General features: G+C 43.5%; 2 protein-coding genes across 3 annotated transcripts; one reads left to right on the plus strand and one right to left on the minus strand.

Annotated features, from left to right (window-relative positions):
- Positions 1-2,215: 2,215 nt before the first annotated feature.
- On the plus strand, positions 2,216-27,879 carry LOC311138865 (rho-related BTB domain-containing protein 3-like; the record flags this gene model as incomplete). The annotated part of the gene is made up of 12 exons (XM_084173660.1): positions 2,216-2,220; positions 3,361-3,589; positions 5,377-5,569; positions 7,081-7,238; positions 7,471-7,579; positions 9,523-9,939; positions 15,725-15,834; positions 16,610-16,719; positions 17,718-17,887; positions 25,382-25,548; positions 26,771-26,867; positions 27,741-27,879. The coding sequence occupies 12 exons, from the start codon at positions 2,216-2,218 to the stop codon at positions 27,857-27,859; spliced, it is 1,884 nt and encodes a 627-aa protein (XP_084029786.1). The 3' UTR covers positions 27,860-27,879.
- A 20,754-nt stretch (positions 27,880-48,633) lies between these two features.
- LOC311139034 (RNA polymerase II elongation factor ELL2-like) lies at positions 48,634-69,402 on the minus strand. Of its 2 annotated transcripts, none has more exons than XM_084173877.1 (12): positions 69,127-69,402; positions 64,819-64,866; positions 63,678-63,799; positions 63,297-63,460; positions 60,143-60,402; positions 58,124-58,248; positions 57,900-57,972; positions 56,864-57,659; positions 53,800-53,866; positions 53,425-53,596; positions 52,712-52,756; positions 48,634-49,967 (listed from the first exon to the last, which is right to left on the minus strand). In XM_084173877.1, exons 1-12 carry the CDS (start codon positions 69,298-69,300, stop codon positions 49,851-49,853), a joined length of 2,163 nt encoding a protein of 720 aa, XP_084030003.1. In that variant the 5' UTR covers positions 69,301-69,402; the 3' UTR covers positions 48,634-49,850. The 2 variants fall into 2 exon arrangements, with proteins under 2 accessions (XP_084030003.1, XP_084030002.1); XM_084173876.1 differs by having other exon boundaries at positions 56,864-57,662.
- Between the last annotated feature and the right edge of the window lie 2,687 nt (positions 69,403-72,089).

The following is a 72,089-nucleotide window of genomic DNA, read 5'->3' on the forward strand; positions in this document are numbered from 1 at the left end:
AAAATGTTTATCAATGATTCTGTATCTCTCCCTTTGAAAGGCTTCCTAAGGCAAATGCCTTGGGAAAGCAATTAAAGGTACCCGGATCCAGCTGTTAAGGGAGCTCCCAAATCAAGTAAGGCCTGGCCATTTGTTTGTTTTTACCCTACAATTTTTACTATATACAAATTTTTTACATTTTAGTCATTTAGCAGACACTCTTATCCAGAGCGACATACAGTTAGTGCATACATTATTTAATTGTTTTATACTGGCTCCCCGTGGGAATCGAACCCACAACCCTGGCGTTGCAAACCCCATGCTTTACCAACTGAGCTACATCCCTGCCGGCCATTCTCTCCCCTACCCTGGACGACGCTGGGCCAATTGTGAACCGCCCCATGGGTCTCCCGGTCACGGCCGGCTTCGACTAGCCTGGATTCGAACCAGGATCTCTAGTGGCACAACTAGCACTGCGATGCAGTGCCTTAGACCACTGCGCCACTCGGGAGACGCCAGCACCCACACACAACCCACCTGTTAATGAATATTTATTAGTGGTGTTAATACTGATTTATGGTGTGGGGTCTTTTTATTTGGTTTTAGTGGGTTTTTCACGGGTTAGAAAGGATGCAACTTAAACAATGTGGTCCTCTGTAGCTCAATTGGTAGAGCATGGCGCTTGTAACGCCAGGGTAGTGGGTTCGATCCCCGGTACCACCCATACGTAAAAATGTATGCACACATGACTGTAAGTTGCTTTGGATAAAAGCGTCTGCTAAATGGCATATTATTATTTTGAAAGGGTACACAAATGACATTTTCTGAAGTTTCTATTGTCAGAGTTTTGGTTGCACACATGTAAATTCTCTTGATAAGAAATGTACTGAAAAACCCAACGTAAACCTGATACACAATGTTTGAAATGTTTAAAATATCTTTCAATAATGTCTGAGGTACAGGAAAACAAACACTCACTTAATAGGGCTGACTGACCTCTGACCTCTGTTTTGACTTCCTGGTGGGGCCTGATCACCCTCACTAGAAAGACTGGAGACATTTGGTGAGATTTAAATGGGCTATGTAAACACTAATAAATTAGAAGAAGTTTATAATTTATCAATAGTCCCATGTGTGATTCGGACCACAAGCAGGACAGAGAGCACTCAGTGCTTGTCTCGCGCGTAGCGGAATACACCAGGATGTCCAGCTAGCCTGCCGAGAATAAGCCTTGTGAGATATTGGTCTGTCACATGCATGACCCAGTATTGATCGTCACATGAATGAAGCAAACATTAATTATGAATGATGAATAAGCTAAATCATGCAAATGTACCTTGTCAGAATATAAGGGAACTAACGGGACTGCCCCGTTAGAGCTTCTGACAGACACTCACTATGGTGCATTAAGTTTGTTGGAACCTCTCCAGAGCGCTGACAATAAACAATTATTAATTTAAGATTGACCTTTCTGGTGTATGTGACAATAAAATAATAATGTATGTGACAATAAAATAACTTTTTTTGTATAGGCATTAGCTCTGGGAGTCAACGCAAGTCTTCAGGTCTCACTCAGGCAAGGTTATTATCTGAGCGTGGTTCACCAAACAACCTCTATTACAGTTAGGCCTATTGTCTTCAGGTCAATCCCTCACAGTGAACAACCCCCTTAGGTCCTAGAGACTACTTATACTGCACATAACTCATTAGAATTGACTACAGTATCACACCGCATCAAGCCTAACACCAATTATTCCACCGACTCAAGCTTAATCAGCATAATAGCCCACTTCAACACTTCTTCATTATCATTGTATAGGGCAGCATGTCTTGGTGTGCACATGGTGTCTTGGTATATAGGCCCTATTGGCAATTATGTCACGACTTCAAGTATTACAAGTCAATTCCATACATTGGGAGAGTAAATTAGCCTTTTCGTTATACATGATCCCGAGAGACAATGTTGGAGTGGTCGATTAGCCTACAATAGAGGATTGTTTGTCACTTTGTCGATGTTCCATGTTTTAAAGATGATCCCTCCTAATCTAATTTTGTTAGGATTTATTTGTGTTCACAGCCACTGAATAATGCTAATCTAATCTCCATCCCTTGCATCAATTAATAATGGGAGTTGGAATAATGAGAATAAATAAGATTAGGTCAACCAACGGGCGAGATTTAAAAAAAATAATACAGTCTGGAGAAAACACAGTGCGTGTGTGGGGAGGTTCGCGTAATGAGGTAAGGACATAACAATGCAATTTGCGCTGCGCGTCATTTGTGGATGTAGATGTGTGCTGCTGTTGGCGTGCGTGCGCGCGTGTAGTGTTTACTGCTGAGTCAGGCGCGTCCACTCTCTCCATCAGCACGGTCTGTTGCTCTCTTCCAGTCTCTCTCGCTCTCTCCGTACATTACCTCCCCACTTTTCTTCCTCTGCCCAGCGACGTCAATTTTCATTGGATAAAGCGGTGGCATAAACGCCACGAATATCGAGGTTCTGGTTTCTCCACGTCGTTTAGTTGTAATTTTTTTAAACAAATTGACAAGTTGTTTCTTTTTTAGGGCATTGGTAGTCCACGTCGCCGGCTGGATCCAACCAGTGGTGTTTACGTTCCGTTACATTACCGTAAACTGTAAGAGGTTTTGCTTTATGAATGAACAACGAGAAGGAAATACACGGGATTGTGAAACTCTCCAACCGCGGTCGCGGGGAGCGAGTCACCGATATGAGGGATTAGCGTCCCCATACCCGGTACTCATTGCGGAAAAGCCTCTCACTGCGGACCCATGTGAAAACGCACGGTGGGAGAACGTGCTCAAGAGGCATTGACCAGCGGAAAACCGTGGTGACCATGTAAGTTGCTGTCTGCACCTCATGAATTGATGCAAAAGACGAGGTAGCCTACTTTACTGCCGCGTTTCTACTGTATGCTTGTACCACGCATGTTTTGCCAACAATGGGCTATGAATAGGATAATGACATAGTAGTAATAATAATAATGCAATTCTCAATTATTTTTGAATCTAAAAAAATCCGACAGAGCAACGCCAGTCAGTGTCATTCGCTCAATGGCTCAATGACACAACGTGATGCAGTGCCTCCGTGATAGACATGTATAATAAGGGGGAAAGGCACTTGTTAATTCCCTCCTTGCTGCATCTCTCACAGTCAAAGTATTAAGACACGTTCACCTGACTTCCCCCCTAATTCCCTTCTTTGCTGCATCCCTCACTGCATTTGAGAGACACATCACATTCACCTTATCTACACCCATAGTGTACCAGGCAGCAAACACAATCTGTCAGCCCATCTCTGCTTGTCTGGTTCCTAATGGGTCTGACTCTGACTGTGTCCCCCCATCTGGTGTGCTTTGCTTACAGGTCCATTCATATTGTTGCGCTGGGCAGTGAGTGCCCCGGGGGAGTGGGGCCAGGAGAAGAGGCCATGGGTCAGGGCCAGCTCCAGGGGGGCCTGCTGTGGAGTTATTTGGGCCACGGCGCCATGGCCGGAGGGCCTGAGGAGAGCAGCCTGTCCAACCCGGCCTTCATGGAGTACACGTCCCACGTTTTTGGAGACGTCACTGTGGTGGTGCAGGACTGCCCTAGCTGGGTAAGTGTGTGTGTGTGTGTGTGTGTGTGTGCGTTTAGGCTCTGGAGCTGATGGGGTGGGTGATTATTTTTCTATTATTTCTCAATTTTTCTCTGCATTGTTGGGAAGGGCACTTAAGTAAGAATTTCACTGTTAGTCTACTTTCCTGAGCTTTGTCTTCTCCTCAACGGTGGCAAATCTTTTCCCTTTCAGAATAGATTTCATTAGTGGAGACAGATGGAGGTTATCAGGGTCCAAGCCAGTCCAATAAGCAGGCAGGGAAGAAAGGCATTTGTTTGGTCAGAAGAACATTGTCATTGTAAAGAAGTGAGTGAGTCAGTCTGCCAGCCTCTGTTTGTGTTTTGTTTACCTGGTTGCCTTGAGTGTGAGGAGCGCTCTTGAGATGCACACACATTTTGAATTCCAAAACTGTTTTCAGCAAGGGCAGCGGAACAAATCTAACCACTTCTTCTCAGAGGGCGTAAAAATGAATGTACTGTTCAGGGGTTCCCAAACTCTTTCACTCAGGCCCCCCCCCCCCCCCCCTCTCCGCGCACGTGCCACATCTATTTCTATGGGCACAAGCACTATTCATGACACAAACTGTTCACACCCCTTCTTGTTGGTAGAGAGAAAATGTTGCAGTTTTAATGCTCATTTTCTAGCATTTCTATACATTTTGATATGTTTAATGTGTATTCATGTGATATTTAAGTGACTCAAACATTACAACAACATCTATGGGCTAAAACACCTATCTAAAAAAGGTTAGCTGACATGGGCTAGTTGATCTGAACATTTCTGACAAGTTATAAATAGCTGTCTAAGGTATGCAATGACTGACATGACAAGTGGAAAACTGATTATGCACTACCCAATTTCGAAATTGCACCTTGTGCATTCTACTATTACAACTTTTAAGAGTTAATTGAAAGCCGGAGGGGTTGGCCCCCCCGCTGACCCCTTGCGCACCCCACAGTTTGGGAACCACTGCTGTAGATGATGCGATAGCATAGCTGAGATAGCATGTAATTAAGCGTACTACTGTTACTATTTTCAATCTTTTGCCGGTATAGAACCTTTGGGGCCTGGCTAGTTTAGGCCAGACCTGGGTTCAAATACTATTTGAAATCTTTCAAATATGTGAGCGTTGGCTTTAGTCTGTCTGGAGTCCCATATGTGCGGGGTATGAAGTTTTGAGACCATTCTATTGGTGTCTTTAAGCCAGGCAAGCTGAATCAAGACCAGCTAAAGTAATTGAAATTATTTCAAATAGTATTTGAACCCAGGTCTGATGGAGACTGATCACAAGTCTCAATTAACAGTTATTTTAAGGGGGGATGAGGCTTAAACTGGATCCGGGAAACGGGCCCTATAATGTTGATGCATTCGAGATGTGTGTGTGACAGACATTGCAAATTCACAAACATTATCTTGTAAGAGGAGGCTGGTTTGATGTTGATCTGTTTTCTTGTATACTGAAAACACCAGCCCCTTGTGTCACGCTTAAACAGCCTTGGTTATCAGTGCAAACTTGTAGTGCAGATATTTGGGAGTCTCGTCCATGACAGTACATGGCCTTCAGATTGCAGGACTGTATAGGACAAAGGCAAAGCAGCTAGCAAGCTACTGCTCAGTGTCAGCTGTCATGGGCAGCCTAGCTGTTTGGAGAAGGAGGTGCTTTCTGTATCCATAACTGTCCAGATATCCGTGTCCTCTAAAATGTTTGAATCCTTCTCGACTGTAATATGATTTGTGGATTCAAAGAAAGTATTTAAAATGTGTGTATGTACTCTGTGTGTGGACAGGATCTGTTGGACAGTGACTGGGCCAGTGTGCGGAGCGTTCTAGAACAGGCTGACATCCTGGTCATCAAGTACTCGATCAACGACAAGCTGGCCTTCCAGCAGGTGCGCAACGGTTATGCCCCTAGACTCCGCCCCCTGCTACGTCACTGGGGCGTGCCCGTCATTTTGGTTGCTGTGGGCGCCCGCCTAAACGGTGAGATCCCATTGGTCTATCCTTGACCACACCACCATTTTGACCTGTTGTGTCTTCTTGTGCTGTATTGCCATGCACTTACCACATGCCAGGTCGTCATGGTAAATAAATAAAACATCTTAATTGACCTGCCTGGTTAAATTAAGATTATATTTTGTATCATGAGTCAAGTGGTGAAGTTTTGCCTCATAGCACTTCCTGTATAGAAATACTGACAATGATTGGTTATGTGGCCTCTCACACTATTCATAACAGTTTATGACATCCAACCATGTTTATGACATCTGACATAACTCTGTTGTTACGATTCAAACTAATATCATCCAAAAATCACATCATTTTGGGTCTTTTGAAATAGTCTTAATTAATTGATCTTTATATTTGCACATTTTACAAATATGGCTTACCAAACGATTGCTACATTAAATACTGTAGGAGCAGGGAAAATGGCTGAAGGAGTGGATTTGTCTTTTCCCTGTACTCTCAGTTAAGAGGATGATGCTCATCTTATGATCAAATCTCAAACAGGCCCCAGGCTTTTGACTCTAAGTAATGTGTCTTTGTGGCTAAAACAACAAACAAACCAAGCATAATATGGTGCAAGAAAGAAGTAGGTAAAGTCCAAAACCTGACACACACAAAACTACAGTAAATCTTTGAGTGGTACATTGTGACATGTAGCATTTCCCAGGTCGGTGTTATTAAACTAGCAAAGTATTAACCATCAAGCCCACTTTAATGTCTATATCCGTCACCAAAAGTCAATTTTATTTCAGTGGTGTAAACAAATACACCACATTCGTGATGGGTTACTTTTTAGCTCAGTGAGATGCTTTTAGATCTTGCCAGAGCTTCATTGCAAGATGATAATAGTATTTGATAACTCTTTGGTGGTGAGAGAGGGGGCTTGAGGGATAGTGGTGGACCTGACACTATGTTTTTGTGTTGTTTTGTCGCTGCTTTATTGTCTATGCTAAAACTATCCCCAAATGAATGCGGAGAATGACAGCTGTGTTTCCTGTTGCCTTTGTTAGGAGACCACCTAGGGCAGAATCATTGCAGGGCACGTCACATACTGTACACACACACCACAAACAGTGTCTAGCTTTCACTCTATGCCTGTAGTTTTATTAGCAGAGTGATTTATCCCTTGCATTTGGCAATGAGCAGACCGCCTCACTCTATCTGTCTCTCTCTCTGGCTCCTTCTCTACTTTTATGATGTTTCTATATGTCTTTACTCCTCCCTCCATTTCCCTGTAATTTTCTCTTCATATTCTCACTCTCTGCATGTAGGCTGCAGTATGCACATGCAGGGTGTGCCTATGTGCATGCATTGTAAATCGGTCTGAATTTCAGTATGTTGTTATATCTTTGATGGATAAAATCAAATCTTGAGATGTTCTGCTGGAAGTTCTGTGGGTAATACCTAATTATTTTGCATGTATGCGTGTAGAGGAGCTAACTGTTGTCCTGTCTCACTCACCTCTTCCCTGTCCCCTCACTGTCCAGATGAGGGGCCCCCCTGCACGTGCCCCCTGTGTGCATCAGACTGGAGCAGCTGTGTCCCCCATAGTGAGGGCCTGCAGCTCTCTAGGGACCTGGGGGCCACTTACCTGGAGCTGCCCTCCCTCAACCACGTCTTTGTGGGTCGCTACTTTGGCAGCGTGGTAAGTGTCGGCATCAGCCAGTTATTAACTGAATATATTGTTTGATGGTGTGATTTATGATTGGTGTGATCTATGTTATCATTCATCATTGATGATGCAGATGGCAAAGTATTATGTTATTGGCCCTAGTGCTAGTGAAGATAAGAATGGGGACTGGCTGCTATGTGATTAAAATGTTCTATTGGTGTGTGTGGGTTTATGCTAACTAGCGTGTGTTTGTGTATGTATTCAGCTGGAGTACTTCATGATTCAGTGTTTGAAGCAGAAGGCCAAAGAGAGGCCAGAGAAGAGGCGGGGCAACAAGATGAATGAGCCCCATCCCCCTCATCTGGAACAGCCAGGTGAGAGACTGGCAATGCAATATGAGGGCCCCCTTTAAATAATTTCTATGTGTCTATGTATTATATCAACTTTACTTGTGGTGTTTCTCAGGGATCAATTATCAACCCTTTCTTGTTCTCTCTGCACATGCTACTGTTATTGTTAACATGCTACTAGATATTATTGTTGACTTAAATTATATTTTCAATTTTTTCCAAATCACCCAACCGTATGTGACTCTTTAATAACCAACCAAATACACAGTTGAAGTTTTAACCAAACCTATAGCAGACACAGGTTAGTGGAATAGTGTTAAGATTTCTTCGACAATTGCTCCAATATAATAGATTCATTACTTTTAGGGATTTATTATTGCATGGATCCAAGGTTTGTGAGATCTGAGATGAGAACGCCAGGGCTATTTTTGGCTCATGGGCTTAATTTTGAATTATGAAAAGAGAGTAATTGCGCACATCCAAACATGGCACAGGAGCTGGACAAATAAAGCAATGAAAATGAATGCAGACTCACCGTTTGCTGCTCCTAAAGAAGAGTTAGTGAAGCTTAGTGATAGTACAACAATACTCAAGTGACGAAGATCATATCATGTTGGTTGAAACATTGTTGAAACGTTGTCGCTTCAATAGAAGATCACATTTTGGAGTAGCAAACAGTGAGTGGACAATTTTCTTCCTTTACTATATATAGAATATAGACTTTTATTGCTTTATCAAAGTTTCGAATGATCTGTTAGTCAGCCCTTCACCCTATAGTGTTCATTATTTTTGTCTTTATTCCTGTAAATGTGTTATTACAAATATTACATCTATCTGTGTTCATGGACACAGAAATGGAACACACGGCTAAGCCGGCCGTGACCGGGAGTCCCATAGGGCGGCGCACAGTTGGCCCAGCGTCGTCCGGGTTAGGGGAGAGTTTCGCCGGGGGGCTTTACTTGGCTCATCGTACTCTAGTGACTCCTTGTGGCGGGCCGGGCGCCTGCAGGCTGACCTCGGTCGTCAGTTGAACAGTGTTTCCTCCGACACATTAGTGCAGCTGGTTTACGGGTTAAGCAAGCGGGTGTTAAGAAGCACGTCTTGGCGGGTCATGTTTCGGAGGACGCATGACTCGACCTTCGCCTCTCCCGAGCCAATTGGGGAGTTGCAGCGATGAGACAAGATCGTAATCACGAAATTGGGGAGAAAAAAGGGGGCTAAAATTACTAAACAAATATAAAAAATAAGAACACACGGCTAAGCTACAGTTAACATACTGAATATAGCATCCTTGCCATTTAGCCACTATGTCTGATGAACTTTGACTTGGTGATTGACAGATAAGAGCAACACTGCCAAAGTGGATGCGTGGGTGGGCTGGGTTGGCTGGTGCCCGTCCAACTACTTAACTTTCTCTCTTTATAGTGTACAGTCCATGAAATATGAAGTGCATTGATTCCTGGACAGCCTTGCCTGTATACCAGGCTAAAACAGAGTGGCCATAAAAAAGTGATGAGGTGCACAGGGGGACAGCGTGGATTAAGCATTAATAGGTTTATAATAGGACAGTGATTTACATAGCTTCACACTAGGAACCCCCTCCTCTGTCTCTCGCGCTGTTTCTCTTCTACTTAATAATCTCTGCTTTTCCCTCATCCCTCGTTGCCACGCCCAACTCTCTAAGCTAACTGTCTGATCATCTTTCTGTTCTCCCTCTCTTTTTTTCCTCATCAATCCTTTATTCTTTCGCCCCCTCTTTCAACCTTCTCCCTTCCATTCTCTCTCTCTCTGTTTCTTTCTCTCTTTCTCTTGATCTCTCTCTCTCTAACCTTCCCCCTTTTTAATCCATCGGAGCTGCATACGTAACGATGTTGACACTTACTCCTCCCATTTTCCCTCTGTGCTTTTACTCTTCCCTTTTCCCTTTTCTCCCTTTACTGAACCCATCCCTCATTCCATCCCTTCAGCGCGTCTTCCCCCCATCCGAGTGGAGGAGTCCAGCTTCTCTAAGGACCTACAGTGGCTGCTGGAGCGTGGCATCCAGTTCGCCGACGTGGCCTTCTACTCCGGGGACTCTGGGAAGGAACTGGGCTGGGGGCACGCCGCTGTGCTCTGTGCCGTCAGCCCCTATTTCAGACAGCTGCTGCTGGGCCCCAAGGCCAGGGAGAGGCCCATATCACGCTGCGCCTGCCGGGGGGATGGCCGGGGGGACGGCCGGGGGGATGGAGGCCCCCCATCGCTGCTCTCCACCTGGGATGGGGGCCTGGGCATGGAGGACGGGTCGCGGCCTGACGGGCATCTGGCCGGACGGCTATCACGCCTGGTGGTGAAGGACCCACTGCTGTGCCTGTGCCTGTGGGAGACACTCATGTTCCTCTACCGAGGTAAACTACTGGTTTAAGTGCTGTTGCTTTGAAACAAGCTTCAATTTCAAAGTTAGTTTAAGTGGCAAGTGCTTTAAGCATGTGGAGCAGCACTAGAGAGCGAGGCTTTAGCCAAGTGAGCTAATGTTGTCTGCTTTGGTGGGTGCAATCATTTACAATGGATCATTTACCATCACTGTACGAAACATACTGCTACGACTCTATCCGTAGTCTCCATTGTGTGTGTGTGTTGGCTGTGCTCAGTCATGGTACCACATAAAGATCATCAGTGTTTAATTAAGATGATTTTACCCTCCATTTACCCTGCATTGTGAACCAAACTAACCAATTAATCTTTTCCTTGAGTCGACCTACCGTTGTCTTGGAGGAAATTTCAGCGAGAAAGCTTTGTCACAGCTTGGAATTAATCTCCTGAATGAGGTGTTTGTGGGATATTACCCTGCGCTGGGTGTTAAATTAATCCTTGTATCAGCTAAAGTACCTCCATAAAAAACTGAGTGATGAGCTAATACCCCTCTAACTCACCTCCTCCTGCCGCAATGGTCTGTTTCCCTTCTTATATGAAGGAATTCTCCACCCACCCCTTCAACCTTCAAGGCTGCCTGAAGGACTGTTGTTTGATGATTTCAAGGATTATGCAAATTGAAGAGATGTCTCCGTTTTCTGCCTTTTCCTTGGGATACTAACTCACAATCAATGTTTTGTCTTTCTCGCAGGTACTTTCTGAAAAGTAGGCTACTGTGATGTAGTTATGAGTGTGACTCATATGCGACTCCGTGGATCTTTTTGTATTTGCATTGGTGTTCCTACAATATTATGTGATATGAGAGAGAGTATACAAGGTTGTTTATATTTGAGTCAATAACCATGTTTCCATCCACAGTTTTTATGCGAGTAAAGTAAAAAATCATGACAGCTGTGATGGAAGTTTTGGGACAATTTTATTCTGGTGACATGATGATCGAAGCTTGACTGCCGTTTGACAAATAAATATTCTCGCTCTTATCCATAATAATCTCATCATGTAGACTACCCGCACTGTATCTGCCAGCTGTTGGCTAGAGTGCATGTGCCAAGACTAGAATAGGCCCATTTGCTATTTAATGCAACAGTTTTTGTGACAAAACTAATCGGTAGAGTTGAAAATGCAACTCCCCCCCCCCAATTCGTCAGGCCATGGACTCTACAAGGTGTCGAAAGCGTTCCACAGGGATGCTGGCCCATGTTGAATCCAATGCTTCCCACAGTTGTGTCAAGTTGACTGGATGTCCTTTGGGTAGTGGGCCATTCATGAGACACACAGAAAACTGTTGAGCATGAAAAATCAAGCAGCGTTGCAGTTCTTGACACAAACCGGTGCACCTGGCACCTACTACCATACCCTGTTCAAAGGCACTTAAATCTTTTGTTTTGCCCATTCACCCTCTGAATGGCACACATGCACAATCCATGTCTCAATTGTCTCAAGACTTAAAAATCCTTCACTAACCTGTCTCCTCCCCTTCATCTATACTGATTGAAGTGGATTTAACAAGTGACATCAATAAGGGATCATAGCTTTCACCTGGTCAGTCTGTCATGGAAAGAGCATGTTTTGTATACTCAGTGTTTGTTTCTGCGGTATACATGTGTTAAAGAGATCAATCGAACTCGAACAAAACAATGGAAACGCCCCTCACGCGTCCCGCCGAAAATATTCTGAATCTTTATTTATTTTTATTTTATTTCACCTTTATTTAACCAGGTAAGCCAGTTGAGAACAAGTTCTCATTTACAACTGCGACCTGGCCAAGATAAAGCAAAGCAGTGCGATAAAAACAACAACACAGAGTTACATATGGGGTAAAAAAAAACAAAGTCAAAAAATACAACAGAAAATATATATACAGTGTGTGCAAATGTAGCAAGTTATGGAGGTAAGGCAATAGGCTATAAATAAATAGGCTATAGTGCAAAATAATTACAATTAGTATTAACATTTTCTATATTAGCATTATACTCTTCAATGCCGCCCAGCAAAATTAGCATTAAGGTTAATGTGTATGTCACACTATTTTGGGGTAAAGATCAGAGTATAATGCTAATATGGATGTCAACCCCAGTACATGTCCACGTCATCGTTGCCAATCAACTGCATTACACTTTTAAAAAACGACCCATTTCCACATGGCTAGCCATGCTACCAGCTTACATGAACGGGAGTTAGCATTTAGCAGACATTTTTTCTAAACCCGAAAATGACAAATATTTCCAGATCGGATTTTAGTAACCACATTGTGGGCCTGTTAGAACACTTAACATCATGACGGATTTGAGGAATATCCAATTTGTTAGATCAGATTTTTTGAATGGGCACCAATTTCTTTCCCTCAAGGTCTGCATTCCATTGACCTCTTTACCACATCTATATATACAGTTGAAGTCAGAAGTTTACATACACTTTAGCCAAATACATCTAAACTCAGTTTTTCACAATTCCTGACATTTAATCCTAGTAAAGATTCCCTGTTTTAGGTCAGTTAGGATCACCACTTTATTTTAAGAATGTGAAAAGTCAGAATAATAGTAGAGAGTGATTTATTTCAGCTTTTATTTCTTTCATCACATTCCCAGTGGGTCAGAAGTTTACATACACTCAATTAGTATTTGGTAGCATTGCTTTTAAATTGTTTACCTTGGGTCTTACGTTTCGGGTAGCCTTCCACAAGCTTCCCACAATAAGTTGAGTGAATTTTGGCCCATTCCTCCTGACAGAGCTGGTGTAACTGAGTCAGGTTTGTTGGCCTCCTTGCTCGCACACGCTTTTTCAGTTCTGCCCAAACATTTTCTATAGGATTGAGGTCAGGGCTTTGTGATGGCCACTCCAATACCTTGACTTTGTTGTCCTTAAGCCATTTTGCCACAACTTTGGAAGTATGCTTGGGGTCATTGTCCATTTGGAAGACCCATTTGCGACCAAGCTTTAACTTCCTGACTGATGTCATGAGATGTTGCTTCAATATATCTACATCATTTTCCTTCCTCATGATGCCATCTATTTTGTGAAGTGCACCAGTCCCTCCTGCAGCAAAGCACCCCCACAGCATGATGCCGCCATCCCCGTGCTTCACGGTTGGGATGGTGTTCTTCGACTTGCAAGCAACCCCCTTTTTCCTCCAAACATAACGATGGTCATTATGGCCAAACAGTTCTATTTTTGTTTCATCAGACCAGAGGACATTTCTCCAAAAAGTACGATCTTTGTCCCCATGTGCTGTTGCAAACCGTAGTCTGGCTTTTTAATGGCGGTTTTGGAGCAGTGGCTTCTTCCTTGCTGAGCGGCCTTTCAGGTTATGTCGATATAGGACTCGTTTTACTGTGGATATAGATACTTTTGTACCTGTTTCCTCCAGCATCTTCACAAGGTCCTTTGCTGTTGTTCTGGGATTGATTTGCACTTTTCGCACCAAAGTACGTTAATCTCTAGGAGACAGAACGCGTCTCCTTCCTGAGCGGTATGACGGCTGCGTGGTCCCATGGTGTTTATACTTGCGTACTATTGTTTGTACAGATGACCGTGGTACCTTCAGGCGTTTGGAAATTGCTCCCAAGGATGAACCAGACTTTTTTTTTTCTGAGGTCTTGGCTGATTTCTTTTGATTTTCCCATGATGTCAAGCAAAGAGGCAGTGGGTTTGAAGGTATGCCTTGAAATACATCCACAAGTACACTTCCAATTGACTCAAATGATGTCAATTAGCCTATCAGAAGCTTCTAAAGCCATGACATCATTTTCTGGAATTTTCCAAGCTGTTTAAAGGCACAGTCAACTTAGTGTATGTAAACTTCTGACCCACTGGAATTGTGATACAGTGAATTATAAGTGAAATAATCTGTCTGTAAACAATTGTTGGAAAAATTACTTGTGTCATGCACAAAGTAGATGCCCTAACCGACTTGCCAAAACTATAGTTTGTGAACAAGAAATTTGTGGAGTAGTTGAAAAACTAGTTTTAATGACTCCAACCTAAGTGTATGTAAACTTTTGACTTCAACTGGATATATATATATATATATATATATATATATATATATATATATATATATATATATATATATATATATATATATATGAGTATTATAGTGTTTCTATGATATACAGTGCATTCGGAAAGTATTCAGACCTCTTGACCTTTTCCACATTTTGTTACGTTACAGCCTTATTCTAAAATGGATTAAATAGTTTTTCTGTCCTCATCAATCTACACATACCCCATAATGACAAAGCAAAAACAGGTTTTTAGAAATGTTTACATTTACATAAATATTCAGACCCTTTACTCAGTACTTTTTTGAAGCACCTTTGGCAGCGATTACAGCCTCGAGTCTTCTTGGGTATGATGCTACAAGCTTGGCACACCTGTATTTGGGGAGTTTCTCCCATTCTTCTCTGCAGATCCTCTCAAGCTCTGTCAGGTTGGATGGGGAGCGTCGCTGCACAGCTATTTTCAGGTCTCTCCAGAGATTGTTCGATCGGGTTCAAGTCCGGGCTCTGGCTGGGCCACTCAAGGACATTCAGAGACTTGTCCCGAAGCCACTCCTGCGCTGTCTTGGCTGTGTGCTTAGGGTCGATGTCCTGTTGGGAAGGTGAACCTTCGCCCCAGTCTGAGGTTCTGAGCGCTGTGGAGCAGGTTTTCATCAAGGATCTCTCTGTACTTTGCTCAGTTCATCTTTCCCTCGATCCTGACAAGTCTCCCAGTCCCTGCCGCTGAAAAACATCCCCACAGCATGATGCTACCACCCATGCTTCACCGTAGGGATGGTGCCAGGTTTCCACCAGACGTGACACTTGGCATTCAGGCCAAAGAATTCAATCTTTGTTTCATCAGACCTGAGAGTCCTTTAGGTGCCTTTTGGCAAACTCCAAGTGGGCTGTCATGTGCCTTTCACTGAGGAGTTGCTTCCGTCTGGCCACTCTACCATGAAGGTCTGATTGGTGGGATGCTGCAGAGATGGTTGTCCTTCTGGAAGGTTCTCCCATCTACACAGAGGAACTCTGGAGCTTTGTCAGAGTGACCATCGGGTTCTTGGTCACATCCTTGACCAAGGCCCTTCTCCCCCGATTGCTCAGTTTGGCCGGTCGGCCAGCTCTAGGAAGAGTCTTGGTGGTCCCAAACATCTTCCATTTAAGAATGATGGAGGCCATTGTGTTCTTGGGGACCTTCAATGCTGCAGACATTTCTTGGTAGCCTTCCCCAGATCTGTGCCTCAACACAATCCTGTCTCGGAGCTCTACAGACAATTCCTTTGACCTCATGGCTTGGTTTTTGCTCTGACATGCACTGTCAACTGTGGGACCTTATATAGACAGGTGTGTGCCTTTCCAAATCATGTCCAATGAATTGAATTGACCACAGGTGCTCCAATCAAGTTGTAGAAACATCTAAAGGATGATCAATGAAAACAGGATGCACCTGAGCAAAATTTTGAGTCTCATAGCAAAGGGGCTGAATACTTATGTAAATAAGGTATTTCTATTTTTTATTTTTAATACATTTGCTAAAATTTCTAAGAACCTGTTTTTCGCTTTGTCATTATGGGGTATTATGTGTAGATTGATGAGGAACATTTATTTATTCAATTTTAGAATAAGGCTGTAACGTAACAAAATATGGAAAAATGGAAAGGGTCTGAATACTTTCCGAATGCACTTTATACGGTATGAGTGTTTATATACTGTATATGAGTCTGTCTGTTGCTGTGGTATATATAAGTGTTTGAATGCCTGTGGTTCTGGTGTGACCCAGGGGCGTGGGAGTGGGAGCACCTTCAGGAGGCTGTGGGGGAGAAGCTGAAGAACTCTCTGGCCGTGGCTCAACTCATGGACCGCATCCGCTCCTTCCTGGGCAGAGACAAGGTGACCCATGGCTTACATGGATTCACGCATGCACAAACAAACACACACACACCCTGTGATACCCTATTCCCCCATATAACACAATACATGTGGCTCTGGTCAAAAGCAGTGCACTAGCAGTGCACTAATTGATTGAATTGGGATAATGTTTACTCTCAGATTGAGCAAAGGGGAATGGGATGTGGGCTGCCTTAACATCAGGAGACATGTGACATGCAGGGTCATAATTAGATTAGGCTTGAGTTCCTTCTATTTCAATTCCATCAGAAGTGAAGTGTCATTTTTGCACTCATTATTTTCACGTAGCATTTCTCAATACAAGTCATACGTTTGGTTCCAATCCGTCTCCAGGATTCACTAAGCAGTGATTTGTTTACTCTAAACCAGCAGTCTCTGGCTATATTCACCATGCGAGCGATGTTATATCACTGCAGCATAATGAAGCAAATGGGTTTGATATGCAGACTGCTCTGGAAACGAGCCTGCCTGCCAGTCTGTTTCAGCATTAGCCAGCTCCATTGAGGCGGTCTTGGCAGGGAGGGCAGGGACAGTGGAGTTGGCTGCTGCTGAGGCAGGCTTGCAGACAGGCTATTTCTATGCCACGGGGGAGGTGGAGATGGAAGCTCAGAATGAATAGCACTCATGGTAGTAAATACCAACAGTGGTGGAATCCTCAGACATAACCCATGCTGTGTGTGCCTGTATGTGTGTGTGTTTGTGCTTGCATGTGTATGTACGCATGTGCTCGCCTGTGTGTGTGTGTGTGTGTGTGTAGGGCCCCAGGGACACGCCTAATGCTCGTCCCCCCCAGCTTGGTCCTCAGTCTCTGGTCAACCTCTTCAACTCTCCTCTCTACTCTGATGTCATCTTCATGGTGCAAGGCAAGTACACACACACACACCAAGTCACCTTTTTTTATTACAGATGATTAACTTATTTCCTCACTGGGGGCCCTCAGGTAGTCAGTCCATTTCATTATTGCACCAGAGAAGAAAATGGCATCAACATATTTAGGGTGCCTCGAATGACACTTGATATACAATAGTCACAGTGCTTTAGACATTCATGCCAGATTTTGTACAATTATTCTGTTTTGTTTATAAGAGCTCAGTAATGTTAAAGACACCCTGATATTATGTTTACAGATTTTATTTTATGTTCACAATTTTATAAATGCCTTTGCTGCAGCAACGGTACATTGTTTTTATGACAAACTCTCTCGCAGGGTGATGCCAAGCTCCAAGTTCATAAGCAATCATCTACAATAACCCATGTAATGAAATATATATATATATACAAAAATATGCCCCTGACACTTCAAATGTATCCACTTTACAGCACGTCCTTCACCTGCGCTGCACCCAACTATAGAGAGGGCTGTCATAAGAGTGACACAATGCCTGTCAGACTTCAAGACAACCATTATGTCATGCTTTATAGCTGTCATAAGCTCTGGGCTAATTTAAACGACCCGTTCTGAAAGGCATCAATTCATAACTATGACAGTTTTAGATTCATTACGCCTTGCACCTAGACTGTGCATGAGCAGATCATTCGGTAGACGTGATTGTCTGATGTGAAGCTGTAATGTAGAGGCTTTTCTGTTTCTTTCGAGAAAAGTACAAAATACAGAGAATAGCTGTGGCTATTATCCTCAGCTGTATCGTGAAGAGACTAAAAACCTTCCCCCTTACAACAGCGGTATGTCAGGGTGTGATTAGCAACGCGTTACCGAAAGCTATTTCTCTTCACCTGAACCATCATTCAACCCCTCTCCTCCTGCAACTCTTCCCCAAGGCTTAGCTGGGAAGGAAAATGTATTCTCAACAAGGTAACCTGGTAAAATAAGGATTACATTTAAAAATAGACTGTGTTTCAGGGAGTGTGTTACCAGCTCACCGGGCGGTCCTGGTGGCTCGCTGCGATGTCATGGCGGCCATGTTCAGCGGGAAGTACGCGGAGGCACGGAGTCGGGTGGTGCCCATCCACGGAGTCTCCTCTGACACCTTCCTCTCCTTCCTGGAGTATCTCTACACAGACACCTGCTGTCCCGGTGGGTCCACTGCTGCAGGGCGGGAAAAAAACAGGCACTTTGTATACAGTGAGGGAAAAAAGTATTTAATCCCCTGCTGATTTTGTATGTTTGCCCACTGACAAAGACATGATCCGTCTATAATTTTAATGGTAGGTTTATTTGAACAGTGAGAGACAGAATAACAACAAAATAATTCAGAAAAACGCATGTCAAAAATGTTATAAATTGATTTGCATTTTAATGAGGGAAATAAGTATTTGAGCCCTCTGCAAAACATGACTTAGTACTTGGTGGCAAAACCCTTGTTGGCAATCACAGAGGTCAGATGTTTCTTGTAGTTGGCCACCAGGTTTGCACACATCTCAGGAGTGATTGTGTTCCACTCCTCTTTGCAGATCTTCTCCAAGTCGTTTGGCAACTCGAACCTTCAGCTCCCTCCACAGATTTTCTATGGGATTAAGGTCTGGAGACTGGCTAGGCCACTCCAGGACCTTAATGTGATTCTTCTTGAGCCACTCCTTTGTTGCCTTGGCCGTGTGTTTTGGGTCATTGTCATGCTGGAATACCCATCCACAAACCACTTTCAATGCCCTGGCTGAGGGAAGGAGGTTTTCACCCAAGATTTGATGGTACATGGCCCAGTCCACCGTCCCTTTGCTGCGGTGAAGTTGTCCTGTCCCCTTAGCAGAAAAACACCCCTAAAGCATAATGTTTCCACCTCCATGTTTGACGATGGGGATGGTGTTCTTGGGGACATAGGCAGCATTCCTCCTCCTCCAAACATGGCGAGTTGAGTTGATGCCAAATAGCTCGATTTTGGTCTCATCTGACCACAACACTTTCACCCAGTTTTCCTCTGAATCATTCAGATGTTCATTGGCAAACTTCAGACGGCCCTGTATATGTGCTTTCTTGAGCAGGGGGACCTTGCGGGCGCTGCAGGATTTCAGTCCTGATCATTGCAACTCCACGAGGTGAGATCTTGCATGGAGCCCCAGGCCGAGGGAGATTGACAGTTATTTTGTGTTTCTTCCATTTGCGGATAATCACACCAACTGTTGTCACCTTCTCACCAAGCTGCTTGCCGATGGTCTTGTAGCCCATTCCAGCCTTGTGTAGGTCTACAATCTTGTCCCTGACATCCTTGGAGAGCTCTTTGGTCTTGGCCATGATGGAGAGTTTGGAATCTGATTGATTGATTGCTTCTGTGGACAGGTTTATTTCATACATGTAACAAGCTGAGATTAGGAGCACTCCCTTTAAGAGTGTGCTCCTGATCTCAGCTCGTTACCTGTATAAAAGACACCTGGGAGCCAGAAATCTTTCTGATTGAGAGGGGGTCAAATACTTATTTCCCTCATTAAAATGGAAATCAATTAATAACATTTTTGACATGCGTTTTTCTGGATTATTTTGTTGTTATTCTGTCTCTCACTGTTCAAATAAACCTACCATTAAAATTATAGACTGATCATTTCATTGTCAGTGGGAAAACGTACAAAATCAGCAGGGGATCAAATACTTTTTTCCCTCACTGTAGGTCCCACTCCGGGTAGACATGGGTTAGGCCTAGACATGGTCTTGAGACCAGGGGTGGCCAAACCATCATTCTGGAGAGCTATTGTTCCAACCTTGCTCTAACTTATGTTGTGTTTAGTTGATACGAGTAATACGGTAGACGGCAAACCGGATGTCATTGTTTTCAATGAGAGCACGAAGGTAAATGCCGTTGAGGCTGGCGTTGAATGCCGTCAGCCGTCACGGTAGACGGGACTTGCCACCCTCTTTCTTACTTTCTTGTCCCACTATACCAAATGGTATGACGTTCTTTTCCGTCCCTTGTCTAAACGCAGCATAACACTCAGTATTCAGCCAATTAAGGTCCTTATTATGAGCAGCTGATTCCCTAGAAACAGATGTGATTCAGCAGGGCTGGAGCAAAAGCCTGTACACCCAGTAGAACAGAATCCTAAAGTTCAGATAGAAATGTAACGAATAGAGCACACAGTCCTCTGTCGTGTTGAATAGACTGAGAACCATGCCTGTTCTGTGTGGTGTATTTCTAGTTGCAACCTGTCAGTGAACAAGCCCCGGGTCCACTGCAGTGGAGGCTGTTGAGGGGAGGACGGCTCCTCTAACCATTACCACGAGCCCGTCCTCCCCAATTAATGTGCCGCCAACCTCCTGTGGTCCACTATAATAATCTCAGCCTCATTGCAAAATGTATAGAATAGCATGAGATTAGCTATAAAACTGCAAATGTTTCTTGCTGTCCCATGCCAATATGTGTAGAATTGCAGGAAATTTGCTTTAGCTCAGACTAGGGGTGTAACAGTTCACCAAACCCAGTTTGGTTTGGTTTCAGTAGTAAATGTTTGTTCATTTAAGAAAAGATAAAGTGTTGGTATTCCTGTTTCCATATACAGTATGATCATGGGTCATGTAATGATGAGAGCACAATCAGGAATACCAACACTTTGTATTTTCTTAAATGAAAACACGATTACTCATCAATAACAACACTAAAATAAAGTGCAACATGCATGTGAAATCAATATATAACATGGCTCAGATATTGTATAATGGTTTCTTACAAAGAAAAAAAAAAGTGTGACTCTCATAAAGGGGGCGTGTCTGTAGAACGGTACTTCTCATTTCCCACTCCGGGGTAATGTGATGGCCTATCACTATTAAGTAGCTCTGTGTCCATCCATCTGTATTAAGCAAAACACAGGGTGCATTGGCCAATTAATTGACAACTTCGGCTTTAGTTTGCTTATATAGACCGGATACTACCAGTTTGCTGAAATGGGTGCGAGAGAGCGAAGTTCGTAACGTTGTTTGAGCACTTTCATGAGGTGCTGAAACCCCCTATTCTTCTCAACCACAGAAAATGGGCGCATATCTGCGGCCAGGGGTGCACATTTTACTGGGGACGGGGGGGACATGTCCCCCCCACATTCTGAAATTGCATTTTTGTCCCCCCCAATTGTATCATTGGAATGTGATACAAAACGTGGCAACGGTGTGCTTTAGGACCATGTGGACGCCTCAGAGCGGTCAGGTAGGCTGTTTGGAGTGTTTATCCGACTGGATATATATACAGTTGAAGTCGGAAGTTTACATACACTTAGGTTGGAGCCATTAAAACTTGTTTTTCAACCACTCTACAAATGTCTTGTTAACAAACTAGAGTTTTGGCAAGTCAGTTAGGACATCTACTTTGTGCATGACACAAGTAATTTTTCCAACAATTGTTTACAGACAGATTATTTCACTTATAATTCACTGTATCCCAATTCCAGTGGGTCAGATGTTTACATACACTAAATTGACTTTAAACAGCTTGGAAAATTCCCGAAAATGATGTCATGGCTTTAGAAGATTCTGATAGGCTAATTGACATAATTTGAGTCAATTGGAGGTATACCTGCGGATGTATTTCAAGGCCTACCTTCAAACTCAGTACCTTTTTGCTTGACATCATGGGAAAATCAAAAGAAATTAGCCAAGACCTCAGAAAAAGAATTGTAGACCTCCACAAGTCTGGTTCATCCTTGGGAGCAATTTCCAAACGCCTGAAGGTACCACATTCATCTGTACAAACAATAGTACGCAAGTATAAACAGCATGGGACCACGCAGCCGTCATACCGCTCAGGAAGGAGACTCGTTCTGTCTCCTAGAGATGAACGTACTTTGGTGCGAAAAGTGCAAATCAATCCCAGAACAACAGCAAAAGACCTTGTGAAGATGCTGGAGGAAACAGGTACAAAAGTATCTATATCTACAGTAAAACGAGTCCTATATCGACATAACCTGAAAGGCCGCTCAGCAAGGAAGAAGCCACTGCTCCAAAACCGCCATAAAAAAGCCAGACTACGGTTTGAAACTGCACATGGGGACAAAGATCGTACTTTTTGGAGAAATGTCCTCTAGTCTGATGAAACAAAAATAGAACTGTTTGGCCATAATGACCATCGTTATGTTTGGAGGAAAAAGGGGACTGCTTGCAAGCCAAATAACACCATCCCAACTGTGAAGCATGGGGGTGGCAGCATCATGCTGTGGGGGTGCTTTGCTGCAGGAGGGACTGGTACACTTCACAAAATAGATGGCATCATGAGGAAGGAAAATTATGTGGATATATTGAAGCAACATCTCAAGACATCAGTCAGGAAGTTAAAGCTTGGTCGCAAATGGGTCTTCCAAATGGACAATGGCCCCAAGCATACTTCCAAAGTTGTGGCAAAATGGCTTAAGGACAACAAAGTCAAGGTATTGGAGTGGCCATCACAAAGCCCTGACCTCAATCTTATAGAAAATGTGTGGGCAGAACTGAAAAAGCTTGTGCGAGCAAGGAGGCCTACAAACCTGACTCAGTTACACCAGCTCTGTCAGGAGGAATGGGCCAAAATTCCCCCAATTTAATGTGGGAAGCTTGTGGAAGGCTACCTGAAACGTTTGACCCAAGTTAAACAATTTAAAGGCAATGCTACCAAATACTAATCGAGTGTATGTAAACTTTTGACCCACTGGGAATGTGATGAAATAAATAAAAGCTGAAATAAATAATTCTCTCTATTATTCTGACATTTCACATTCTTCAAATAAAGTGGTGATCCTAACTGACCTAAGACAGCGAATTTTTACTAGGATTAAATGTCAGGAATTTTGAAAAACTGAGTTTAAATGTATTTGGCTAAGGTGTATGTAAACTTCTGACTTCAACTATGTATACAGTGGGGAGAACAAGTATTTGATACACTGCTGATTTTGCAGGTTTTCCTACTTACAAAGCATGTAGAGGTCTGTAATTGTTATCATATGTACACTTCAACTGTGAGAGACGGAATCTAAAACAAAAATCCAGAAAATCACATTGTATGATTTTTAAGTAATTAATTTGCATTTTATTGCATGACATAAGTATTTGATCACCTACCAACCAGTAAGAATTCCGGCTCTCACAGACCTGTTAGTTTTTCTTTAAGAAGCCCTCCTGTTCTCCACTCATTACCTGTATTAACTGCACCTGTTTGAACTCGTTACTTGTATAAAAGACACCTGTCCACACACTCAATCAAACAGACTCCAACCTCTCCACAATGGCCAAGACCAGAGAGCTGTGTAAGGACATCAGGGATAAAATTGTAGACCTGCACAAGGCTGGGATGGGCTACAGGACAATAGGCAAGCAGCTTGGTTAGTAGGCAACAACTGTTGGCGCAATTATTAGAAAATGGAAGAAGTTCAAGATGACGGTCAATCATCCTCGGTCTGGGGCTCCATGCAAGATCTCACCTCGTGGGGCATCAATGATCATGAGGAAGGTGAGGGATCAGCCCAGAACTAAACGGCAGGACCTGGTCAATGACCTGAAGAGAGCTGGGACCACAGTCTCAAAGAAAACCATTAGTAACACACTACGCCGTCATGGATTAAAATCCTGCAGCGCACGCAAGGTCCCCCTGCTCAAGCCAGCGCATGTCCAGGCCCGTCTGAAGTTTGCCAATGACCATCTAGATGATCCAGAGGGGGAATGGGAGAAGGTCATGTGGTCTGATGAGACAAAAATATAGCTTTTTGGTCTAAACTCCACTCGCCGTGTTTGGAGGAAGAAGAAGGATGAGTACAACCCCAAGAACACCATCCCAACCGTGAAGCATGGAGGTGGAAACATCATGCTTTTCTGCAAAGGGGACAGGACGACTGCACCCTATTGAGGGGAGGATGGATGGGGCCATGTATCGCGAGATCTTGGCCAACAACCTCCTTCCCTCAGTAAGAGCATTGAAGATGGGTCGTGGCTGGGTCTTCCAGCATGACAACGACCCGAAACACACAGCCAGGGCAACTAAGGAGTGGCTCCGTAAGAAGCATCTCAAGGTCCTGGAGTGGCCTAGCCAGTCTCCAGACCTGAACCCAATAGAAAATCTTTGGAGGGAGCTGAAAGTCCGTATTGCCCAGCGACAGCCCCGAAACCTGAAGGATCTGGAGAAGGTCTGTATGGAGGAGTGGGCCAAAATCCCTGCTGCAGTGTGTGCAAACCTGGTCAAGACCTACAGGAAACGTATGATCTCTGTAATTGCAAACAAAGGTTTCTGTACCAAATATAAAGTTCTGCTTTTCTGATGTATCAAATACTTATTTCATGCAATAAAATGCAAATTAATTACTTAAAAATCATACAATGTGATTTTCTGGATTTTTGTTTTAGATTCCGTCTCTCACAGTTGAAGTGTACCTATGATAAAAATTACAGACCTCTACATGCTTTGTAAGTAGGAAAACCTGCAAAATCGGCAGTGTATCAAATACTTGTTCTCCCCACTGTATATATATATATATATATATATATTTTTTTTTTAATAATGCCCCCCCCCCCCCCCCACACACACTTTTAAAACCAAAGTTGCGCCCCTGTCCGCGGCTATAAACATACCAATCAATCTCTTGTAATTTATTTGGTCCGGTCAGAATCAGCTGCGAAGGGCTGCTTGAATGCAGAGGGGAGACGAAGTTGTGTTGTTTTTTTGTGTTTCCGTCTTGCTCTGTTGGTAAGAATACTGGGGTGAAGTCGGCGTAAATGTGTCAACATGTTTGAGTTGTTGGCAGCTGTATAGGCTATTCTCATTGAGCAGTGGCAACATACTCTCTCTGTCCATCGCCGTTGTAATCTACTGGGAAACACAAATGTTCCCGAACTGGAGATTTAAATGATGGAAAATCCTCCTCCAACCCCACCACTCGCCATCGTACAGAACTAGCTCCCAGCTACGACTCACAAAAGGACAGATTGAAATGCGCCAATTAAGATCAGAATTTTGAGAATGTGCACATAGACTCTGAAATGTTTTTTTAGCTCAGATTTAGTCAAGCCTATAGGCCTAGCATTTTATATTTTAAATATATTTTTTTATGTATTCAGTCGGATTCACAGTGCGGACCGAACAGAGGTCCCCGTACCAAACGGTTCGGTACGAATACGTGTACCGTTACACCCCTAGCTCAGACCTTGAGGGGGCCCCGTGAAACTCTGGTACGCCACTGCCCGGATCCTCAGTGCTGCTCAGCAGAAGCTGTGAAATGATTGACGGTGGATTTACACGCTCAGATGTTATAAACAGCATCTCTTATGGCCCAGAGGGATTCGACTGTCAGCTCCCAAAACAATTGACAGGCTGGGGGGAGATCAAAAGCAATTGGAGTGGACACTGTGACACTAGTATGATATGATGAAAAGTATTGTATGCTGATTTGTTTGAAGGGGGAGCTGTTATCTTGTAGTTGGTTTATTTTTCACAGCTGTGTGGGTGTGTGTGTGTGTGTAATGTGATATGATTGACAGTACAGCAAATGGAGACATTTGACTGCAGTCTGTGTGATTTATAAATCACAACAATGGCGTGGATTTCAACCACAATTTATGATCAAATCTGTGCATGAGTATGATGATTTTCTAAATGAGGCTCCAGTATGTTTGACAGTGTCTCTCTGTATGTGTGTCCAGCCAGTGTGTTGCAGGCGATGGCCGTGCTGGTCTGTGCAGAGATGTACCAGGTGAAGCGCCTGCAGCACCTGTGTGAGGTGTGTGTGTGTGCCTACCTCCAAAGCATGCCTAGCCGAGAGCTGGCATCAACTGGCATCAGTGTGATCCGCCTTCTCCGTAGGGCTAAGGTAAGTGTGTGAGATATTCTCCATTTCAAATCAACGCCTAGTCCTTAACCTCGTGGCACTCCTGTAGATCTGAAACGTTTGATAGGTGTGAGCAATATGGTGAAGATTCTCATACCCGTCATATTCTTTCAAATCTACCAACCTGGCCTCAGGGCAATTAATAGGATTTGGGACATTTATTTGTATCCCTCCATTTAGTATGATATGTTACATTACGAATGGAATAGTAGTAGTACAACATCATTCGAATTGGAGGACGTATAGTATCATACCCGGTCGTACAATATCATACGAATTGGATGATGTTACATATCATACATCTTGCGTCGTTAGCATCTGTGGCTAACGTTAGTGGATAACGCAGCAGGTTAGGAGAACTAACGTAGCAGGTTAGTAGAATAAGGTTAAGGTGAGGAAAAGGTTAAGGGTTAGCTAAAATGCTACAGTCGTCCCCGACACGACTCGAACATGCAACCTTTGGGTTGCTAGACGGTCGTGTTATCTGCCAACCCATCCTCCCCAACCAACTGCCCTACTTTTTGTTTTTATCTTAAGTAACCATAACCATTATTTTATTCGTAACGTAACACATCATAGTAAATAGAGGTACACAAATGTAAGTAACATATCCTACGTCTGTTTAATGTGGTCAGGCTGCATTTACAGGAGTGCCTAGGGGAAGGATTTGGGATTCAGTAAGAGAGTAGGTGTGTTCTGACACAAAATAGCTTATCTTCAGTAGCATCCACCACATCACGTTCCACTCAGTGGAGATGTAGAGTGAGCGAAGACAAGGAAAGGAAGTCACTTCAGACTATTGAGATGATGCACCCCTTGACGTTTCAACAATGTTTCTAATATTAAATGATTAAATAATAGTATTTTTTTTTTGTGATCCTTACCACAACCTGAGAGGATTTGGTTGATGAAAGCAACTTGTACCGTACGCTGTAAAAGATTAACCCACCAATGTGCTATCACCTATCCAGTTCTTTCAGGTCATTGGTTTAAAAACACTGGAGGCAGGGAAAGCAGAGAATATGCATGCATGCACGCACATTGCACATGTACAGGGTTGGAAAATGTCATTTTCCGTGTGGAAGTCATTGCTGGTGTTAGAATATACAGGGCGGAATAAATTATCTTCAATAGTTACACAATACATCTTTGCTCAAATAGCTGACTGTTCCCCTCTCTCCTTCTACCTCTTTCTCTCTTACAGTGCCACAATGCAGAGCAGCTGTACGTATGGCTCCTCCACTTCATAGCCAATAACTACCTAATCTTCAGTCACAAGCCAGACTTCCTGGAGCTCTCAGGTGAGAAATCATCGGACACAGGACAGGTTATTGGACATATCGATAACTCAAACCAACTTACTAAGTATGACTGGTGTTGCAAAATCGATGCTTCGACCCACTAAGCAAATGGGCATGCATGAGTCACCATAAGCTAAAGCTGTTGTGAAAGCTAATGACATTTTAATGACAGATTTGTGTAGACCGTATGATAAAGGGAAGTAGTGAAGTGTAACCCATATAGGCATACTGTCAGTTTTGATAGCATATTAAGTAGAGGACATATTAATTCTGAAAGGGGACATATTGCAGGTCAAATAAGCAGTTATGATTGATGATGTAGTGAAATAGTGGATTATCATAGCATGTAAAAACCATTTACACACCTTTATATTTTCTAAATAGAGCTTGCACACCTATGATGCTAAATTAGCATTGTTAGCATTTACCTTTCTTGCTGCTCTTCAAGCCACTACATCCCTGGTTATGACATATTTATAAAGCACACACTGGTTAATAAGCACACAGGGCAGGTTTAGTAGCATCTAGAACAGGTTTATTTCCATTAACAATGTTTTCATCGTACACCAGTGCTTATTTAAGGTCAAATGGACGGGTCTGGAAGGGCACAAGTGAAGTGATACACGATACAAAGACTAAACAGTACTACGCAATATTACTGACATTGGTCCAGCTCTTGGGTGTAAACACAAGTGTATCAGGCAGAGCATGCATGTGGCTTGATGATGGCTTTATAGAAATATTGATTTAGGCAATGATGGATAGAAATAAATACTGCCACTGTGTGTGTGTGCGTGTCCATGTGTGTGTGAGAGAGCGGGGTGACATGATATCGTCACGGCAACCTTATGTTTTTGTTGTCTCGGTTGACAGAGGAGGAGCGGGAACAGGTGGAGAGACTGCGCTGGCCTTCCCGAGGGTACCTGCAGGAACTGAGCGAGTACCAGCAGCGTCGACGCAAACTCAAGAAGTCCCGCTGCCTCGTCATGTGACACCCACTCGCCGCCACACCCTGGAGAAGTAGTGAGAGGCGGAGCGGAGAAGAGGAAGGTGTGGGGCGAGAGACAGAGGACAAAGGAGGGGGAGAAGAGTTTAGAGAATGAGAGAAGGCATTAAACAAAGCAGAATATAATTCTGAGCAATCTGCCTCAAATGGACAGTGAAGAAGTGGGACAGAAAGCTAGCCAGTTCGGGAGAAGACCCAGAGGGTTCAGCGCAGAGCAGAAAGGTCCAAGAGGCCTGGTCGAAAGGCGTTATCTACGGGAGGTGACATATAAGACTGTGATGCACTCCGGTCCCCGAGGACCAACACGTGACTGTGTCCTTGGGACAAAATGACCGATTTACTTAACCAGGGAGAATTTCAAATGACAGTAGAATTCCACTGGAGACCAGGGTGAAAAAAATAAAATGGCCACGTTCCAGGTTTGTCCTTTTTGCAGTTGCGCTGGCTGCATAGCTAAGAAGATTTCTATATCATACTAATGTGGTTTCTGATATGTAAATCCTTCTCCAAGCATTGTGCACATGCAAAAAAGATGACCTGGAACGCCACCATTATCTGTCCATGGAGGACTGTGTATCTATAGCCCAATGGATAACGGTATGAAAATGGCCCTTTCCAAGGCAAATAACTGTGTATCCATTTTTGTTTTTAGCGGAGAAGGTGCTCACATTTACACGTGCCCGGAAACGTTCAAAGGAACATGCTGAAATGTATCCAAAATGTTTAGGAGTGTTCTGTCTAATGAACGTGACCGGTGATTGTGCGTCTATAGAGGATGTCTGTAACTAATCTATGCTGGGCACAGAATCCTACAGTCCCAAATCAACTCAAGGCGCTACACCCAGGGGAAAACGACTACCCCCTCTCAAAAAAAAGTGCTTCTAATATACCAGATGTCCTTGAACAAAGTAAAATCTCACACAGAATAAGTTATAAGGATAATTGAGTTGCTAATATTGGCAGCCTGCAGTACCCTGGTTGGCCTTCAACTTGAGTTACTCAATGAGAGGGGGCAGCAGTGAGCTAGCCTGCAACGTCACTTCCTGGAGTAGCTCAAACTGGTCATGTTACGTCTCCATGAGACGCCATCTTAACCGACTTCATTTGGCTTCAATGCGCTATTGAGTATTCACATAGGAATGAATGGTGTCACGGGATCAAAGGCTTTGTCCATTCAATATATAGTCATTGGCTACACCCTACACACAACTTAATGTCCCCTTCTTTTATGTCTGTAATGGGTCATCAAGAAGTGCCTAGGGCTATAGGAGTTGATTTGGGACTAGGCCAACATAACTGTACATAGTGGTCCTACATGGCTGTCTTATTGGGTTATTCTGCAATGCTAAATCCTCGTAAGAGAGCACCCAAGTGTTAACAGCATTGGGGCACCTGGAGACTTAATCACCACATACACACCTTGCGTGATGAACAAATTATTTGATCTGTTCATTGAAACCGTAACCTCTGGTTTGACCTCATTTTTGCCATGAGATTATAATTTGACGGTGCTGCGACTATTTTTATAATGTGTACTGTCTGTACCAGGGGGTGTTTTGTGTTTTTTACATCTGGAGTAGAGCTAACTGCGTAATGCACCCAGCATGTGGAGACTAGAGGGTGCGGGGTGTTTGGTATGGTGGCCCTCTGGCCACGGGGGATGGTCGTGTATAGTGATAGTTGTGACCTCTGAGTCACTGGGAATAAAGACATGTTTTAGAAGAACACGTTGGCACGTCGCCTACTGAATCATTGACATGCATCTGCTCGGTACGAGATGTCTTCAGTCACGTGTGTATGTGTGTGTTAGTGGTTAGTGTGCATTAATAACGCACATACATGTTCACATACTGCATGTCATGTGTTGAAGGTTAGTCTGAAGCTTGGTTGCTTTTGGCTTGAATTTAAACTGCATACATGTATACACACAATATGATTTGAAACCATTTTAATCTCATAAACCACAAAACACTTTGGAAATATAACCAAATTACTTGAATTCCTAAGCTTTTTGTGGGTGTATTGGAAGCCCTTTATTACTCATGACCCCTTATGTTGAAAATGTTGCAGAGTGTAGTTTTAATGGCTCTGCATAAGTGCTAAATTAATCAGCCTTGCGTAATCTTAACATCTTCAATTTCACCTCATCCACGTGTGTGTGACAGAGTGTAAGTCACATGTAAGTGTATGAGTAACGTGCATTTATGCTTTTTTTCTGGTTGTGTCAATGTTGCCAACAACAACAGTTGTGACTAACAGGTCAACTGGTGTATTGAGACATACTGTATGTAGGGATCTCTAGCAGAGAGGTTGAGGGATACCTTGCTGCAGGTAAAAATGCTCCCGTTTCACTCTTCACTCCCTTCTGCCTTGTTAACATGCTGGGTATGACGCATGCATCGCAAACGTCGATCTAATCTTGTGTTGTGAGATTACGGAATCTCACATTCGCTCTCAAAGGGAAGGCTAAATTGAAGCTACCAACAACCGAATCCATACATTATTTAGTCCGTTTCTGGAAGAGAATAGCCCCCACTCTCTGTACCTTGGTGGAAGCTTTTGACTTAAAAAAGAGGCTATACCTTTGCCTCTGGGGTCATTCATAAACCAAAAGGGTCCCCTAAATGGACAGAAATATTATTTTAATCTAGGCCCTTAGGCTATGTGTTGTGTCCCAAGGTGGCCACAGAGGACCTGTTTGGCCAGCAGGTGGCGTGGTTCTCTGGTCCCTGAGCTATCTGTTCTCTAGCCTCCTGAAACACCACCTTAGCTTCTCCCAGTCTGGAGACTTGCTGAAGAGCCACATTACTCCCCCACCTCTCTCTCTCCCTCTCTACGACTTCCCTCTCTACCACTTCCCTCTCCCCATTACAAACTCTAATCCCCTGCCTTGCGCCTCATCTCTCCTCACTCCCTTTCGGTTGTGTGTGTGTGTGTGTGTGTGTACATGCCTGGGGCAGTGTGTACGTGTGTGTCACTGCAGCGCTCCAATGGACTGCAGCATCCCCTCAAGTTTCCCACTTTCGTCCAGCTCTGCCACGTCACTGCCCCCTCCCACACACTCCTCACCGATGAACACCCGCGGGACCTACACAAACACACACACACACACACACAGAGGAAAACATCATTAAGAATCGCAAAACTACTAGGCCATGTCATTCAGGGATTTTTCTGCTAAAGAAACCCTTGGGCGGGCAGTCCGAACTGTACACGTTTTTTAAAAATAATTTTCGGGATGGAAAACGCTTTCAGTGTAAACTTAAAACTACTAAAACCAGATAAAGTATGTAGAAATTATAAATGGACCAATTTTTTTTTTCATAATCTTTGACAACTAACAAATACCAAAATGAAAGCTAGATAGTCAGGGGAATTGAAAATTCCCAAAACAATGAATTTAACAGTGATGATTTTGATTTTGTTATTAGGTTTGAGCAAAAGAACACAGCATTAGCTGTGGCAAAATGCATAGAATTGCAGGAAATTATCTTTAAAACTGCAAAATTCTCTCTCAGCTCCATGGAGAATTGCAGGAAATTGGCTTAAAAATGCTAAAATTACTAAAGAAAACACCAAGATGGGTGCCTTTAAATATTTCAAAAAAATTCAGACACAGACTATGCCCACCACCTAAGGCCCTTTTTGATCCAGAAAAACCCAGTCTTAAAAAAAAAAGTTATCCATGAGAAGCTGAATCCTCATGAAGTCCATCAACAGGCCAGCATTAACCAGATAGGAAATTATCATGTTTGGCATAATACATCTTTATTTGATAAGCGCTGTCATATTCATTGTTGATGGGATATGTAACAGACTGTCAAATCAATATTTAAATCTCGGTGTAATGCATCCATGCCAGCTTGACAGTTCACTTGAGAACAGTGATGTAAAGTACTTAAGTAAAAATACTTGAAAGTACTACTTAAGTAGTTTTTTGGGGTATTTATATTTTTGACAACTTTATACTTTTACTTCACTACATTCCTAAAGAAAATGATGTACTTTTTACTCCATACATTTTCCCTGACACCTAAAAGTACTCGTTACATTTTGAATGCTTAGCAGGTCAGGAAAATGGTCTAATTCACACTTATCAAGAGAACATCCCTGGTCATCCCTACTGCCTCTGATCTGGCGGACTCACTAAACACATGCTTCGTTTGTAAATTATGTCTGAGAGTTGGAGCATGCCCCTGGCTATCCCCAAATTTAAAAAACAACAAAATGGTGCGGTCTGGTTTGCTTAATATAAGGAATTTGAAATGATTTCTCCTTTTACTTTTGATACTTAAGTATATTTTAGCAGTTACACTTACTTTTGATACTTAATTATATTTAAAACCAAATACTTTTACTCAAGTAGGATTTTACTGGGTGACTCACTTTTACTTGAGTCATTTTCTATTAAGGTATCTTTACTTTTACTCAAGTATGACAATTGGGTACTTTTTCCACCACTGCTTGAGGACAGGCGAACTGTGCAGCTGTGCATGAGCGATTTGCTACCATGAATTCTGAATCCATACGGATGAGGGATAGTAAATGAATATGAACGGCTGAATAAATTCACATGTGATGAGCTTGAAGCCAATCAGCGTTAATGGATTGCCGAGTCATTGGGTGGAAGATCGAACTGTTATGCCGCGTTCAGAACAACTGGGAACTCGGAAATCTCCGAGTTCCGATCGCAGTCTGTGCGTTCAAAGCAAGTGGGAACTCGGAGAAAAAAAAAAACTCCGACTGGGCAAAATCGATTTGAACGGTCATCCATCTCGGAAATCCAACTCGTGAACTCGGGCCTCTTTCTAGAGCTCCGACTTTCCGACCTGAAAATCCCTGACGTCATGAGTTCCCAGTTGAAATAACACTTTTTTTTTGTACATGTACAATAGTCAGCATATTTTTTATACTACAGTATATCGGTCTTTTGCTATACAAAAAAATTGAGACGTCGAGATATTACGCTCGTCATGAACTCATTCACCGAAAAGCACTCTTTGTTCTCAAAAAGCATCAATTGAGTGACAGCCATCTTTGAGATCGCGCCCAACTGACGATACAACGTTGCATGCAGTGTTGCACTCACTCACCACAACAGCAAAAGGAATAACGAATTGAAATACTGGCAATACTCGAATGAAGACACTCACCGTCCGAGCGCCAGTTATCTCCAAAAAGTAGTCCTGTAAACTACTCATATCGCTCCGTCCAGTGATGTCAATAAATTCTAAATGCCCAGCTTTGAATTTATACTTTGTCAAGACCTCTTTGGCCGTAACGCAATACGGGCACGACGGTTTGAGAAATATTGTAACTTTGTCTCCTCTAAGTTTAGTTTCCACAAATTCCTGTGCCATTCTTGCGTTGGTTGAAAGACAAAAATATTGGCTTGCAAATTTGATATGAAAAGCTCGGCGCAATCAATTGATTGTTTTGATGAGCAGTCTACTTCCGTAATGTGTCAGAGGAGGCGTGTTTATAAATCGAAGGACCTGTGTGAAGCTAGCCACAAGGATTAGCCACAATTGTGGAATTTGCGGTTGGCCTTCAAAATAAAAGTACCCCTTTGAAACTGATCAAAACGCATACATTTAGTGGAATAATGCCATATTTAACACATTAAGCTCACCAGTCAACATTCTGTGTGTATTGGACATTCATATTGGACTGTACAGCCTTACAGTGGTTTGAAATAAAGCCAACCCAAGGAAAACTGTTACCATACCCTTCATTCAGTGACATAATTTTTTTATCCTAATTATCTCGCAAATCTCCGTTTTGGACAAGATTGACTTTATGACCGAAATTATCCTATTTTCACTTTGTAGTCAATTTTGACACTATAATAAATGTTTCTGACTAACATCGATGCCACATAGGCCGTTTTCTACCAGAGAAGTTGTTCATGGCCTTCAGATGCGGTGTGGTATAATTTTTTATACCCTGTAATTTTTTCTATCCAAGTAGAAAACTGTGAAATAAATGTCAATTTTCTTACCAGATATTTTTTTAAATCAGTGTTCAAGAAAAAAAACATAGACCAATCATTCAACCAAATATACTAATGTAGATAGCGCCGAGACCCTTAGAGGGCGTAGTTCTTCCTGATGTGGAATTACGTCTAGGTGTCAATGCAGTCAGCCCAGCCGGTTAAACAGTCGTGTCCCCCGTATATAAAGCATCCTCCATTCAGGCTCCAAACGAGTCCGTTTCCTCCTTAACTCTATTTAATGCCCACAAAAAAAGGGAAAATATGCGTACTGTCTTAATAAAAAAAATTCCACCAACATTTTGAGATATTCGGACAACTTCCGACTGTTGCACACCACGTTCAGGCAGGGGTAAACAGCATACTACTGCACTGAAAGCTGTATGCAACATGCAAAAATGGTGGTGGAAAATGTACTGGGGTGGGGAGGGTTGTCTAACTTTATTTGTGCTTTGGGGAGGGTTGTGTGTTTCTTTTATTAGGCACAGGGGAGGGTAGGGTGTTTTTTTCCCTAGTTTACATTTGCTATTTTTCAAGTTTTACTATATAATTTCTTCCATCCTAGCCAAATTTCCTCATCTGCTTGCATGCGCCTCCGCTATATGAAGGTGTTTTGGTACTTCCGTTATGCGCTAACCTTTACTATACAACAGGTCAATATAGTCTACCAGTCGAACTGTCTATCCTGCCCTCTATCCACCATTCATGGTGACAATAGTGGTAGGTGGATCATTTGTCCAGATCTGCAATAAGCTAACTAGCAATCATCCCACACATAAAAGCATTCAAAGCTGCATACAATTTCTATATGAATCCACAAGAACAAATAGGAAAGCTGATAGGCAGCAGAGAGTCCAGGTCCATCATTGCGCATGAAAGGACAGTGAAGACATGAGACATACTGCTCAAAAAGCTCCCCTATTGATCTTATTTAGGGACAATACAATTATCTTACCTAGACTAGCCTACAACACCACAATGGAATGAATAATTGCATTATTGTTTTCAATTGAGTACAAAATTCTACTCTAAGCTGCAGTGAAAATGTCATTTGAATAATGGCGCAAAAGCCCTCCATTTGGATCAGTTGTGGTTCTACTCTCGGTCTAGAAAGGCACAGTAGCAGGCCAGTCTGGCTGTATTTTTACTTCTGATACTGAGATGTGCTGTCTGTTGCAGATCATCATTCTCCCAAGTCGTCACACCCCTTGACTTTTTCAAAATGTTGTTGTGTTACAGGCTGAATTTAAAATTGATTAAATTGAGAATTTTTGTCACTGGCCTACACACAATACCCCATAATGTGAAAGTGGAATTATGTTTGTAAAGAAAATTCTAAATTAATAACTAATGAAAAGCTGAAATGTCTTGAGTCAATAAGTATTCAATCCCTTTGTTATGGCAAGCCTAAGTAAGTTCAGGAGTAACAATTTGCTTAACAAGTCACATAATAAGTTTCATGGACCCACTCTGTGTGCAATAATAGTGTTTCACATTACTTTTGAATGACTACCTCATCTCTGTACCCCACACATACAATTACAGTGGGGTAAAAAAGTATTTTGTCAGCCACCAATTGTGCAAGTTCTCCCACTTAAAAAGATGAGAGAGGCCTGTAATTTTCATCATAGGTACACGTCAACTATGACAGACAAAATGAGAAAATAAATTCCAGAAAATCACATTGTAGGATTTTTTATGAATTTATTTGCAAATTATGGTGGAAAATAAGTATTTGGTCACCTACAAACAAGCAAGATTTCTGGCTCTCACAGACCTGTAACTTATTCTTTAAGAGGCTCCTCTGTCCTCCACTCGTTACCTGTATTAATGGCACTTGTTTGAACTTGTTATCAGTATAAAAGACACCTGTCCACAACCTCAAACAGTCACACTCCAAACTCCACTATGGCCAAGACCAAAGAGCTGTCAAAGGACACCAGAAACAAAATTGTAGACCTGCACCAGGCTGGGAAGACTGAATCTGCAATAGGTAAGCAGCTTGGTTGGAAGAAATCAACTGTGGGAGCAATTATTAGGAAATGGAAGACATACAAGACCACTGATAATCTCCCTCGATCTGGGGCTCCACGCAAGATCTCACCCCGTGGGGTCAAAATGATCACAAGAACGGTGAGCAAAAATCCCAGAACCACACGGGGGGACCTAGTGAATGACCTGCAGAGAGCTGGGACCAAAGTAACAAAGCCTACCATCAGTAACACACTACGCCGCCAGGGACTCAAATCCTGCAGTGCCAGACGTGTCCCCCTGCTTAAGCCAGTACATGTCCAGGCCCGTCTGAAGTTTGCTAGAGTGCATTTGGATGATCCAGAAGAGGATTGGGAGAATGTCATATGGTCAGATGAAACCAAAATAGAACTTCTTGGTAAAAACTCAACTCGTCGTGTTTGGAGGACAAAGAATGCTGAGTTGCATCCAAAGAACACCATACCTACTGTGAAGCATGGGGGTGGAAACATCATGCTTTGGGGCTGTTTTTCTGCAAAGGGACCAGGACGACTGATCTGTGTAAAGGAAAGAATGAATGGGGCCATGTATCGTGAGATTTTGAGTGAAAACCTCCTTCCATCAGCAAGGGCATTGAAGATGAAACGTGGCTGGGTCTTTCAGCATGACAATGATCCCAAACACACCGCCCGGGCAACGAAGGAGTGGCTTTGTAAGAAGCATTTCAAGGTCCTGGAGTGGCCTAGCCAGTCTCCAGATCTCAACCCCATAGAAAATCTTTGGAGGGAGTTGAAAGTCCGTGTTGCCCAGCGACAGCCCCAAAACATCACTGCTCTAGAGGAGATCTGCATGGAGGAATGGGCCAAAATACCAGCAACAGTGTGTGAAAACCTTGTGAAGACTTACAGAAAACGTTTGACCTGTGTCATTGCCATCAAAGGGTATATAACAAAGTATTGAGAAACTTTTGTTATTGACCAAATACTTATTTTCCACCATAATTTGCAAATAAATTCATAAAAAATCCTACAATGTGATTTTCTGGATTTTTTTCTTCTCATTTTATCTGTCATAGTTGACGTGTACCTATGATGAAAACTACAGGCCTCTCTCATCTTTTTAAGTGGGAGAACTTGCACAATTGGTGGCTGACTAAATACTTTTTTCCCCCACTGTATCTGTAAGGTCCCTCAGTCGAGCAGTGAATTTCAAACAGATTCAACCACAAAGACCAGGGAGGTTTTCCAATGCCTTGCAAAGAAGGGCACCTATTAGTAGATACAAAATTTAAAAAAGCAGACACTGAATATCCCTTTGAGCATGGTGAAGTTATTAATGACACTTTGGATGGTGTATCAATACACCCAATCACTACAAAGATACAGGAGTCCTTCCTAAATCAGTCGCCAGAGAGGACATTTACATTTACATCATTTAGCAGACACTCTTATCCAGAGCGACTTACAAATTGGTGCATTCAACTTATGATAGCCAGTGGCACAACCACTTTTTTATTATTATTATTATTTTTTAGTGAGGACCAGTGGTTGCTAGGCAGTTTCTGGATCACAGGTTCAAGAACAGCTTCTATCCCAGTTCTATCTGCCTGTCAAAATCAAGCAACCTAAACTGTTTTCATCATACTTTTAGAACATGACTGAACCTTTTTTAATTTTATGGTCTTACCACTTTGCATTTTTTTATTGACGTTCTTATGATATATTTTACTGTTTATGTGTTCATACCACAGGAGGTTGGTGGGACCTTAACTGGGGAGGACAGGCTTGTAATGGCTGGAGCAGAATAAGTGGAATGGTATAAAACAGTTACAGAATTTAATGGCTGTGATAGGAGAAAACTGAGGGTGGATCAACAACATTGTAGTTACTCCACAATACCAACCTAATTGACAGAGCGAAAAGAAGAAAGCCTGTACAGAATAAAAATATTCCAAAACATGCAACCTGTTTGAAACAAGGCACTAAAGTAATACTGCTAAAAATGTGGCAAAGCAATTAACTTTTGGTCCTGAATACAAAGTGTTATGTTAGGGGCAAATCCAATACAACACATTACTGAATACCACTCTGCATATTTTCAAGCATAGTGGTGGCTGCATCATGTTATGGGTGTGCTTGTAATCATTAGGAATGGGGAGTTTTTCAGGATAAAAAAGAAACGGAATGGAGCTAAGCACAGGCAAAATCCTAGAGGAAAACTTGGTTCAGTCTGCTTTCCACCAGACACTCTGAGATGAATTCACCTTTCAGCAGGACAATAACCTAAAACATTAGGCCAAATCTACACTGGAGTTGCTTACCAAGAAGACAGTGAATGCTCCTGAGTGACAGAGTTACAGTTTTGGCTTAAATCTACTTGACAATCTATGGCAAGACCTGAAAATGGTTGTCTAGCAATGATCAACAACCAATTTGACAGAGCTTTTTGAAAAGAATAATGGGCAAATGCTGCACAATCCAGGTGTGGAAAGCTCTTCGAGATTTACCCAGAAAGACTCACAGCTGTAATCGCTGCCAAGGGTGCTTCTACAAAGTATTTACTCAGGGGTGTGAATACTTATGTAAATTTAGATATTTCTGTATTTCATTTTCAATACATTTGCTAAAATTTCTAAAAACCTGTTTTCAATTTGTCATTATGAGTTACTTTGAATTCAGGCTTTAACACAACAAAATGTGGAATAAGTCAAGGGGTATGAATACTTTCTGAAGGCACTGTATACTCTTGGCAGGCATCTAGAATTTAACGCTTCAATATACCCTAAATATTTGTCATTTAACTTTTAAAATGTATTACCTTTTATATGTGGAATAAACACAATGTTTTAATCTGATTAGGATACTTAAAAACTCTCCTGTATGCATGCACACGTTCGTCCAAAATATAATTTCAGCATCCTCAAAATGGTTTGACAATCAGGTTTCGATCCAACCTTTTTATGGAAGTAAAGTACATGTCAGATGAAATGTTCAAGACATCATGGGAAAGCATGCAGTTTATTAGGCTAGATTAAATAAATGATGATGAACTTCACAGGGTGGTGAAAGTGCACGGTGATGAGCTTGATGCTCCTTTCAATAAATATAGAGGGTCTTATTCTGGTGACATGATCGATGCTTGGCTGCCGTTTGACAGGCTACACCCGCACTGTATCTGCAAACTGTTGGCTAGAGCGCACGTGCCCATACCAGTGGGCATGTTCGCTATACCTACTCAACATTTTTTGTGACAAAACCATCAGTATGCCTAGAGTTGAAAATGCCATGGAAACCCATTTAACTTGCATTTTTTATTTTTAACCCCAAAAGTTATTTTTATGTGCACTACACATTTACACACAGACTTTTATCCGCAACAAATCAATTTGATGGAAACACAACTGATTTGTTTTAAATATAAGAGTCTATCTGGTAAGAACACATTTTTATATATCGTCGCGGTTGAGTGAACAAGCTACCACTGCTACTCAAAGCCATATCAACCATAACCACTTTTTAAAAGAATGTCAAAGCTGGCGAATGTGTGCAGTATAACCTTTTTTTTGTCTTGTAATGTGTCTGTATCTATGTATTTATGTTAAAGAATATGGACCACAATGGAAATAAGTCCCCGACTTTATTGTGTAATCCTGATCACTTTAAAAAATATTTGTACTGTGTGTATATGTATTTTTTTCCCTTCCAAATAAAATTAAATCAATCAATCCATACTGTGCCGCGGCCATTTGATGAATGGAAAGAGACATCTGTTACAAAACAAAAAAATGTATATTGACATTCGGAGATTGTCAAGCCAAGCATTGGACACTGGGTAGGCCTACAAGGTAGGGAGGGATGTATTTTCTGTTTGTTCGAGATTTACATAGCCTATATATTGTGGTGTTGAAAACTCAAACCATGATATTGAAGCACCCAAAGTTGGTATGCTTTGTTTATTGGTTGTGTGGTGTATTGGCACAGAAACCTGTTGGTGGAAAATGTGTAGCATATATGAGGTGGCAGGTAGCCTAGCAGTTAAAAGCATTGGGCCAGTAACTGAAAGGCCGTGATTCGAATCCCGGGTCGACTAGGTGAAAAATATGCTGATGTGCCCTTGAGCAAGGCACTTCGACCTAATTGCTCCCGTAAATCGCTCTGGATAAGAGTGTCTGCTAAATGGCAAACATTTTAATGTATATTTTATATAATTATAAATATGGCATCCAAATGTAAAAAATCTGATTTCCCCCTAGTTGATCCTTGTTTGCAGCCAACTCTGATCGTAGCGTAGGCCTAATGAAACAGGCAGGGAGCGTGAGCTCGTCCGTGGTGGTCAGCGAACCCTCAACCTTCTGGCCCATAGCCCTGAGTGGCATCGACTGTGCCACAAAAGCATGCTGAAGTGGCAAAGTCGATAACCACGTTTATAAACACAGTTGTTATGAGGTCATAAACATTATTATGAGTTAATTCTATGAGGGGGGAGGGTCTGCAATGATTTCTTACAGTACAAGGGGAGGGTCATGTGAAAATATTTTTAATGTTGGGGAGGGGGTGCATTTGTTTTTATGACACCTTTTTCAGCTGTTTTAACATAATTGCAAAAGGGTTTTCTAATGATCAATTAGCCTTTCAAATGATAAACTTGGATTAGCAAACACAACGTGCCATTGGAACACAGGACTGATGGTTGCTGATAATGGGCCTCTGTACGTCTATGTAGATATTCCATTAAAAATCAGCCGTTTCCAGCTAAAATAGCCATTTACAACATTAACAATGTCTACACTCTATTTCTGATCAATTTGATGTTATTTTAATGGACAAAAAATTTGCTTTTCTTTCTAAAACAAGGACATTTCTAAGTGACCCCAAACTTTTGAACGGTAGTGTATATATATATATATATATATATATATATATATAAATATGGGGGATTGGAAATTATGCAGACAATTACATTGATGGAAGCTACAATCTGCAATATTAAAGCTGTTCTACCCCCTATTTTTTATTTTTGCTCCTATTTGTTTAAGGCGGAAAATGTACTCCCTGCCGAGCATAACACTTCCCACCTAGTGAAAAACGTTGAGCCCAGCAATGGCTGCGACCAAGTCCCACAGTACTGTGACACACTGTGTCACAATATACTGTGTCCTCAGGACAATCTGCACACCTAGTCCAAAGGCATTGCCAATGTCTAGTGGGCAGATAACCAACAGATAGATGGTACCTCAATATCCTGTCAAGAAAAAAACGATCACTAATGGAGTGACACAAAGTGGACTTATGCCAGTGCCTTGGCCTAAGCCGCCACGTTCCCAATAGGAAACGTTTCACCAGAGGGTGGCTGAAGACAGTGTCTCTGCCAAACCACTCATGACAAGCCAAATCACCGCCGCGAACACCTTAATGGTGGCGGGCGATCGCTGCTTATCAAATAGGAACTGTAGGAACGAGAGTATGCTCTCAACCTGACAGCACACGGGGTCCACATTCTCTGTGACACACCACTCTGAAAACACATTCCATTTACTGGCATAAGTCCTGGAAGTGGAACTGGCACCCTGTATGGTTCTAATTACTGAATCAGACAACCCACGGCGCTCTAACCTGTCCCTCTCAGGAGCCAGACCATCAGTGGTTGGCCGATTATGGGCAACTGTCCTATCGTACCTCCCGCCTGAGACAGCGCGTCCTGTTGATGTGGAATGGGCCAAGGTGGCAAAACCAGCATCTGAATCATCTCTGCGAACCAAGGAGCCCCTGGGCGATTGGGAGCTATTAATATGATTGACAGCCCGCCTGACCTCACCTGGGCTAACAGCGGGGGAATGCAGAACAGCGGTGGAAATGTGTACAGGAGACCTTTCGGCCATGGTCGGTGTGCAAATGCGTCCGTTCCCAGTGGCGGTTCGTTCTGAGCTCGAAGAGAGAACCAGATAGGGCAATGCGCGTTCACGCGTGACGCGAAAGATCCACCTCGGCTCTCCCGAACCGTTTCCAAATTTGGAGAACAATGTCTGGGTGCAGACGCCACTCGTCGTCCCTAGGACCCCCTCGAGACATGATGTCTGCCCCTACGTTCAAGTAGCCTGGAATGTGTGCTGCTCTCAACGAGCGAAGGTGCTCGTGAGCCCACAGCCATAATTCCTCTGCCAACCCATGGAGTGCAGGAGACCTGACTCCTCCCTGGCGATTGATGAAGGCTACTGTGGTTCGGTTGTCTGACCAGACCAACACATTGCGACCTCGTTGGGTAGGCGCAAAGTGGGTCAGAACCAGTAGAACTGTCTCCAACTCTAAGAGGTTGATGTGACGTCTCGAGAGAGGCCACACAACTCCTATCGCCCGAGTCTGACATGTCCCTCCCCATCCAGTCAGAGAAGCATCTGTAAACACTGGAATGTAGGAGAACACTTTGCCTATTGGGTCTCTCCAATAGTTCAGATCCGCTCTGAGCGAGAGGGGAACCACCAGCAACCGACGATGATGACGCACCGGGTCTAGTCGTAGTTGGGCGAACCATCGCTGTATCCTGCGCATGTGCAGGAGTCCCAGCGGAACCACGGAATGGGCCGACGACATGAGACCCAAGAGTGACATGACTGAATGCGCCGTTACAGTGTGATTCGGATAAAACTTTCGTAGGGCTAGCAACAGGGCAGGCCGTCGAGGATCCGAAATTCAAGCCTTCATCGTCACAGTGTCTAGCTGTATCCCTAGGTAGACAATATGATGACTGGGCCAGGGTGAGCTCTTTTTCCAATTCACAGCGAACCCCAGACGTGTGAGATGAATCACTGTCTGTGTTGTGTGTGTGATCGCCAGCTCTGCTGACAGGGCGAGAACCAGTAAGTCGTCTAGGTAGGCTAAAACCCTTATCCCCTGACGACGTAACGGTACTATTGCCGCCTCCACACATTTGGGCTTACCCGAATGGCATCCTCGTGTATTCGTACGCCACCCCTTGAAAGGCGAAACACAGAAACGTCCTGTGACGGGGATGTACCGGCACATGAAAGTAAGCATCCTTCAGGTCTATGCTTGTACAAAAGTCTCTCTTCTGGACAGATTCCAGCAGACGTTTTGTCGTAAACATTCGAAAGGGCCGTTTGGCTACGCTCTCGTTGAGAACGCGTAGATCCAATATTGGCCTCATTTCCCCCTTTCTTTGGCACCAGGAAGTAGGGCGAATATAGCCCCTTGTTCCTTTGCTCCCGGGGAACTACTGTGACCGCCTCCTTCGCCAAAAGTTCCGTAATCTCTGTAACGAGAGCGGCAACTTTTTCCGGCGTTTTCATCACAGTCTCCACCACCCCCCTGAATGGGGGAGGGGTCCGATGAAATTGAATGGCATAACCCTTCTCCAGCGTCCGGTCTAGCCACGAGGTGAGGATAGAGCTTCGCTGCCACTCCCAATAATGCTGAGAAAGCGGAAGAGCGCGAAGCTGTGGTGCATTCTGTCTCCCGACAGTGAAGTGGTGGCACAGCCCAAGGCGGGCCTCCCATGAAAGGGAGATGAAACGGGGTCGCCCACACATTGGTTATACTCGTAACCTCTTTGTCTCAGCCCTCCGTGAACGCAGCACGGCTCTGAACTGCACTGACTGAGGCGCTTGCCTGAGTCAGAGCGCCGTCTCCCAATAGCGATTGCGTCATCAGTCCAATAGCTGGCTACTATGTGAAACCTGTACCACATCACTCCTAGGAGTCTGTGGTGTGAGATCTTAATGAGGTATAGCAAGGCAGCTCATCAAAGATGTCCGCTTTGTTACCTTATTCGCACCCGTCTCGTGTGTGCTCAGCTACGCACCAGTGGTGGGCTGTGCTACACTCAGTGATGAGAAGGAGAGAGGGAGAGTAAAGGAACCTGAACGGTCTCGGGTATGTCATGGAAGAGGGGCTCTCTTGTGACAAAGTCAACACACAACACGTAGTCTCCTCCATACCCTCAACAGTAGGGTTGGGGGGAACAGTGGGCACAGTCAAACAAGGCGCTATGCCGTCTTCCATTCTCTCCGCCTCGCCACGTCACAAGCGGTGTCTCTTCTGGCCGCCCCTTGGGTGATGGCAGGTAGACGCCCTGACGACCTCTCTCGTCGGTGGAACGATTGGCCCCTCTGGAGCTGCAGGAGGGCCGAGGCCCGATCCCTTGCTGCTGGAGGCTGCCGTCTGACGCCGGGCACGACACCGAGCAGTAGACCCAGGTCTATTGGCGGCGGTGGAACTCGACGGTACTCTGGGCAGTTTACTAGAACGTCCTGCTAACGGCAGGTGTCTAGACAGGTGCTTCTTTTCCTCATCTAACTTTATGAATCGCTTCATCGCCTCTTTGATGGCGACCCCGAAAAGGCCATCGTCAGAGATGGGGGCATTCAATAGCGTGGCTCTGTCGGTTTCCTTCATGGCCGTCAGAGACAGCCAGAGGTTTCATTCCACAACCACCGAAATGGCCATGGATCTCCCCGCACATACAGTTGACGCCTGTGTTAGGTGGAGAATGGTGCCGGAAATTCTCGACGTCTCTTCCACCTCCTCCCCCGTGAGCTCTGTCTTACCCGTGGTGAGACGGGACAGAGAGGCTGCGAGGAGGGCAATATTATTTGCTGCTGCTACAGCCTGGGCTCCTATTACGAAGGACTTCTCAACAAGCTGAGCCGTGAATCGGTCCTTCGGCGTGGGCAGAGTGACCTTCTTAGATGAGGGCCAGGGACTCAAACCCAGAACGAGGTACGCAGCCATGGCGCTCTCGAGTCTGGGGATTCCCTGGGAAAAACCCTGCTGTCTTCTGTCCACTCTGGTAAACGGGAGGTACGCTTTGGCCGGTGAACCCGCTGCCAAACGTGCCTCCCATGAGCCCTCCACATTTTTACTGAGCGAGGGCATGGCAGGAGCCAACGGCTCTGCCGCCCTCCTTGGCCGAGAGTAGGGGCCGCCCTCCATCATGTCCACTTCCGGGTTGGGAGGGAATGGGGGGCAGCTTGATCTCAAGCCGCTTAGCAGCCCTCTCAATGAGCCCTGGAAAATCTGAGCGCAGAGAGGATGTGGCATAGGACGGGGCTACTGAAATTTCACCCAAGGATGTAAAGGACCTCACACTTTCCTGAGGGAAGGGGGTCTTAAACGTCTGGGTCAGTGTAATGGATTGTTCCAATGGAATATCAATTTCCTCCCCAATAACCTCGTCATCTCCTGAGGCGGCGCCCTCAGATGATGCCTCAGAAGCTGACAGCACGTCCTCTAGAGGGATATCCTCCCCAAAAAATGCCCATCGCTGCTTCCTCTCCTTTAAAAAAGGAGGGCGCAGCTGGCGCATTGTGGGGGATCTATGAGGCCGCTCCTAGCGTGCTGTGATCCTAAGCACATGAAACATAGGTCCGTGGGAGTCCACAGCTGTCATGGAGGAGCAGCGACACTGAGCTCTGAAAAGAGCTTTTGGTGGTGGAAAATCACCAGGTGTGCTCATAATGAAGGACGACGTCGAGAGCTTGGAAATCGACGGCGGGTTCGTCCTGAGTCTTCTCTTCTTCTTCACGGCTTCTTCAGTCCAAGTCGCTGAAGATAAAGGGCGGATGATTGAGGGGACACCTGTACTCCTATTGGCTACAGGTGTGCATCATTTTTTCTCAGGCTATTCACTGCCTAGGCAGCGGGGTAAACCAATAGGAGCAGAGCTCTCCTATGGAAAGGAGCTCCACGATATAGAACCTTAGCAGGTCTATGGAATCTTATGAAACGTTTATATTTTACACAAACCAGTTCGTCCAAAAGAAAACAAAACCCAAGTAGGAAAATTCCTCTGCAGAGGAGTAGCTGCCATCGATTATGGAGCCACACTAATGCCTGTTCCTATCAGATAACAGGAGGACAACACTTCTTCCCCAGATGGCCTTTAAATGCAGTATTCCCTAATCACATTAGCAGACATCTCAGATTATGTTGCATCGACGACATCCTGACAAATATGGGGTCATGGAGGACTGAATGCCATAACCTTGGATTCAAACAAATACTACTTTGAACAACCAAACTAACAGAAATCATTCATTTCCATTGCAAGGAAGCAACATGAGTAGACATCGAGCGATCATCAGGACCGTGATTAGTTGAATCATGTGTTCGAGCAGGACTGGGTTGGCCAGTTAGGGGAGTGAACAGAAGTCTTCAGATCTCAGGCAAGGTAACTCGTCACACGAGTGTGGCGAACCAAACCACCTTTGCTACACTTCACCCTTCTTCGACCACCTTCTTTCTGAATCGACTGAATCCAAGTTACTGCACCAATGTGACTGGCTGGGTTTGAAGCTGGGTCGCCTGCATGCCATAAGTCTATTAGCACGTAGAGCTAAAGCCTGTAGGCGTTTGCTCATGGAGCCAGCATGTTTTCAGGCAAGGTTACTCATGACTTGGTTCACCAAACCACCTGTTACAATAGTTAACATTTAATTATAAAATGGAAAATGTATTTTCTCTGCCCTAGATTTGATGAAATCCCAGGCACATGCATGTGTTGAAATATTAAATGTAATCACTGACACTTGGAAGGACATTTGCATTTGTCCATTTGAACTTAGACCAGCTCTGCTAGTTTTTCCGAGACCACAAAATTGCACAGAACTTCCCTATACAATCCAAGTTGTTTGCTGCTGTTCAATGACCTTTCCATGTGTGCACTAATGCCGGATCTGGATACCTTTGCACAGATGGAGCCAGGGGGCATCTTTCCAGTTTGCAACAGTCTAAGTTCCAATCCACTAAGAGACTGTACTTGTTATGGAAGGAACAATGGTTCAACAGCATGAATTTCACACCAATCATAATGAAACATAAATGTGAAGTCTTGATAGTTGTAATGATCTATCAACAATGGGTTGCATTTATATGGCACTTTTAAACTCAAGGCACTTTACATTGTTCTGGGGGTACATGACACTAATATGTATCCATATCAATACACAACTTATAACATGGACCTCTTGGAGGACAGCATTGTCATTTTGCATGGGAAAGAAATGGCTGGCATGCAAAAATAAAAAGAACAGTCCACAACATTCAATGTAGAACCAAGTTCACTTTTATTGTCCTGATTTAATGCATTTTCAGGTGGGCAGGTTTACCACCCCTTCACAATCCATACAGTTTTGAAATGGTGTTTAACACTTGTATGCCCTTTATAACGTCTCATGAAAACTTCTGACCCCTCCTCCCCCAACATAACAAAAACTCCTCCTCCGCTTTTGCGCTCTCAGCCCGCCTTCCTTCCAGCAGTTCTGATGAGTCACTTAGCGGCCTGCCATGTTAAGACCCTCCTTCAAATAAATGTCCTCTGACCCATCTCCTGGCTGACGCTGCTTTAGCTGGGCATTAGCCTGCGGGGTTGCGGCGAGGACAGCCTCTCCCTGAGCCGCAGTATGAGAACGATTAGCAATTAGCAGAGTGGCTTACTGCTTCAGAGGAGCTGGCAGGGAGAGGGGCTTACCAACAACGCAGCTATGTTACAGAGTTGTCTTTAAAATGGAGGAAGGAGGGGGCAGTGAGACGGACTAGACTAGTTGTGTGCAGCCTAGCGTACATTTTGGCTATTGGGTCAACCTTGGGTGACTCACAAAATCTGGGAAATGACTGCAATACAGTTATGGGAAAAGGATAAAAATTAAGCAAACTGAGCCCATCACTCAAGTTATTTTAGTGAGGCTCCGACCAATTACCATTTTCCTGGGAATGGACCCTGTACTTTAGTACTTCTCTTGGGACTCATGAGTGTCACGAATTTTCAGGATCTGCAAATAAGTGTTTTTCATGTCTACAAATCCCCCTTAAGCATGTTGAGCTCATGGTCCTTACAGAGTTTCTGACTATTAAATTGAAATGCAGTAACACTGAAATATAGTCAGCTTTTGTGACTGGAGAGAGCCAAGCTCCTGTTTTAAAGTGACACTACCTCTGGAAAGAGTGGGTCTGCTGCAGAGACTGGCCCATTCAAAGGAAGCCCCAATCATTTCACGACAGTTGATTTGAGCTCTATCACAGACTTACATTAACCATACTGCAGCAAGTTTGCATCTTCAGTTTCTTACAATAATATATATATATATTTTATTTTTTTTACACCCCCCCACCCCCCCGGGAAACAGAAACAAACATTTCAAATGAAGAATAAGTACTAGAATATCCCCACCCTACAAAACATAAATTTTCCAGGGAACACATTTCATATCCTGTCTCTGGATTCAGTGTGACAACCAGTAGGTAGATGCCCCACAGGAATACCAGAACAGTACATTTTTGGGCAAACATTCTAACGCAGGTTTGTAAACATAATGTTTCCCTTGAGCTCAAAGGAGCTTGTTTATTAACGATATCATGAAATAAAGACTCAAAAGTTGATTTTCAATATCATAACCCATCCATCCATCAAACTAAATCAGCATGAGTTTAATTCAAAAACAGAAATGCTATTCGTAGTTCTTCCACAGTTCTGCTGCACTGACAAAACTGGAATCAAGAAGCAAATAATACATTTGTCATCGTAATACAGATTTGTCCTCTGGTGGGTACATTAGTTTTTTCTCATCAAACAGAACACAGCCTGTTTTCCTTTAAATAAGCTGGCGAGGCAACGCTGTAGTCCTTCTAGAGATTTGCTACTCTAGAACAACCTCCCAATTAAGAACATGTAACTTTAGCCAGGTTGATCCTGAGGGCTCTGGCTCTTCAAACAAAGACTAAAGCAGCTTTTTTTTTTTCCTTAATTGTTTTGTTTCCGTTTTTATTTTATTTTTTATTTGTGTTTTTGCCTGCCCCAACCTCTTAATCCTCCCTACCCCCGTTTTACATTGGCGCCCACCCACACACAGGTCATACTCACACACAAACCACCCTGACCTTTGTAGTCCCTATTGAAACCCCCTCACCTCTCAAAAGGTACCACTTAACCCCCCCCCCCCACCCCCCCAGACACACACACAGGTCATACTCACACACAAACCACCCTGACCTTTGTAGTCCCTATTGAAACCCCCTCACCTCTCAAAAGGTACCACTTAACCCACCCCCCCCCCCCCCCCAGACACACACACACACACACACACACAAACACTGGTCTGTGTGACCTGTAGCCAGGTGGATGTAGTTCCCCGTGTTGCCGTGGGGACCCTAGAAGTCTCAGCGACTCGACATTGCAGTGTAAACTAAACACCTTAAGGCACCCTTTTGCACTGAGGGCAGAAACACTGGTGGTGCTCAGGGTAGCATGCCCCTGCTGTCAGGGGACGATACTCCTAATTTACCCCCCACCCCCACGGCCATTATAACCCATGCACGCACACACACACACACACACACACACAGGTGTTGCGTCTCAATTGTCTCAAGTGGATTCCTTTCCTTGAGCCCTCTACTTCACAATGGAGATGACCCACTTTGGACAACTGGGACGCAGCATGGGATCTCCTCTCACGTGCAAAATTGCTTCAGAAAGTCAAACACATAAGGCCCACGTTTTTTTGCATTGCTTTTGGAAAAGATAAACTTTTTAAACAATAAATCTGTGGACCGCTTCTCCATCATAACAGTCCAAAATAAATAGATCTCCCTCTTTTTATATACTTAAATACAAGTGTAAGTATAATATTTTCTCTGCTTTCAAAAATAAGTTTAATTTTTGTTGTTCATTTTTAGGGATAAGTCCTTCAAAAGGCAAGAAGAGTTAAGTATTTCACCCTACCCCCTCACACATAGCTCCTTTCCTCTAGACCAGTGTTGTAGAAATGGAGAGGAGCTTCAGGAGAAACCAATACGAGAAAAGGTAGGGGAGTGGGGGGCAGTGAATAAGAACTTGAAGATTGCAGGAGGCTACAGTACGCAGCCTGTGGAATCAAAGGTAGAAAGAAAGGGTAAAGGAAGGAAGCGGTGGCAAAGGGGTCTGAATAAATAAAAGCCAGTTGGATCCCCCTTGCGCTGCCCACCCACCCCTTAAACCACCTCAACACAGTGGTCTTGAAGCTGGTGCTCTAGCGCCAGGACTGGGCCCTGCGCTGGTCAAAGTCAGCGATGAGGCGCTTGATGTGGGCCAGCTTGTTGTGCAGGTACTCGCAGCGCTGCTTCTCCACCTGGTAGTTTGGGCTGTGCTGCAGGGTGACACACACACACAAAGAAATTAGACTCCATAATATGTTACCTTAGAAAGCCATTTATAACGTTTTTGGTGTACAGAATGCTTGCTTTTGTTGGCGGCCGCCCTGCGCTGACTAAGACTGGACAGCTGTTGTCCTTAAGCCATTTTGGCACAACTTTGGAAGTATGCTTGGGGTCATTGTCCATTTATGCTTGGGGTCATTGTCCATTTATGCTTGGGGTCATTGTCCATTTATGCTTGGGGTCATTGTCCATTTGGAAGACCCATTTGCGATCAAGCTTTAACTTCCTGACTGATGTCTTGAGATGTTGCTTCAATATATCCACATAATTTTCCTTCCTCATGACGACCATCTATTTTGTGAAGTGCACCAGTCCCTCCTGCAGCAAAGCACCCCCACAGCATTATGCTGCCACCCCCGTGCTTCACGGTTGGGATGGTGTTCTTTGGTTTGCAAGCCACCCCCTTTTTCCTCCAAACATAACGATGGTCATTATGGCCAAACAGTTCTATTTTTGTTTCATCAGACCAGAGGACATTTCTCAAAAAAGTACGATCTTTGTCCCCATGTGCAGTTGCAAACCGTAGTCTGGCTTTTTTAATGGCGGTTTTGGAGCAGTGGCTTCTTCCTTGCTGAGCGGCCTTTCAGGTTATGTCGATATAGGACTCGTTTTACTGTGGATATAGATACTTTTGTACCTGTTTCCTCCAGCATCTTCACAACGTCCTTTGCTGTTGTTCTGGGATTGATTTTCACTTTTCGCACCAAAGTACGTTCATCTCTAAGAGACAGAACGCGTCGCCTTCCTGAGTGGTATGACGGCTGCGTGGTCCCATGGTGTTTATACTTGCATACTATTGTTTGTACAGATGAACGTGGTACCTTCAGGCGTTTGAAATTGCTCCCAAGGATGAACCAGACTTGTGGAGGTCTACAATTTTCTTTCTGAGGTCTTGGCTGATTTCTTTTGATTTTCCCATGATGTCAAGCAAAGAGGCACTGAGTTTGAAGGTAGGCCTTGAAATACATCCACAGGTACACCTCCAATTGACTCAAATGATGTCAATTAGCCTATCAGAAGCTTCTAAAGCCATGACATTTTCTGGAATTTTCCAAGCTGTTGAAAGGCACAGTCAACTTAGTGTATGTAAACTTCTGACCCACTGGAATTGTGATAGTGAATTATAAGTGAAATAATCTGTCTGTAAACAATTGTTGGAAAAATTACTTGTGTCATGCACAAAGTAGACGTCCTACCCGAGAAATTTGTGGAGTGGTTGAAAAACGAGTTTGAATGACTCCAACCTAAGTGTATGTAAACTTCCGACTTCAACTGTACATAGCTAGCGATTAGTGTCATGTAAAGTGTTGGTCCCATGTTTCATGAGCTGAATTAAAAGATCACAGAAATGTTCCATATGCACAAAAAGCTTATTTCTCTCAAATTTCGTGCACACATTTGTTTACATCCCTGTTAGTGAGGATTTCTCTTTGCCAAGATAATCCATCCACCTGACAGGTGTGGCATATCAAGAAGCTGATTAAAAAGCATGATCATTACACAGGTGCACCTTGTGCTGGGGACAATAAAAGGCCACTAAAATGTGCAGTTTTGTCACAACACCACAGATGTCTCAAGTTGAGGGAGCGTGCAATTGGCATGCTGACTGCAGGAATGTCCACCAGAGCTGTTGCCAGATAATTTAATGTCCATTTCTCTACCATAAGCCGCCCCCAGAGTCGTTTTAGAGAATTTGGCATTACATCCAACCGGCCTCACAACCGCAGACCACATGTAACCATGCAAGCCCAGGATCTGTACAAACTGTCAGAAACCTTCTCTGGGAAGCTCAGCTGCGTACTCGTCGTCCTCACCAGGGTCTTGACCCGAATGCAGTTCAGCATAGTAACTGACTTCAGTTGGCAAATGCTCACCTTCGATGACCACTGGCACGCTGGAAAAGTGTACTCTTCACGGATGAATCCCGGTTTCAACTGTAACGGGCAGATGGCAGACAGCGTGTATGGCGTCGTGTGGGCGAGCGGTTTGCTGATGTCAACGTTGTGAACAGAGTGCCCCATGGTGGCGGTGTTGTTATGGTATGGGCAGGCATAAGCTACGGACAATGAACACAATTGCATTTTAGCAATGGCAATTTGAATGCACAGAGATACCGTGACGAGATTCTGAGGCCCATTGTCGTGCCATTCATCCACCGCCATCACCTCATGTTTCAGCATGATAATGCACGGCCCCAAAGCTGAAAATGTCCCAGTTCTTTGATGGTCTGTATACTCACCAGACATGTCACCCACTGGCCATGTTTGGGATGCTCTGGATCATTGTGTACGACAGCGTGTTCCAGTTCCCGCCAGTATCCAGCAACTTCGCACAGCCATTGAAGAGGATCGGGACAACATTCCACAGGCCACAATCAACAGCCTGATCAACTCTATGCGAAGGAGATGTGTCTCTCTGCATGAGGCAAATGGTGGTCACACCAGATACTGACTGGTTCTGATCCACGCCCCTACTTTTTTTTAAAGGTATCTGTGACCAACAGATTAATATCTGTATTCCCAGTCATGTGAAATCCATAGACCAGGGACTAATGAATTTATTTCAATTGACTGATTTCCTTATATGAACTGTAAAATCAGTAAAATCTTAGAAATTGTTGCATGTTGCATTTATATTTTTGTTTAGTGTATACTGCATTATTTGTTTTACTTACTTCTCTCATTTTATTGTACTCCTGCAACACTTCTTCATGTACTTCCTGCAAAAGTTTAAACAATGCTTTCATTTACATGAGAAAAATGTGTTCCAGTGACATTTTACCATAAAAAAATGTTTAATATGACATGGTACTCTGTGGTGTAGTTTGTTATACTTTGACCTAATACTAATGGTGCGTTCACGTGCTGTCAGAGTTATCGGCAATACGAAATTCAGACTGGGACGTTTCACTTGAACGACCCTCCAAGTAGTAATTACTAGTGGAAAACTCTGAGAAAATGTTGTTACCCGAGTTGCGATGTTTCACCACTGACCTTTCACCTTTTAAACAAAAAGATGACATATCAGTTTGACAATTACAAACTTATCAATGTGGATAATGTAGCTAGTTTGACCATAGTGTCAATGCAAGCTAGCTAACTTTATTATTAGCAAGGTTAGCCATCTTATCTAGCTAGCTAAAATCGAATTGGTAGAACAATTGTTCCGACTTCAAAAGCACTTGAACAAAATCATGTCGGACTTACGACTTCCTTATTGGGAAGTGTTGCACTTCCGACGAGCACGTGAATGCAGCATTACACTGTGGTGAAGTTTGGTAAAATCTGGCCTGGTACTCTTTGGTGTAGTTTATTATCATTTGACCTGGTGGTGTAGTTTGTAATATTTTATCCTTGTATTCTGTGGTGTAGCTTGTTATAATCTGACCTGGTACTCTTTGGTGCCGGGCGGCAGCCTCCTGGACTGGGTGTCTAGATGGTTGAAGCGGCGGGTGATGTTCTCCACGCGGGCATGCAGGACGCGGTACTCCTCGTACTCGGCATTGAATTCGTCCTTGTAAGTCTGCCTCTGGTCCATAGACACCACTGCCGTGTACTTCCTGTACGGGGACAGCAGCACAGGACAGTGATGAGGACACATTAACACACAGGGTCCTTCAAGTGTATTTGAGAGGGGTAAAAGGCAATACCATCCCCCAAAAGGCTGATGGTTGGTAGCAGTGGTGCTCTTTTGTGGAAGCCTTATGTCCCACATAGGAACAAAGAGTATTACGTAAATAAGTAAAAAGGGGGTAGCACTCACCCTATGTAATCTGGCATCACAGTGGTGGAGGATAGGTCTGATGAGTGGACTGGCCTCTCTTTAGTGTCTGGGGAGCAGCAAAGACACACGTCAGACGATTATTCTATATAACCAACTGACATCTGAACAGCTCTCTTCACTAGTAGTACCCTTAAAAAGTATGAGCTATTCAAAAGTACTGGTCTTGAAACAGTTATTTAAAGGCAGAACAAAGAGTCAAACGGAACCCATGGACTGATTTCTGAGTCTGCTGCTCAGGGCAGTCCATTATTTGCCAACCTTAATATCATATTCTAAATATAATAAATACTACATACTAAATATCAAACCCCCCCAATAAATGCTAACCTCCCGTTATTGGTAATTGTGAGGTTAACATGTCTTGGGGGGTATGATACTTGTGCCTCCAACTTTCTCACTCATTATTCACGATTCATTCAGGGTTATCTGTAATCATGGTAGCATCCACATTAATATAGAAGGTGTTCAAAAACATTATATTCTTAATTTACAATAAAAGTGACTACAAAATGACACAGTACATGATTTACCGTTCATTTCATATTGGATACGACATAATCTGAAACAACCAAAACAAACTGCAAATACATCCAACAAGTTTGAAGAGTCACAAGCTTGATGTAGTCATTGCGTGCTAGGAATATGGGACCAAATATTAAACTTGACTACGTTAATTCACATATACACCGAGTGTACAAAACATTAAGAACACCTTCCTAATATTGAATGGCACACATACACTATCCATGTCTCAATTGTCTCAAGGCTTAAAAATCCTTCTTTAACCTACCTCCTCCCCTTGATCTATACTGATTGAAGTGGATTTAACAAGTGAGATCAATAAGGGATCATAGCATTCACCTGGTCAATCTATGTCATGGAAAGAGTTATTAATGTTTTGTACACTCAGTGTAAGTGAATTTGTCCAAATACTTTTGGTTCCCTAAAATGGGGGAATTTATGTACAAAAAGTGCTGTAATATATAAATCGGTTCACCCGATATGGATGAAAAAACCCTCAAATTAAAGATTAGTCTGCACTTTAACCTCAGTCATTGCATCATTTCAAATCCAAAATGCTGGAGTACAGAGACAAACCAACAAAACATGTGTCACTGTCCAAATCCTTTGACCTCACTGTATGTACAGTACCAGTCAAAAGTTTAGACACACCTACTCATTCCAGGGTTTTTCTTTATTTTTACTATTTTCTACATTGTAGAATAATAGTGTAGACATCACAACTATGAAATAACATATATGGAATCATTAAGTAACCAAAAAAAGCATTAAATCAAAAAAGATTCTTCAAAGTGACCACCCTTTGCCTTGATGACAGCTTTGTACACTTTTGGCACTCTCAACCAGCTTCATGACGTAGTCACCTGGAATGGATTTCAATGAACAGGTGTGCCTTGTTAAAAGTTAATTTGTGGAATTTCTTTCCTTCTTAATGCGTTTGAGCTAATCAGTTGTGGTGTAACAAGGTAGAAGACAGCCCTATTTGGTAAAAGACAAGTCCATATAATGGCAAGAACAGCTCAAATAAGCAAAGAGAAACAACAATTCATCATTACTTTAAGACATGAAGGTCAGTCAATCCGGAATATTTCAAGAACTTTGAAAGTTTCTTCAAGTGCTGTCGCAAAAACCATCAAGCACCATGATGAAACTGGCTCTCATGAGGATCACCACAGGAAAGGAAGACCCAGAGTTACCTCTGCTGCAGAGGATAAGTTCATTAGAGTTTTCAGCCTCAGAAATGTGCAATTAACTGCACCTCAGATTGCAGCCCAAATAAATGCTTCACAGAGTTCAAGTAACATCTCAACATCAACTGTTCAGAGGAGACTGCGTGAATCAGGCATTCATGGTGGAATTGCTGCAAAGAAACCACTACTAAAGGACACCAATAAGAAGAAGAGACTTGCTTGGGCCAAGAAACACGAGAAATTGACATTAGACTGGTGGAAATCTGTCCTTTGGTCTGATGAGTCCAAATTTGAGATTTTTGGTTCCAACCACCGTGTCTTTGTGAGACGCAGAGTAGGTTAACGGATGATCTCCGCATGTGTGGTTGCCACTGTGAAGCATGGAGGAAGAGGTGTGATGGTGCTTTGCTGGTGACACTGTCAGTGATTTATTTAAAATTCAAAGCACACTTAACCAGCATGGCTACCACAGCATTCTGCAGCGATACGCCATCCCATCTCGTTTGCGCTTAGTGGGACTATCATTTGTTTATCAACAGGACAACGACCCAAAACACACCTCCAGGCTGTGTAAGGGCTATTTGACCAAGAAGGAGAGTGATGCAGCAGATGACCTGGCCTCCACAATCACCCGACCTCAACCCAATTGAGATGGTTTGGGATGAGTCGGACCGCAGAGTGAAGGAAAAGCAGCCAACAAATGCTCAGCATATGTGGGAACTCCTTCAAGACTGTTGGAAAAACATTCCAGGTCAAGCTGGTTGAGAGAATGCCAAGAGTGTGCAAAACTGTCATCAAGGCAAAGGGTGGCTACTTTGAAGAAACTAAAATATATTTTGATTTGTTTAACACTTTTCTGGTTATTCCGTAATTCAATCTGTGTTATTTCATTGTTTTGATGTCTTCACTATTATTCTACAATGTAGAAAATAGTAAAAATAAAGAAAAACCCTTCAATGAGTAGGTGTGTCCAAACTTTTGACTGGTACTGTACATACAACCGAGATACATGCTCCAACTCACACAATGCAATGCAAGCATCCCATCATGTTCAAAGCATGCACACACTTTGCCCTTTCCTAGCATGTATACACTTTCAATGCATCAGTCAATGCCTGGTTATCCAATGCAGTAATGCATTGCTGGCATTACAAAACCATGGATTGGCAGTGTTTTTTGTTTTTTTTCCTGACGTTTGAAAGCGACCACTATATTACTTGAAAACAAGACCTTTGGCAATCAGGCCACGCACGCTAATAAGCAAGCACACATTTCCCTTTTAAACAATGCTTTCAAGCATGAAGCCAAACCAAGACATTAAGGGAGACTACCTTCGTCCGGGCAGACTGGGCTCTTGGCGGGGATGACTGGCGTTTGTCTCTCCTCCCCCTTGGTGCGGTGTCTCTTTCTGGGCCTCTGAGCGTCCTCAACCGGCACCCCTCGGGGGCTGACACCACGGCCATCGCCTGTACTGCGTCGCCCATCCTTGCGCCCCTCTTTCTCTTTCTCGCGGTCCTTCTCTTTGTGCTTCTTGGACTTTTTCTTGGACTTCTTGCTACTGCTTGGCGAGGGAGGGGGGACAATGGTAGAGGATGATGAAGTGGAGATGGTGGTGAGGGCTGGGTGGCTTTGGGGACTGGAGCTGGCCGGTGGCGGCATGCGGGGGCCATAGCGGTTAGCGGTCCTGCCCGGGGGGCTGGAGGTGGCTATCGGTGAGGAGGAGGAGGGGTCCAGGCAGGTGGAGCTCTGGTCCAGGGGCAGGTCCTGGGTGCCACGGCCCTCAGGTGTGCTGGGCGAGTTGGAGTTGGAGCCCGGGCCAGGCTGATGCGACGGGGGAGGGCGGTGAGAAACCGGGAGCTGGGAGGGAGGGGGGAGGTGGTGGTGGTTGATGGGCGGGCCAGCCGTGGTGGTGCTGCTGGCTGGGAGAGACGAGCGCTTTGTGGTGGTGGTGGCAGCGGCGCTGTGGTGGCTGTCGTCCTCCTTCGGGGGGCCGCGGCGCTCTCTAGAGGACGAGGTGGGAATGGGAGTTGGGGTGGCGGGGGGCCCTTGGCTGGTGACATGGGAGATGCGGGGCTTCTTGGGCATCAGTGGGTCGGTGAAGTGAACCGGCAACTCTGGCTGGCACTTCTGCTAAAAGACCATAACCAAACCATCAAACAAGGATTTCTATGTTGATTGAGTTATAAAAAGGACAGATGATTCCTTTTGACCTTAGTAAACAATTCATTGAATAGGTTTGAGATAAAATCTCTCTTTACAGGAGAGGCCTGGTCATCCAGTTTGGCTTGTCTGTTGGCTTACATGCTGGTTTGTGCAAGTAATACTGAAAGTGTTTGCGTCCAGCAAGGTGTACTGTTGAGGGGTTACCTGTGGGGAAGCCGGGAGGCCATCTTTGGGAGGACTGCTGGAGGAAAGTGTCTCAGTGGGAAGTCCCAGTTTCCTGAGAGAAAGAGGGCAGATGAGAAGGACAACTGACCGTAAGCAGATGCTACACCATCACTACATGAGGTCCCGTTTGCAATAAATGGAGGGGCCTGTTCAGGAGGGTGCAATGTCGCAAAATGTTTACACAGAAATGCATTGTGACCTACCGGACCAAGATCCCGTTGACCTGAACGCGGTCATCCTCGGAGTAGCCCGGCCAGTCCCTCTGCACATCGCGGTATACAAAGTCCTTCAGAGAGTAAGAGTTATCTTTGGGGTTCAGGTTGGCCACCTGCGGACAAACACACGAACAAGATCAGCAGCGTCTAATTTTGTAGTCGTCCAATAATTTGGGAGCATTAAAAGCAACAAATACAACCGCTTGTACTACTTTTGTCTCTTTTTACTTGAGTCAACCAAATCCTAAGAGTTAAAGACTTTCTGTTAGTGCCTGCCCTACTTGCGTCAACCTGGGTATAAAGTCAGTGCATTTAACTAGCATTTCATTGTCAAACCCAGCATCTCTATTCTCAATCACAACATTATGCAAATCCCCAAGCAAGTCTGTGTGTTGTTTTTTTATGTACCCCAAGCATGGGGTAGTTAGCATTGTAGTCAGACAACCCGTTGGCTTTAGGAAAATAAACCAGTTTGAGTATGTCATCTATAAATGTGTGCGTGCTTGGTATGTGTGTGTGTATGTGTATAAGACTAATGGCTTTAATGTATAGCTGCTTGATTCTTGCTGTGTGCTATGTTCAGTAGTGGTGAATGAAGGTCTTTGTATTACAGGGAACAGGTCCTCTCAGTGATTTGCATTCTGTGGTCTAACGCCTAAGAAGGGTGAAGAGTCCTAGGGGCAAACAGGGACATTTGTCTTCTCATACACAGTGCTACCAGTTACTCATACTTGAAAGAAATATCTATGACCTTAAATGCATATTAAGGAATCCCTTTATATCCACGTATTATATATTTTAGCTCTGCTAAACCATCTTGTCTATGTGTTCTAGTGCTGAGCGATTAACAGACATCGGTTTTTAAAACAACTAATTGACCGACATCGGTTTAATCATTCAAATTTAATTTTGTTCTGTTTTTTTCTGTGAGCAAAATGCGCAGTTTCTCTAGAGATAAGATCAACCCGAACTGTGCGATGTAGTAGGGAGTTGTAGTTTCCAATAGGCCAATAGTGAACATAGTTTAGCACAGAAAACATGGTAAATAACTACAATGACCATAATCCATTGCGCACCTACTTGTCCAGTCTGTTTCTTTTACGCCTGCTAAATTAGAGAGAAGAATGCATGATCGAGATGGATATTAACTCGAGAGCAGTTGCTTTGCGAGGTATCTCTACCTGAAAATACATGATCTACTGCAAGTGATTGATAGTTGGTATTCAGCAGTCATAAAAGTATGCCTTAATAACTTTGAAGAAACTTCTCAAATAATGATTTTGCTGGACAGCATAGACAGCAGCTCTATAGAGATGAGATGACTTGGAATGAAAGTGATCAAATAAAACAAATGTAATATACACAACTTATTCAAGTGAATAAATTATGGTTAATAAGTGATAATGTAATGGGCAATCACTACCATTATGGGACTTTTATTAATTATTTTATTCTGTGTTACAGCATTCAACCCACATATTGCATAGCGCATGTAAAAAAAAAAGTGAAACTGAAAACAGTGATTAGAAACTAATTTTCAGCACTAATGTGTTCCCCTACCATTTTCAGTGAGGGCTCTGTAGCTGTGTTGGCCCCTTCTCCCCACAGGTTACATCTGAAACCAATAATAAAATGCTATCCTCCTCGCTCTCTCTCTGTTACTCGTTGCAGGGCACTAGCCTTACTCGTTGCAGGGCACTAGCCTTACTCGTTGCAGGGCACTAGCCTTACTCGTTGCAGGGCACTAGCCTTACTCGTTGCAGGGCACTAGCCTTACTCGTTGCAGGGCACTAGCCTTACTCGTTGCAGGGCACTAGCCTTACTCGTTGCAGGGCACTAGCCTTACTCGTTGCAGGGCACTAGCCTTACTCGTTGCAGGGCACTAGCCTTACTCGTTGCAGGGCACTAGCCTTACTCGTTGCAGGGCACTAGCCTTACTCGTTGCAGGGCACTAGCCTTACTCGTTGCAGGGCACTAGCCTTACTCGTTGCAGGGCTCTAGCCTTACTTGTTGCAGGGTGCTCCCCAGAGAGCTGCGGTCCTTCTGGCTGACCCCGTCCCGCTGCAGTCTGGCCAGTAGCTCCAGCTTCTTGTAGGAGCGCAGCGCCAGCAGGTGGACGAGGCGGTCGCGGTACGGCCGCTGGGACACCGGGTTGTTGGCAAGGCACTTGCGGATGGTGTTGGCTGGGTTGATAGGGGTGGAGCGTTTGCGCTCCGCAACTGGTTCGGAGCCTGACGGCGCTGGCTTGCGGATCTGGACTTTCTTACCTGATGTTAGAGAGGGGTGAGGAAGGCGTAGACGAGAAATGGATTTATTTGATCAGTTTTTGTTTCTCTGATAATTAAATGAACCAATTAGATGTTTTCTTGCTAATACCTCAGAATTGAGTTTTCAGCAGAAACGACTAACTAGCAGCTATGTCGCTTGCTGTCAATCCCACAATTACATTTTTTATCAACATGACAACATTGTTATAGGGTTATTAGATACTGACTGAAAGATAAGGACAAAAGCCAGCAGAGACTTGGAACCCTAGAGGGTCAAAGTCATTAGGCAACCATTTTGTGTTCGGAATTGTATGTGGATTGAAGTTGAACTAACTGTGCGCTACTAGTACAAGTTGTATCATATAAGGCTGATTTGAAGAGACCGAGTTCCCAATGTAAATATCATTAAGAGGCTACAGAGAATCTGTCCCCCAGCTCATTAGGCTTCTGCTTAGTCAGGATGCTTTGACATTTCTCCATACTGCTCTCAGTGATCATGAAAATCTAAAAGCTCTTTAAGAGATTAAGGTTAGAGAGAAACGTGTACTCTCGTCTGCCCCCGCTTCCCTTCGTCTGGGCAAATGCTGATAGACTGCGAGAGATCTCTAAGCACACAAACCATCCACACATTTTTGCTGTCTCAGCCTGGTGAGAGACTGAGGCATGTATGATGCGTGCATCAGCTGCGAATGAGCTTTGCCTGCAGCATTTGGCCAGCCTAGTGAGTCTATATGGTGAATTTACAGTGGGAGATGAAGACCACACAGCAGGTCTGTTGGTTTGCTACCAGAATGACACGTTTAGTGTACTAAACTCTGAATGGCATCAAGTAAATTGGATCTTATTTATGACAAACACTGTATAGGGTCCCAGACCAATATACCTAACTGACATAGCATAAACACACAAGATAAATGAAGGTTAGGTCTCATTTTGCTAATGTTAAATAGGGTGCTTCTACTGAGCCAGTTGTTACATGCCCAAACTCCACCCCTTTCCTCTGCTCCCCTCTCAGTTTCCATCTGGGCCGTTGTATGCAAATGAATCCCCATTGGCAGGAAATACACCGAAAGAGGGTTTAACTGATTTTAAGTTTCTTAGTGAGTGGGACTTTAAGTTCAGAGCCACGACTAGTAAAGCAGATTTCAGGGATTCCTGCAGTCAACTATAGTTCCAGAGTGGTCCTAGAGGTAGAAGAATAAACCTCCCACCAAAGATAAGAATGTGCTTCCTGTTGAGAAAAAACGCAACCCCAATGAATTATGTTAGACAACAATACCAATTTATATGTAGATAACGTGAACTTTATTTCTACGGGTAACCGTGGACAAGCCCTGAACATCCCCCCCCTCCACTAGGGCCCTATAAAATCTGTTTAGTTTTTTGCCCAATTCAGTTTTCCCCAAAATTAAGTTGTTTTCTCTATTTCGTTTTTACAGGTTTCAGATTTTTTTCCTGTTTTTCAGGTTTTCGCTGTCAAAATCACAATTTGTTTTTTTATTATAGAAAAAAACAATTGATGATGTTCTAAGTCCCCAACAACGATTAAACCACATCCGGAGACCACTTTTGAGGTCTGGGAAAAAAATTGAATAAATACTTTTTTGGGTGTAGATGCCCTTTAATTCAAGTGTGCACCAGCAAGAGACTTGCTTGGTTAGAGGTGTTTCTGTAGCAAATATGTGATTGCAGTTTGCTAAAGAAATCACCACTGGATTGATGCAAATAATCATGATATCATTCTGCCAGATAGACTACTTTGTATGTAAATGTAAAATTTAATTGAGGAGCATTTCCATCTACCAGAAAACAGTTGTCATTAGCATAATTGCTAATGGCTACACAAAGTGTTATACTAATGCGCACCCACAGAGAGGGGCATTTCCGCACTGTTGCCTCTTGAGAAAGATGAAGGAAAATACAAATTATATATTTTGTTCATGTCTTATAATTTTGGGCAAATTAATACATTTTCGAAATCAGTTCAATATATTTAGGAGTTCAATAAAAATAAATTTTTGAATTCCGTTTTAATTTCTGGATTCCGTGATTCCGTCCGCATCGCAGATTTTATAGAGCCCTACTCCACCCTCTCCATGATCGTTACCATACACTGTTGTGAGAACAAGACAGATTTATACTCTAATATATCAGATATAAAGACATCTATGGGGAACACACATCTTTTACAGTTCTATAGCTGGTAGCAAACGGACCATTAAGGTGACACCAAACCTCTGATGTTGCTTTATGGGGCAAGAAAATTAACTATTTGCCAGTGAAGCTCAGTATATGGTTGTCTGCTGTGGGAGAACTGAGTCCCAAGTCAGCGGAGGCAGATTTGGCATGACCAGTTACATCAACACTGAGCTGTTACATTGCACACTCTCAATCTCCATCTCCCTCGTATCTCCACCGGCCAGACGGGACGGGAGACCGTGAGAGAGCGGGGACCCAAATTAGATTAGCCCGAGAGTAACTTTTACTTTTCCACTTGCCCGACCTCAATCCAGTTGCAGTGTATTAGAAAGCCAAGACAATTGGTTTACAGGTGTTGGTGTGTGTGTGTGTGATGGGAGAAAGTTGGGCTATAGGCCAGGGTTGTTGTTAAATTAGCACTATTTGGAGAGTGCAACTTTAACCCAGATATGGCTGTGTTGGCAGACTGCGTGTCAATATTCATAAATAGCCTCCTTCCGTCACCTTGTGTAACCACCAGGCACAAACAATGGAAAAGTGGGCTTTAAGTTCCATTGCTTTTGACCAAGGTAGTTCTTCAGAGAATCAATGGTTCAAAAAGAGAGGAGGATATGAAAACCAAGCCATTTTGGAGTAGTGGGAACCTGCCTGTGAGAAGACTACTGTTGGGGGGTAGATTAGTGCATGGAACTTGCCTCTGAACTGGCCCCCAGGCTTGAGGACCTTGGTCCCCCGTTTGCGACTGTCCTCCTCGGCCTGCGTCATGCGGTCCCGGGTCACCTGGTAGGAGTCGTTGGTGGCACACACCGTGACTTTGTCCTGAACCGTCCCCAAGGACACCAGGTGGGGGGTCCCTGAGCTGGAGAGGATAGGGAGAGATTTCAGTCATACAGCACAGGGTTTTTCCATCTTGGAACCAATTCAATTAAACCAATTACTCATTGACAAGGCTCAATGACATGGTCAAATTCTGACACCAGAGTGACATGCATTCTAGTTAACCAACCAGTTTACAACAATTTACGTTGGGTCTTCGGTAACGAGCAATGCTCTGTTTAGTTCCAGAGGGTGCTTACCTGGACACATATTGTTGGATGCACTCAAAGCTTCCCTGAGGGTTGTCCTTACCCACGTTGGACAGATAGAAATCAAAGTTCTGAGATCCATCCGGAGAGTCAGTCCTTGGGATCTTAATACGCTGTGAGGTTCACATCAAAAGGACAATTAAAGAAAATGAATTTTCAAAAATAAATATTTAACCACAGAAAACCAGGAATGCCTCTCTTTGCCCTCAAGCGTTACGCATGGGTGAGGAATTGCTTGGAAGTATTCAATCATTCTAAAGGGGATGTGAAATGGGGATTCATTTTGCTCTATTGCTATAGCTTCGGGTTGGGGGAGAAGAGATTTTGCTCATATTTGAATGTGACAGAGTCAGTCATGCCAAATAGCAAACCATCTGTAAAAACACTTCTCAACTGGGCCTCATTTCTCATGGTCTCGTAACATTATCCCTTTACAGCGATGTGTGTGTGTGTGTGTGTGTGTATTGCCTCTGTCAATATAGACTGATCTGAGTTATGGGATCTCAGATGAATGAATGTGAGCTTGCATGACAGACAGATCTTTGAGGTCTAAGTTGCTGGGAGTGTGAGTGTTGACAGTCTGCAGCTGGGCCCAGAGCACAGGGACCAGACTAGGGTTGCTACATTCTGGGAACTTTCAATAAATTCCCTGGTTTTCCAGAAATCCTGGCCGGGAATCCTCCAACCGAGATATTGGGAAAACCAGGGAATTTATGGAAATGTTGTAACCCTAGTCTGGTTCCTGTGCTCTGGGCCCAGCTGCAGACTGTCAGAGCAGTATTTATAGATCTTGAGACATTGGAGAGTTCAACTCTTCATAGTGCACAGCCCGGGTTGTCAGGGGTTAACCGGATGCTTTCAGAGGGGTGGCAAGAGTTAGGCAACAAGCCTCCAAATACACCTCGTAGCTAAACAAATGCGCATTTCACTGAAACCAAGACAATCATTGGGTCTTCAACAACAGTGGTCAGAATTCTCTTATGTCTTGGCTATACCACCAGCACTCAAATGTTAACTTATTCAACCTTTCATGGTTGCTTTAAAAAAAAACTCAGTCTACCAGCCACAGGGTTGACCCATAGTACTGTAGCGCTCAAGTCAAAATGAAGATTTTAGGTGTGAACATACTTACCCCTTGGAGTCCCTTGAATTGTATTGTTGGCCGCGAGGACGGTACATTCTGAAAAAGAGAGGAAGGGATTGGACATTTTCAACGTAAGTGTCGACTGCGAGAAATGTTCCATCATAATCACTCGAATGTCACTCTGTTACAACTGGAGTTTCACTGAGCTGTGGTGGAGAAAAACACCCAAAGCTTAGTGACAAAAGTAGGCTATTCTGTCAACCAGTCACGGCTCATATGCTCCTGGCAAATCACCTATCTTCTTAACTAGCTAGCAAAAGAGTGCTAGCTAGCATGTTTATAGTTTCATTCATTTCTGATGAGGAAAATAGCAGTAAGAGTAGGAATTAGCAACTCCCTCATGTTGAAAGCCATGTAGGCCTAAATCATAGGCATCTCAAACAAAGTGGTCAGGCATATCAGCTTTACCTCAGAATTAGCAAGTGCAATTTATGTCGGATTATGATAGAGCAAATCACACGTAGTCAGATTACATCAGCAGGTTGTATATAATGGTAGCTACATGGGGAAACATTGGCACTGCAGAATAGGTTCTTCCCTGGCTGTTTTGAAACTTCAGGAACTTCCCTTCAGCAACTTTCCCTTAACAGTGTACACTGAAAATGATTAGGGTAAGTAAACTTGCACGGGGACATACCATTAAAATGTCCCAAAGTTTGTTTCCTGGGCTTACAGGCCATAAACCATTTTCTGAGCTCCCAACATCAAATTTTAAAAAATCACATTAACACAGCCTAAGCCACGCAAAATTCAAGAGTTAGCCTACATTTGTGGACCTTCAGCATAAATATCTTTAGAGTTGGCTAAGGCCTAGTCTCAACCACACAAGATTTTAGTTCTGGGTTTCCAAGATTATGCATTACCATACTCCCATCATTCAGCCATTTCCAAACAAACGCAATTCACTCTTTTATTTTGATATCTGTCCTCAAACATTAGATAAGTGATAGTTCACACAAAAAAATTGCAGTTCACTTCACACACCAAACTAACTAGCTATAGTCCATCAGCCCATGATGAGTAAAGTCCTGTGAAGTAAAGTGTTCTCTTGCATTTGGGCTGAATGCTGAATTCGGCAGTTTACTCTACAGAAGTTTGTAAAACCAGCCACAGCATTTCACCCATCCCCCAACACACTCACAGACCATCCAGTCCACACATACACTCCTGATCACATTTCATGCCACCACACAGAGCCAGGGCTAGGCAGCTTTCCCACTCCAGTAGATATAGTTCAGCCCCCACACAAATCAGAGAGAGAGAAAGAAACAAAAAGCAGGCAGTTTTGGCTGCTCAGTCAGCAAGAGATGGTAGGCTGGTCTTTGCAGCATACAGGCCTACTGTTACACTTCCAATAAGGTTGTTGGGTCATCAGAATTTAGGCCTAGACTAACTACTAGGACTTGGAGTAGATTTTAGTATAGATGTTTCATTATCCCCCTACACCAATATACCTTGCAGCAAGTAGGTCTAGTCAGAAACCATATAGATATAAAAAATAGGCAATACAAACACTTGTGTGATGTCTGCTAGGGCTATCATGTATTTTTGTGTCCTGTTCTGTATCAGTCAGATAGTGATGCTATCCCCTTAATTGTCTAACTTTGATTGGCTTGTCAGCTTGTTCTAAGCGCCTATTCACCAAGGCGGTGTTCCTTCCCATAGCACCTACTGACACCCTTTCCACCACAGACTTGAATTAGCCTACTCTAGAGGGGTATGCTAACTACGAAACAAGCTAGATCTACTCAGGGCTTTCTAAAGCTAGCCAGCTTTAGTTAGCTCCCCATTCCAGCTCAGGCTTCATCCGTACTACGACGGTGGATATTTCTCATCCGCCTGCCGCTATCTCTAGCAGGCTTGTAACTGCGCCAGTTTCTCAATTTCAAATTAAATAATTTTGATCTGGATTTAAAAAATAATAATTAACTAGGCCCTGAACATATGCTACACCGAGTCTGACTAGCTTGTTGCTGGAATTATGTAACTGTTGTTGACAGTCCATTGAACTTCCCAGGGCTCCTGGCCTCGGTTGATCACAGGGCCCCGTTTAGTGCATCTCTGTTGAAGTGCATCCATATTATACAGGTTGTAGGCCATCGGATTAACACGTTAGCTTTATTTGGTGCCTACAGGTTGGTTCCGTAACAGCATCTGTATGGGTCCACAATGACCAGAGGCAGATATGATAGGCCTCTGCTACAACAATTTTTATCAGCACAAAATCTGCAATTCTCTTGTAGTGTGAGATGTGCAATAACACGTTTTCAGAAGGGTGATCAGCAATTGCCAATGAAAGCTCGCCAGAGAAGAAGCCAGTGAGATGATGTATCGCACATAGAAATCCTATTCAATTACTATTATTCCTAATTCTAAGGTATCGCATCACCCTGAATGTGGCAGGAGTCTGTTTTTTTTTACAAAGCCTAATCGTTACAGCTCTGAAGTTCACAAGCAATATGATTCAATTCAAAATGTAGGCTATTGGCTAGATATTTCAGCTCTGTATGGCAAACGTGAGTGCCTGACTGAAAACGTTTGAGACTGCTTTGAGCCACAGCTCGTTCTAGCTAATCTAATCATCACTGTATCACATACTTGTTTTCGCGAGACAGCGTGGTATAGACAATCCTAACGACCAAGTTAAGAATCTTATAGTGTGTGACCCCTGTACTATGCCACATCGTTTAGTGTGCGCACCAACCACTAGGTTGGTAAAACGAAAAAAGGAAAGACAGTCAGATTGACTGTTAGAGTGTCATGGCTAGAACGAATCTAGCTTTTGTCAAATTAACGTCAGATTTGACTTTTCATAGCAGGTTATAATTATTTACGCAACATGTTAGGATAATTAACGTAACAGGTTAGGATAATTAGGTTAAGGTTAGAAAAAGGGTTAGGGTAAGCTAAAATGCACAAAAAAATAACTTGACGCTAATTTGACAGAAACTGGATCCCATCTAGCCATGACCCTGTTCAGCGGCTCAGCGATGTTAGGATTTTGAAAATCGTGTAGAGTACACCCGGCTTTACAGTACTGTAGCTTTAAGAGAGAACACCAGATTAGAAGTAAAAGGAGAGAACCCCAGTAGTAATCATCGAGTGAATAGTAATTTGAGGAAAACAGCAAATACTCCGATCAATTTAAATAGGCCTAGCTATAACGTCTTCATAACAAATCGCAGTCAACCTACAACATATCCTAGGCTACTTGACTGTATGCTTACAAATATTGGCAAAATTGGTCGTAAAGTTACTCGCCTGGGGAGATAGCTAGAGAATGTAACATTCACATTTAAATCAAGAGTTTAGTCATGAACATAACGTGCCATGACAAATTGACGAACTTTTAGTGTGGAACGCTAGAGCAACTGGATAGGTCTATAGCCAAAACAATATGTTATAATATGGTGTAACCTACTGCCAATCAAATTTTTTGGGGGGTATAAAACCAACATTTTGATGTGGATAAAAGGAAGTGACAATGCCAATGGAGTGCATTTTATCATTTTTGAATAAAGGTGATTTTTGGGGGAGATTATTTAATATAAGTGGTCAAATACACATGTAAGAAAATAGATCGACCATGGTGGTGTGAATATGTAAGTTATATTTTTTTTAGAAATATTGAAAACTGGTTATACCTCCCTATAATGGTAGCAGCCGGTGACAGTGTCTAAGTAAACACAAACTGTTGACAACTGTATCTGACTACTTTCAACATTAGCCAATTTATTTTGTAATTTTAGTAATCTGTCACTTTAATGTATCTGGCTAGCTACCTTTGTTAGTAGCTAGCCAGCTTGCCAGGTAACGATAACGTCATTCGAGAAGAATTGCCTTCTCAGCTAGATTGGCTGTCTAACTTTAGACTATTGTCAGACATGCCGTTTACATCTGCTAACTTCTTTATAGCTAGGACGTTTGTCACATATAGCCCCCAGCTAACTACGTTAGCTAGCTAAACGTGTAATGTTAAACTCTTTTCCTAACATCTCCAAACGCCCCAATACTTACTGCAGTGTCAAGCCTCCTGAACATACGGTAAATTATCATTAGCGAAAGATGTCACGCGAAAGTGTCATCCAAATATTCATCTATTTCACCAAACAATGTGATCAGTCTCATATTTGAAGTGTTCGCTTGAGTAGAAGAAAATTGACTTGGCCGGGGATATTGTAAAGTTAGCTATAGACAGCTAACGTTAGCTCAAACTGGCTGTGCGTGGCAGTTTGTTCACCAGTTTTGATAGCGTCGTATAACATAAAGTATAAGACATATATTAATTCAACTTACCTTAGCGGTTTGGTGGCTCTCTATTGCTCTGAAAGCTGTCTCTGTCAATTTTACGTGCAATACGGTGACTCGGTCTGCATTCCGTCGGCCATAATTCAGTCCATACCTCCCATCCTCGGAGAGCGCCGCCATCTTTACCAGCCCTCCACCATCGTCCCTCTGACGTCCGAGCATATAGCAACTCTACCTCGCTGAAATTCAAGGGAGGGACTTCCACAAAGGCTTGTTCTAGATTTTTGAGTCTGGTTGGGTTGACTTTTTCTTTCCTCCCTCAGAGACTTCACTCACGCAGTGTATGAATGCTAGTACAGTTCGTCATTGTAAAACTCTTTGAAGGGTAAAAGTGATCGATCGAATCAGATGTGTTCTGTCCACTATTATGTCATAGAGCTATGTACACTTGGAATTGTATCAGTCACGTCATTATGCTCAGCAACAGAACAACCTTCACTGCTATCAGTATAAATGTATGTGTGCTGACATGGTACAATGAACAACGTTTTTATTGCTGACATTTTTTTTACTCTTTAAAGTCATACTGACAAGGATTACTTTGAAATCTATTATTTTTGTTTGCTTTTCACTGACAATTCAGAATATCTCACAATTAATATATCTTGAAGGGTTTTATAAAATACTAGCTATATTAGACCTGATGAGCCTCTCATAGTATAGAATATTAGAGGAATACTGGCCAAACCAGTACCCATCGAACAGCAGTTGTCTCAACCTTTTTTGGTTACACATTTTGCTCTGCTGTGGATAGGGCAAGTACCTCCAGGGGTACATGTAGGCTACCCCAGGTTGAGAACCACTGGTCTGTAATGCACATTTTTTTATCAGGCTTGAACATAGTAGGGGAGTGGACTCAAAAGGGCATTAAAGCACAAGTCTCCTTGTGTGTACACACCTGCACTATCTCTCCCAGTCAGCCCCCACAGAAGGTTGATTATGCAGCGTGTTTTGGTGTGGTGTAGCCTCAGGCAGGGTGTGGGAAAGCCTGTGTGAATCCAGCAGATTACTGTAGCCTGTCTACCACACCCATCCTGTCAGCTTAGTCAATTTCACACACACACACACACACACACACACACACACACACACACACACACACACACACACACACACACACACACAAACACACACACAATAGTGAATGACCGATAATCAGCTGGGCCGGTATATCGGGCCGACATTGGCCTTTTCTAGTCTATCTGCCCTTCTGTATCAGCTTTGCCGATAGTCCCGCTACATAGCAAAACTGCTGCTATGCCAGCCACCACTCACCACCTGAGCCATGAGCACTGCACAATGCCGAGGAATGTCTAGCTGGGAAAATCAGCAGAAGCAGCAAGCTAGCTCATTCTCCAACAGAAAGGTGCAGTATTGAGAAATTGATGAATTGACACAGTGACCAAAATTGAACACCTGTTGCAAATATTAATTAGCTTTGTGTTGACGTGCCTGTTCTCTAACACACACACGACATGCCCAGACATGAATGCAATAAGCAAGCTAGCTATGTGACCTGTTAGCAAAGATTACAAGAACTAACCCTTTCATCTGTAGCGTTAGCTAGCTAGCTATATTAGCTACTATGCTAGCTAGCTGGCTAGATAAACATGGTGCTAAGATATCAGATAGGAGATAATAGCCAACGTAGCTAGCTAACGTTAGATGGTTATCATTTTGAACATGCACCATTTTTGGCAACGAGCCATCTGACATGCCGTGTAATGTTAGCTATTTACTGGTGTGCTGATCTGACCAGCCGCAATCGTATCCTTAAATTGACAGTTGAGAGTCGGATTAGAGTACTGTCGTAAAAGGGAAAGAAGGAAGTGTTTTAAAATGCCTAAATAAAGGTTGGCAATAGGTTTAGATACCTAAAAATCTTTCTGCATGTTTATGGACCAAGAAAGCTGTAGATCAGCGCATGTGTGTGCGTTGACTGCGTGGCCACGCACTTCTCCAACTCAATTATCACGTTTCCAGATGACAACAGGTAGGCCTGATTACCAACAACGACAAGACAGCCTACAGGGAGGAGGTGAGGGCCCTGGCGGAGTGGTGCCAGAAAAATAACCGTATCCCTCAACGTCAACAAAATGAAGGAGCTGATCGTGGACTTCAGGAGACAGCAGAGAGAACACGCCCCCATCCACATTGACGGGGCCGCAGTGTAGAGGGTGAAAAGCTTCAAGTTCCCCGGCGTGCACATCACTGACAACCTGAAATGGTCCACCCAAACAGACAGTGTGGTGAAGAAGGCGCAACAGCGCCTCTTCAACCTCACTTGAAGAGGCGCTGTATCACTGCCTGGTACGTCAACTGCACCGTCCGCAACTGCAGGGCTCTCCAGAGGGTGGTGCGGTCTGTCCAACGCATCACCGGGGGCACACTGCCTGCCCTCCAGGACATCTACACCACCCGGTGTCACAGGAAGGCCAATAAGATCATCAAGGACCTCAGCCACCCAAGCCACGGCCTGTTCACTCCGCTACCATCCAGAAGGCGGAGACAGTACAGGTGCATCAAAGCTGGGACCGAGAGTCTGAAAAACAGCTTCGATCTCCTGGACATCAGACTGTTAAATAGTCACCACTAGCCGGCCTCTGCCCAGTACCCTGCCCTGAACTTAGTCACTGTTAGTTACTAGCCGGCTACCATCCGGTACTCTACCCTGCACCTACGAGACTGCTTCCCTATGTACAGTGCATTCGGAAAGTATTCAGACCCCTTGACTGTTTCCAAATTTTGTTACGTTACAACCTTAATCTAAAATTGATTCAATAGTTTTTTCCCCTCATCAATCTACACACAATACCCCATAATGACAAAGCAAAAGCAGGTTTTTAGGAATTTTTACAAAATAAAAAACAGAAATATCACATAAGTATTCAGACCCTTTACTCAGCACCTTTGGCAGCGATTATAACCTCGAGCCTTCTTGGGTATGACGC

The sequence above is a fragment of the Coregonus lavaretus genome, assembly GCF_964263955.1.
Source record: "Coregonus lavaretus genome assembly, chromosome: 12".
Classification (NCBI taxonomy): Eukaryota; Metazoa; Chordata; class Actinopteri; order Salmoniformes; family Salmonidae; genus Coregonus; species Coregonus lavaretus.

Coding starts and splice junctions, on each gene's coding strand:
- LOC311139034 (XM_084173876.1), bottom strand. CDS start 69,300: ATGCTCGGACGTCAGAGGGACGATGGTGGAGGGCTGGTAAAGATGGCG. Junction 57,973..58,123: donor GTCAACGGGATCTTGGTCCG/GTAGGTCACAAT, acceptor TCTTTCTCTCAG/GAAACTGGGACTTCCCACTG. Junction 49,968..52,711: donor AGTACAATAAAATGAGAGAA/GTAAGTAAAACA, acceptor GTCACCCTGCAG/CACAGCCCAAACTACCAGGT.